Raw genomic sequence first — 72,089 nt, 5'->3', positions numbered from 1 at the left:
GAAACATTTCTCAGGTGGTATGTTATTCTCTTGATCCTTAGATTTGGCAAATTCTGCAAAATCCTTAAGACATGCTAAATAGTGTGTCATTGCTCTGTCATAGCGAGTACTCCAGAACAAGTTGACTGGACCAAACCTGTGATACCTTAGCCATTATTAATGGCACAGTAGACAAATTTAAGAACAAATTGAAAGGCAACAAATTTGTTATATTACTTTGTCTGCAACATTTATATTAGTATAATTCAGAACATCAGTTACAGTCTCACCACAGGCATACAGAACCCGGGCCAGGGGTAAAGGAGCAGCCCTAAATATTTTAAATAAACAATGTAGCTTGAAAGTTTATTCTGGTGTTTAGGTTGCAAAACTAAAATGTAGACATATTGAAATTGCTGCCAACGAATCAGCTGGTACATCTGATTTTCTTCCATCAGTTATATTTAAGGTTTTCGCTCAACTTAGGCCATGTACTTATAAAAATTAGAACATCATAAAGACAAACAAAAGTAGAAACAGCGTGCATACTTACAGCTCTAAAGTAGTGTTGTTGGTGTCTGTGATTCGAGGATAGCTGCCCATAGGAATTATTTTTATTCGATAGCTAAAGTAATGAGTTAAGGGCATGTTTCATGTCATTCCCCATAAATTCTGTGTAAAATGTAGATGAAAATGCGGACACAAGCAAATAGGATCTTGTAAGATTCATTTGATGTAAAATGGCTTAATTAGTAGATGATTTCAATCAATAAAAGTTGGTAACTCAAACATTTAGACGCCCACCAGCAGTTGTAAAATTCTGTTTTGAACTGGTTTTGTTAATTCATGATTATTTTATTACATGGAGACGAGAAAATTTACCATATTAACAATACATACTATTAATCTGATATGTTTAAAGAAAAAAGGATACTGAAACTTCGGTCGGAAATACTGGCACATTGTATGAAGAAGAAGGCAAGCTTGGCCCCAGGCGGCATTTATCTCATCCCATTCTACCTATATGTTTCGAAAAAAAGCAAACTTCATATAAAAAAATCTTAAACTTGAAAGAAAGGGATTCAAGAGTAAGTAATACATGAGAGAAAATTATTCAAGATGAAAAATTATAAGTTATTATAACCATACATATTCAAATCATTAAATGAGAGGAGGACATATGGATATGAGTACAGACTTCATTAAGTTGACACGTTATCAATTAGTTATCCATATACATTTATATAAATAGGTTTAACTAACACATGTGCAAGTGCACCTAGATATGAAAACTAGGCAATATACAAAAGAAACCAAGTTATTAATGAAATAATAACAAAAAAAGTAACTCATGTTAGCAACCTTATAAACAATATTTGGACATATATGTGTATCTCATCAATTATTATAAACGAATAAGCTTCCAAGGAAGAAATCCAGCCATACATACTAGGCTTAACAACATATTGTCACAACATTAAAAAACATAATACAAAATGTTAGGCATCTTACTGGAATTTTGGGGAGTCTTCCAAGCCGAAAATTGTTAATTGTTCCAAACTCTCCATCATGAGATATGGGAAAGGCGTCATTGAGCACATTTGTTTTCTTCAACAACTCTAAATGTGCTTGTGAAACTTCAATCTTAGCTAAAATTGCATCTCTCTCCTCCTGTCGATTAAAATATTTTTGCACAATGCTCAAACTTGGAAGTTAATTTTTTTCCTCAGAAATAGACAGGATAGGACAGAGAAGTTCTTATGCAAGTTACTTCAAGTTTTTAAAGCACTTCTCAATAATAATAAGCTATTAATAAATAAATAAACTGACAAACCTGATGAGAAATTAACTGAAACTGAAAATTATTGAACTCATGCCAATACCTGTTCAGACATGTAAAATCAATTATTAACATCAAGCATTCATACACACTAAAGAAGAAAAGAAAAAAGATTCATAGAAAATTTATTTTGGGGGTTGAGGGGTGAGGTTAGGGATTTTTAAGTATATTCAACTATGTCATTGTTTTATTTGAAAAAAATATAATACTGCTAAGGACAAAGGTACAGTGAAAATATACCGCTCCTCCAATTCTTTGAAACGGCTAGATTTTAACTCAAGTTCATTCCGTTCAGCATTCACTTCAGCATTTTGTCTCTCTGTTTCTTCAATTGCTGATTCTAGTCTTCTTTCTTCTTCTTCAATCTTGATTATCAATTTATGTAGTAAATATTTAAAACTTAGACTTTGGAAGAAAACAAGTGGCACGCGGAACAAAATGATGTCAATCAAACCAGTATTTCTTAAAATAAAGACATTTCTGATTATTTATAAAAAAAACTCCAACCCCCACAACACAAATGACAGCCATAACTTTAAAATTTAAAGCTGTTGTGCACAAAGTTGATAGAACTGGACCAGTAATTAAGGAATAACAGAAAGAGAACATGGGAATGCTATTGAATATATGATATATTCCTCTATAACTCTTAACCAACAGTTATGTCTCCCTCCAAAGGAAACTAATAACCAACTAACTGAATTCATTTACATTATCTACCACTATTTGTATCCAATGTCTGCTACCACAGTTAGAGGGCTAAGGCTAACTAACTCAACTTTAACAAACAATACCTAGCTAACAGAGGGTGGCCCAGACAGCTCTTTGGGCACATCATTATTTCTTCAAACATACCCCTCCCTAATTGAGGGCCTGTTGCTAACATATGAATTTAAACTTCAAGATTGAAAAGGGTAGCATATAGTTTTCATAGGTAAGGAAAAGAGTTATTTTATTTTCAAGTTTTCCGGCATAGATATATTATTCCTACAAAGGAGCCATCTTCGGGAATTATATGAGAGGAAAGATTAAAAATGTTACAGGAGCATTGATATCACACAGAACTGATCTTGAAACAACTCCATGAGAGAGTGCAGTTGCCAAATCAAGTACGTATGGCTCTTGAAAGATTTGGAAGCTTTGACAAAATGCAAATTAACAGAAATGTATTCAAGTGAACTTTTTGTCTGATATGTATTTCATATTGTTGCAATAGCTTACGTAATTATTTTTATTTTTATTATTGTATCTAACAGTTTGCAGTAGATTAATTAGGTATGGTGTGATGTCAACCCTTCTCCATACAACCAATGAAAATAAATTTGAATTGAAAGGCTTCCAACTTTGAATGTGTTATCAAATACTATAGCATTTCAGAATAAACCAAATATAGCAAGAAAACATATACCAGCATCCAGCCATAAATTCAAAGTAAACATAGGTAATGAATATACCACTTACGGTTTGAATTTGAATCTTAAAGAAAACATATAAACAGTATACACATTGGAAATAGTAAACCTGACAAGCACCTTCAATTTCTCCTTAAGAAAATCAGCCTCGCTGAGGACATCTTTGGCCTCCCCCTCCAAGCGTTTAAGACATGCTTCATATGCTTCAATGTCCCTATTTACATCTTCGACCTCTTTATCAAGCTTATCAGACAAAACCCTCATGCAGTCAAGGCATAAAGGTTGTTCAACCTGGAACCTCAGACAGAAAACATGCAGACTGTGATTTCCTAGACTCTAAATCAATCAAAACACTTCCATTTTAAGAAATAACCAGTTTTTTTTCAAATAAAAAAATTCAAGACGCTGCCACTTATGAACAAGTATATATATCCTATTCAAGTTGAAACAAACATGCAGGTTTCCGTACACGAACCTGTGTGTGCGTCGTGGCAATCTCAAATGCTCGGGTCAGAACAGTAATAGTTGAATTGAATCCAGAGTTATGAGGTGGCAAATGACCGCCGTGATCAACCCCCGGGGACGATGAGTTTCCCCCACTTCCATCAGATGCAGATTCCGACTTGTACACAACCACAAATGACTCTTCCATTGTCTTCCCAGGCTGGGAAGTATCACCACGAGGCCGAGGAGGAACTCCTTGAGCCTGTGGTCTTTGCTTTGGCAACACAACATATGAGTTGTCCATTTTAGTTGTACTCATCACACTGCTAGCTCCATGCATAGATGACCCTTGCATCCCTACACTCATTCATCAAATCCCCATCAAGTATAAATTATCACCATAACTCTTGTTCTAATAACTAAACGAAAAAAATTGCTCTTTCAATACTATTCAAAAATCAAAATTAGCAAATACGCAAAAAAAAAAAAAAGTTGAAGTAGCAAACAGAAAACCATCGTAATCAACAAGAAATATTCATGCATGAACTAGTGAACTATACAATTGAAGAAACACCCATATGAAATCAACAATAGCAATACACATTATAATTATACTCACTACTCAGCAACACCTCGATGCTTAAACTAGTTAAATGTCTCTTCATCATAAATAAATAAATCATCACAATTATTCTCGCTTGCAATGATCGCGATAAAATGCCCTAAAATTCACTCAAAAAAGCAAACTAAATCAACAAGCAAAAAAGAAAATCCATTCTAACTCTAGTTGTACTTAGGGCCTGTTTGGATAAACAGTTTATTTAGAACTTATAGTGCTTATCAAAATAAGCACTTATGGAAAAAATTGCCTAGGTTATTTTTCTAACAAAATATAAAATAAATTTAAATTATTTTTATATGAGCTATAAATTATTTTCGTAAGTTATCTTTGAGAGCTTATAAAAACAAGCTCAAAAAAGTTTATGAATAATGCTATAAGCTGTTTTAATAAGCTCTTTCAAACCGTGTCACCAAACATATGGCATAAGATAAACTCAAATAAGCCAATCCAAACACGCCCTTAGTCTACACCCAATCCATCGAATTAGTGTATGTTTGGTTTATCTTTTGGAAGAGACAAAAGCAATTTAAAGGTGTATGATTGATTTTGAAATGATTTTGAGATGTTCGGTTCTTCTAAAGAAGAATAGATTCTATCTCCAAAATTGATTTTACTTCAAGCTATAATTTGCAGCTTTTGAGTTTAAACGTCATTTTATAATTTGCAGCTTTTGAGTTTAAGCGTGATTTTATTTTTACTGTTAAACTCAATTTTGCATAAATTATTCAAACATAAATTCCTGTATATTCAACTCAAAATCAATTTTTTTTCACAGCAGAACCAGTAATCAATTAAAACTCACATCACAGAAACGCAATAAAATTCACTTTTCAATCCGAAAATTAAATTATCAAGCAAGAACAATAGCTGCAATAAAACTCTAATAAACAAAATGGAAGCGTGAATCAAGTGAAAGAGGAAGATTGAGAAAACCATAAGATAGTAAGAGACTAACCAGAGCGAGAAGGGTCGTTGAAGAATTTGTCGGCATAAGAATCGACGCCGACGACGCAAAGCGGATTGCGGCAGTTCTGACAAATCCACCGGGGGACATTCGGATCCACCGGGAAGCTCCGATTCCGACCCTTTTTCGTATCTCTCATTCTCCCTTGCTCGATCACAGAATCAACGATTTTTAAATTTTATTTAAATTTTCGAACCCTAAACTTTTTTTTCTATTTTCGTCCCTCTTTTTCTTAATCATTAGGTTTCTCTTAAATAATCAGTTGTTCTTTTTTAAGGTTTAATAGAAATACAAAGTTGATTAATAAAAAAAACAATCAAAATATTATATTATCAAAATCAAAATAATTTTAGTTTAAATACATTGTTTATCCCTCAATTTTAGTTTTCTGAAAATTTGTTTAATCCCCTCCACTATTGTAGATATGGCAATGATCACTAGGATTAAAAAAAAAAATTACAAACTTATTATTCATTTATCATAAAAATAGTTATATATATTTTGTGTTATTCCAAGTCCTATACACAATTCTATTTATAATTTTTTTCTCTATATTTTTTTCATCCACTTTATTCCCAAAATATTATTCCCTGTTTTTGAGTGTCCACAGCTTATAAACGGTCTTTGCAATTGCATTCTTGATTATGGCTGCCTTGTTACTTTTTCCTTTTGTTTCTTGTATTATCCATTGCAACTCATGTCTCCATTCGTTGGGGGTGCTAAACTTGTATCCAACTCAATACCTCCATCCAAACATGCCTCATAGTGGGACGCATAAAGAAAATATGATCTGACGCATAAAGAAAATATGATCTATTGATTCATTATCTGTGCAGAAATAACAAGTCATATTATCAAGCATACCAAATCTCAGTAATCTATCCTTAGTTGGCAACTTCCCATGACAAGCAAGCCATAGAATAAAGCTCACACGAGGACGCACCATATTACAATGCATTAAGTTTCTCCAATCCATCTTCTGGCCACAATTCAACATATTATTATATACCTCCTTCATTTTGAATGTGTCACTCTTACTGATGTCCACCCAAATCGACATGTTTCTGATGTGATCTCTTTCTTTGAGCACAATTTTTACGATCCAAGTGTGAGAAGGTTTGGCTTCCATGTCCAAATGCTCCTATTTTCTAAGTAATACGTCTGGATCCATTTGACCCAAAGAGAATCTGCCTTACCACTTAAATTCCACGATAGTTTAATCATGTTTATCCTGTTCCACACTTCAATATCAATTATGTTCAGACCACCGAAATTCTTAGGTTTACATACGTTTTCCAAGCTACCAGGGCTTTTTGGCTGACCTCAAAACCTCTTGTCCAAAGGAAAATATGGCAAATTGATTCTATCTTATCTATGACTCCTTTGGGGAAAGGAAAGCATTATAGCTAGTAATTTGTAAGTGCGAAAGTAATGTTGTTTATTAATTGTAGCCCATCATATGAAAAAGAACCCTGGATGAGTGTGATTTGAGACAAATTTCTTATTTTCATTGAACCCGAATCCACTCATATCTCCTGTAGCTCTTCCTATTTGTAAGATCTCATCTAACACATCAGTACTATTGTTAAGCATTCTGATAGACTTATGGACCCTGTCAAGTTCAGACTTCAGAGAGACAACTTCTTCTTCCAGACTGGAGATAATGATTATTTGGTCTTCCTTTTCTATCTTTAAACTGTATATGAGAGCCTTTTGTTTTTCACTCATTAGGTATAGTTTTCTAAAAGATGTAGCCAATTCATCATAGGATAGCTCGTCACCACTTGAATCTTCATATGTCACCCATCTCCCAGACAAGGCTTTCACATGTTTGTTGGATTCTCATCACTCCCGTTTTCAGATACTTATTTTATTTGCAAGGATTTGTCTTCGAATTTCCTTCTTTCAGCATCATTCAATCTCAGGATGTCAGATGAGTTGTCCTGGACATGTGATTTGGGACTTCTGTCCATCTTTTTTATTACCTTGTTGAGTTGTCTTTCAAGCAATACTACGACATTGTATATTCCCTTCTCTGAGTCCAAATCATAATTTCTCATGTTGTCTTCAGAGTTAGCAATAAAACCTGTATTTTTGATACCCTCTTTGGTTCTATTGTTGATGATCAACTCGAAGGTTGAGAGGGATCCTACTAGGTCATCCAATCTCATCTAAGGAATGTCTTGAGCTTTTTCGATGGCAGTTACCTTCATGTCGAATCTCTGGGGAAGAGACATGAGCATCTTTCTTATCAGTTTCTCTTCTGGTATCTTTTCTCCTAGAGCACTAGCCACATTAGCTATCTCAAGCAAATTCATGTGGAAGTCATGGATGCTTTCCTCATCTCTCATCCTTAGATTTTCGAACTTAGTGGTTAGCAGTTGTAGTCTTGACATATTTACTTTGGTTGTCCCTTCGTGAGCAGTTTTTAGAATTTCCCATGCATCATTGGCTACTTCACATGTGTTCACCAGCCTAAAGATATTATTGTCAATTTCATTGAATATGGAATTTAAGACCTAAGAATTGGCAAGCACGAGTTTGTCTTCTTCTTGGTTCCAGTCTACCTCCGGCTTTAACACATTTGTGGGTTGTTTGTCAACTCCCACAATAACAGGATGTTTCCAACCTTTCAAAACTGCCTTCCAAACCTTGATATTTATAGATTTCAAGAAGGTCACCTTGCGAGGTTTCCAATAATCATAATTGCTTCCATCCATAACTGGTAGTCTGTTCAGAAATCCAACTTCCTTGTCCATCGTACCATAAAGTAACCTCCCTAGATCTCACTCATATGCAGAGCAGAAGATCAATAGAGCATAATAGGGCTTGGGCCAATTTTTAATAGAAGACTAAGGTTCTAACTTAATCCGGAAGCCTTTATGCAATAAGTTAGCGAATACTCCTACAAAACCGGAAGAACCAAAGACAAATATCTTGAAATTAAGCAATCACCCAAAACCATAGAAATGTCAAGACATCTGTCTTGACATCTTCGCAGAATATCCAACCAGAAGTTTGTTTTACCAAAATTGTTGCTGTAACACCCCATATTTTACATTTATTAATTTAATGGGAGTTTAAATTAATTTCTTGGATTATTGGTATTTTTAATTGGAATTAAGTTAGAAATTGTGTAAAATAAGCTATTGGGCCAAGTTGTGGTTAGTAATGGAGGGGGTGTAATTGATAGGCCTTATTACTAAAGTTATTTTGCTTTATTTTTCATAAAATAAGAAAAAGAAGGAAATTGGAAAATAGAGAAGAAAAACCTAAGAGGAAGAAGGAGAGAGCTCATGGAGAGAAGAGATTTTCGTGTTCATGGTGCAGCCCTCACAAAATGGGTCATAACTCTCTGCTCGTAACTCCAAACCAGGTAATTCTCGAAGATTCGGATTCTACACGAAATTTCCTTTGATTTAATATATTAATTCGTGTCAGGGAGGTTCTCGATGAGGGAGATAAGCGAGTTTGAAGATTGAGAATTCTTGCTGAAAGTGAAGAAAAGGGCTTACGGGTTTGATGGAGAAGAAGGGGGAAAGTCCAGATTCTTGGCTAAGGTAAGGGGGGGCTCTTCCGATTAACATCTATTATCGGGTTATGGATAATAGGACTGATATAGATATATTATTTCATGTCAATTGAGTCGTATGATAGAGTTGGGATTTTGGGGATGTTTGTTGATAATTATCTGTTTTGATGAATTTCCATGAATTTGGTGTTGTATGATGTTTGATGATGCATAATATATGTTATATGTGTGTATGATATATGTTGTGTGGCTGTTTTATGGTGTTTGATCAACTTGAATCGATTTGGTCGAGGTTGAGGAATTTGGGATTCAGGTTCGTATGTTGTCAATTGCGATGGGAATCTCTGATCTGGTCAGTTCGCGCCGCGTCCATTTGTTGGCGCCGCGAACGGCTTGGAAGAAAGCTTGAGGATAATTATTTCACTCAGTTCATGCCGCGTCCCTTGTTGGCGCCGCGAAGGCGTCGTTTTCTGGCAGCGCGTCGCGAACAATGTGTGGTGCCGCGTGCTGCTAGTAAATTTTGAAAAGTTTAAAGATGCGTATCTTTTGAACCGTTGGCCTATTTTAAGTGCCGTTTCGAGCAGGATGAAGCTTATGAAGTATTCTTTAATGTTAGGATGATGAAATGAGCAGTAGCTCGAGATTATTTTTAAATCACAATTTTGCTTGTTTTGATGAATGTTGTGTTGTGGACATATATGATGAGATGTAACGATACAAGCTATGTTTAAAACGTAATTCCTGTGATGATTTGTTTGTTGGTATGATGAATCTTATGAGATAGTTTTGTGATGATGTGAGTATGATGTGAATATCTTGTCTGTTGGATGGATGACGTATTGTTGACATATATGATGAAATGTGACAATATAAGATGTTGTTTTGAAAAACATTATGATGTGATGATTTGTTGAGAATTATATGATGATGATTGCTTTGTTTTAGAATGATGTGGATACATGTATGTTCTTCCTTATTGATGGTGATGATTGATGTGGATACATGTATGTTCTTTAATGATGATGATGATGATTGATTGTGTTTGAATGATGCTAATGTATATAAACATAATTTGATGATGATGATGATGATGTTGATGATGATGATGGTGATGAAATGAGTATTTGATGATGTTACTCATAGACTTGACGATGGTATAAGTATGTTCATGTATGTTTGCATTCATTCATATTCATTGATGATGCTGTATCCATGATGATGTGTTGGATCAGTAAAGGGCATGATTCCCATTGTGTGGAATCTGTGCTGGCAGGGCCGTATCTTGATGATGTTGGATCGGTCATGGGTTATTCCCATTTGATGATGTTGGTACCACATGCATAGTGTCAATTCATACATATGCATATTTTTATAACATGATTGGATGTATTCCAGTGTTATAGATATTGATGATGTGTTGGTTGATTGTTTTGTGATGATGAAACTTGTCTGAATGTCTGTTTATGAAACAATTGGGTGAATGAATGTAACTATGATGTGTTATTATTTATTATTCAATAACATTTTTTAATTTGAATGAGACTCACCCTTATTGTTGACATTTTCAGATTGGCGAGTAGCGGCTTTTGGCTTTGCTGAGGATAGCTCATAGGCCAGTTTGTTTAAGTATAGCGTCGGTGTCATGCTCTGATATTGTAACACTGGGAAACGCTAGCTTAGAGTCTATGATGTTACTCTATTGTGTTGTTATTGTATTAATTTTGTGGGATATTGCATAGATGATGTTATGCTTATCCGTATGATGAATATTCCGTTGTGTAAAAACATGATTTTGTTAAATTGATGATTCGTTCCTCAGTGAAGCATGATAATTGATTTATGATAAATTATTTTAAATTGAATTGTGGCACCCTTGTTTTCATGTTTTACTCTGAATTATTTTATTAATTTCCGCGGGGTTTAGAAGGGTGTTACAGTTGCCAACATAGAACCAAGGAACCAACACAAATGAAAAAATAGCACTATTATAACATTGACAAAAATGTTAACTTTCAATAATATAATTTCTTTTATTAGTTTAAAATAAATATTATATATATTCATATAAATATTTAAATACAATAGAACCTTAGCCTTCTGTTAAAAATTGGCCCAAGTCCAGTTGTGCTCTGATACCAATTGAAATTATGGTATCAGATATGTGATGTCGAATGAGATGTCACGACACGATATCTTATTTATGAACAAGTATGACAAAAGCAATAATAATAGTGCAGAAGGTAAATAACACAACAATATGTTTACCCAGTTCGGAACAATCCGTCCTACTCTGGGGGCTACCAAGCCAGGATGAAGTCAATATATGATAGTATCAATTCGAAGCAAAATAGTCCCAATTTACACTTCTCACTTAATCACTACCCTTCCTATGACTTCTACCTAAGACTCACCTAGGTATGAGGCCCTCCTCAAATCCCTTCCAATCACAATCCCTGTAACAAAAAAAAAGAACAAAGAAAAAGAACCCTGGAAGATATTCTTCCAAAACAAACTACTCCTCGATGCTTAAAAGTTTACGAGGATGCAAATCCTTGCTTAAAAGCTTCGGAGATCAAATCAACATTCAACACCTAAAGGTTTGTGAATGTACACATATAGAACAAATATGGAGCTTACTAAAAGTAGTCACTCCCACCTAAAGACCTAATACAATATCGACCTATATCACGCACAATTAGGATTAACATTTCCTTTTTATAGAGCGGCAAAAGATCAATAGAGCACAACTGGGCTTGGGCCAATTTTTAACTGAAGGCTAAGGTGCTAACTTAATCTAGAAGCCTTTATGCAATCAGTTAGCGAATACTCCTACAAAATCGGAAGAACCAAAGACAAACATCCTGAAATTAAGCAATCACCCAGAACCATAGAAATGTCAAGATATCTGTCTTGACATCTTCGCAGAATATCCTACCAGAAGTTTGTTTTACCAAAATTGTTGCCAACATATAACCAAGGAACCAACACAAATGAAAAAATACGCACTATTATAACATTGACAAAAATGTTAACTTTCGATAATATAATTTCTTTTATTAGTTTAAAATAAATATTATATATATTCATATAAATATTTAAATACAATAGAAATCAATTAATAAATCATAAATTTTTATTTTTCTTTAATTATAAAATTCTTAATAGATATTATTAAGAAACCCATAATATTTTTAGTTAATACTACTAAACACCAACCAATTTCAAGTTTTTTTTAAAGAAATCATATTATTTTAATGATAAAAATATTGTCACATTAGACTTTGTTTGAATTCAAGGAATTAAATGGAGTGAAACAATATGTGACTGAATAAAATAGTTTTGGTTAAATATCTTTTTCGTCCTTTAACTATACCCTTGAGTCCATTTTGGTCCCTTTTCTTTTGAAATGACCAAATTGATCTCTTATTTCTTCAAATAGTGTCACGTTTATCCCTTCTGTTAACTCTGTTAGTCAAAGTCAAATATCTATGCCACATCATGTACACTTGGCATCAAATACCTCTATTTAATCCAATTCTTTTAGTAAATGAATGTCGTGTGATAAGGGATGATTTCAATTATTTAAATTTATTAAAATTAAATAAACTCAATTTTTTAATAAGAAAAAAAGACAGAAAATAAATCAAGAATTAAGTGTATCTACTCTCATGATTGTCTATCAACAGATATGGAAATAATCAATAATGAAGAATAAAAAACTAAATCAACCAAATCTTTTCAAATGATATTTTTGAATTTGTAAACAATCCATAAATGAATCAAATCTGGAATGAACAAAAATTGATAGAGAGAAGAATCAAAAACCAAATCTTTTTTAAAGATTTACACGATGGTAGAGAGAAGAATCAAAAACCAAATCTTGAATGCACAACGTGAACCAAAAATCAAAACCTAAAAAACCTAGAAAATGCGTTGCTTGATGGTGTAAATCTGAGAGGTGTGACTACCACCCTTCACACAGATGTGCATGTCCAAACAATGTTCTTCTTCTCTTGGTGTCTAAAAACCGCGTTCTTCTCTTGATGCATAAGATATATAATATAGTATAGATGAATATTTTCAAAAAATTTATATTCGTGTTTTGGATTTTGAGTTTGTGAATCTGGGAATAAGTTATTAATGACTATTCATATCTTAATTACACAAAATAATGTTATGAAAAAGTTTCTTTTGTTCACTTTATAAAATAGACAAAATGGAGAAAGTTAGGGAAAAGAAAGAAGGTGATGACAAGGTGCCATCTAGGATGCCACGGGTGTAAAAATAATCACCGTTAGTGAGAATGAGATGGAAAGGACTTGTATGATATTGTTTTAATAAATAGGGGATCAAATTGACCCTTTTAAAAGATAAAGGACCAAAATTGACCCAAAGATATAGTTAAAGAACGAAAAAGAGTATTTAGCCAATAATATTCTATTGTTTGAATAATTTAAAACCTGATAGATGGGAGTAAAATAGAATGATACGGATTTCTGTTCCATTCAATCAGTTACCATTGTTATCAATATATTTCTTTTCGTCTGATTTAGGCAGAAAGAAGAACTTGTCTTGTTTGGTCTTAAATTTTTTCAAATAATGAAATGAAATCTTCATTCTATTCTGCTTAATTTCACTTCACTTCACTCTTTTCCTTTCTGCCTCGTTCAATTCTTAATATCTAAACATACTCTAAGGGTGTGTTTGGTTCGAAGTAGATGGAGGGGAGGGAAAAATTTTAATTAAATATGTTTTGTTCAAATTTAAGGAGGGGAATGGAGGGGAGGGGAGGGGAGCAAAATCCCTCCAAACCTCACTTTTTGCGTTCCTCCGAATTGAGGGAATTTGGAGGGGAGGGGAGGGAATCTGAATTTTAAAACGTAAAAAATTATTATATTTACTAAAATATCCTCAGTTTAATTTTAATATTTCAATTTTTTTTTCGTGTTAATGTTTCTCTTCTATGTGAGTTTTCTCGATTATTTCCATCAACTTATTATAACTATTATCCACCTTCAAATTTTTTTCAATTTTTTTTAACTTAATACAAATCATAATCATTACATTATTTTTATAATTTTTTAATATTTATTTATGTTATTTTTTCTTCTAGTTTTGTTATTTATCCTATTACATTTTCTTTATATCAAATTTTAAATCATTTACTTTATTTTATTTTTTTTATTTATTCATTTTATTAGAAATTTAAAGTATTAGTTTTAATAATAACTTATTTTATGTATTTGTTTTGTTAGATGATTCATCACTATTTAAAAATTATTATTAGCATATAGTTTCATTTGTGTCAGAGAGTTATAATATGAATCAAGTGTACTCAGTTTATTAACGTTATGGTAAATTATAACGTTTTAGTCCGTCAATATTAAAAAAATTATTACCAAAATAACATCTATGAAATTTTCATATTTGAATATTATATCACTTATATAAGATCATAAGGGTAAAAATATAATTTATTTATAAAACCCCTCCCCTCCCCTCCTGAACCAAACATGTTTTTAATTAAAACACCTCCCTTCCCCTCCCCTCTCTTATTTTGAACCAAACACTTATTTGATTAAAAAAAATCCCTCACCTCCCCTCCCCTTCCCTCCTTTAAATCCCCTCCTCTCCCCTCCCCTCCCCTCCCCTCCCCTCCCCCTCATTTGAACCAAACACACCCTATGGGTGTGTTTGGTTCGAGGTAAATGGAGGGGAGGGGAGGGAATGTTTATAAAAAAATGTGTTTGGTTCAATTATTAAGAGGGGAGAGGAGGGGAGGGGAGGGGAGCAAAATCCCTCCATATCACACTTTTTGCGTCCCCCGAATTGGAGGGATTCGGAGGGGAGGGGAGGGAATGTGATTATTAATATTTAATAAATTAATATATTTACTAAAATACCCTCAATTTTATTTTATTATTTCAAAATTATTACTTTCTTTCGTCTGCTTCTTTTTTTAATTATTTTTCTCTATTGCTTATATCGATTCATTATAATTATTCTTTACCTTTAAATTATTATTTTTATTTAGTAAAAATTATAATCACTACAGTTTTTTATTTTTTATTATTATTTTTATTTTTATGTCTATTTATATTAATTCTATTATATATAATTTTAACATAAAATTTTAAACCATTCATTTATTATTTATATATATATATATATATATATATATATATATATATATATATATATATATATATATATATATATATATATATATATATATATATATATATATATAACATTAAGTTATTTTATGTATTCAAAAGTTATTATCAACGGATTTATAATTTTGCGTCGAAAGTTATACTATTTATCAAGTGTATTCAATTTTTTTAACGTTACGTGGTAAGTTATAAATTTTTAGTCACTCAATATTACAAATATTATTTCCAAAAAATTATTTATAAAATTTTCACATTTGAATATCATATCGGTTATATAAGATTATAAGGATAAAAATGTCAATTATTAATAAAACTCCTCCCCTCGTGAACCAAACATATTTTTAACTAAAATCCCTTCCTTCCCCTCCCCTCCCATCGTTTGAACCAAACATACATATAATTAATAAAAATCCCTCCCCTTCCCTCCCCTCCCCTTCCCTCCATTAAAATCCCTCCCCTCCCCTCCCCTCCCCTCGTTTGAACCAAACATACATATAATTAATAAAAATCCCTCCCCTTCCCTCCCCTCCCCTTCCCTCCATTAAAATCCCTCCCCTCCCCTCCCCTCCCCCTCGTTTGAACCAAACAGACCCTAATAGAGACATCCAATTGTGAGTGCGCAAGTTCGAATTCGTGATATCATACTTACTCACCATTAAGAGGTGAAATTTTAAGTCATTAAACTACTAGACAAAATGATAATAAAGCTATCACTATAATAAAACTATATTTATTAAAAAAATCTTATTCTTAATCAATCCATTGAAGTTTTTCCTTTTCTATGGTTCTTTCGGTTGGGTTGTCATCAATGATTGGTCCAATCTTTGCGGTGCTGAGACTCGATTTGTATCTAGTGGTTTCGCTTCAAATCTGATTGTTATTATTTTCATGGTACGATTCACCAGTGTTGGTGTTGATTTCTTGCTTTTGATGTATGGTTCTTTCCAGATCTGTTGAAATCTTCAATTTTCAAGGCAATTGAGTTTTCAACATCGCACCAGTGATTCCATGTTGTTTAATACCTCGTTGTCGATGTGTTATTTTATTTCTTACAACTTACTTGTTGTAGTCTAAATTGGTTAAGTTTGAAATGACGATTAAATTTATGTGATTTTTAATTCATATAGAGTATTGATAATGATACTTTTAATTCACATAGAGTATTGATAATGATACATGCATTGTTAAAGTTGATGATAATTCATTTATCATTATTTAAAAGATGAATTTTACTATTGAGACTCGTCTATGTTTCATTTAGAATACGTACTTTTTTTTTATTCATAGCCTTTTATAATTTGATTTCGAACTCTTGATTGAGTTTACTATGTTAGACTTTTGTATAAATCTATTTGCATTGCACTTTTGACGACTTTTTTGGTTTGTTATATCTATAATATAAGAAAATACATAGTTGTTTAAAACCCCATTTTGCCCTCTTATTCATTTTGGGTTGACAAGTGGCACACTTCACCATCCTTTCTTCTACTTTTCCACCTTCTCACATCCTCTTGCCTATAGTTTCTACTTCCTCTTGCATATGTCCCATCAGTCTCTCACTTTTCTTCTTTCTATCTGCTTCCTTACTTCAGTCATCTTCTTGGGAGAAGTTCTTGAATAGTTCTCTCCCCTATAATTTCTAATTAATTAAATGGACATGTTTAAAATCATAATTAGTTATATTCCTGAGAAGAATAAAGAAATTAATCATTTATGTTAAAAAATAATCATTTTAAATGTATATTTATAAATGAATGATATTCAAAGTATTTTTCGATTTTGAAATGACAGAAATGAATAAAGAAATTGTATTTTGTATTAAAATGAATAAAGAAATTGTATTTTGTAGATAAATGAATAAAGAAATTGTATTTGTATTAAAAAAAATTATTGATCTAAGTGTTTTTTACGGGTACCAGACATTTTTTATACATTCAATTATTATTATTTCACGGGTACCGGACATTTTTCTATGCATTCAATTATTATTTTTTCACGGGTACCAGATATTTTTTTAATCATTTAATTATTAATTTTTCACTGGTACCGGACATTTTTCTATACATTCAATCATTATTTTTTCACGGGTACCAGACATTTTTCTATACATTCGATTATTATTTTTTCACGGGTACCAGACATTTTTCTTATACATTCAATTATTTTTTTTACGGGTACCAGAATTTTTCTAAACATTTAATTATTTTTTTTACGTGTACCAGACTTTTTTTATACATTCAATCATTATTTTTTTACGGATACCAGACATTTTTCTATACATTCAATTATTATTTGTTCACAGGTACTAGACATTTTTCTATTAAAAAATAAACATATAAAACAAATGCGCGTCCCGTACCAGAACCCGTGCGAACGCACGGGTTTGTTACTAGTTTTCCATTTAAGACATCAAAACGGACCCTTACAACTCATTTAATAACATAATGAACATTTAATTTAATAATATAATGTAGATTGGAACACACTAGTTATAATTCTCCCTTGTATTAGTCTTCGAACAATCACAGCCTCAACTTAAAAGGCAACACAATCACGAAAGCGACTTCCAAAACAACCACATCCATAAAAAAGGTCCTCCATGGACCCCACACAGCTCACCAAAAACCCAACCAAAAAGAAGAAAATCCGCAATCAAAAATAAATTATAAAATCCCAAAAAGTAAAAAATCAAACCAATCAAATCTCAGCATTTGATAGAGCCATTTCAAGCCACTACTTTAGATACGCTTCCTTACAACACGTGGGCCCCACGCTCCGTTTCTACACCATTCATCTAATCTTACGTCACTCACTTTCATCCTATTCATACTCTCTCTTCGTTTTTCTTCTTCTCTTTACAATTTCCGGTGCCGTTTTTTTTCTCCGTCGATTCCGCAATTTCTTCTTCTCTGTATTTTCTTTCGATTCGAATATTATTCATATTTGTTACTGTATATGTGAACCGTGAACTGTGAAACGACGCTGTTTTGTTTTGTTTTGTTTCACCGATTGATTTGACGGTGTGCGATTCTCGATGAGATTGTGGTGATTCCGGCGATGATTGAGCTAATTCGACGTTTAGTGTTTGATTCAGGTTTCAGTTTTGTGGATTGCTTTGTTCAGTTTATAAGAAATGTTTGATTGGAACGACGAAGAGGTGAGTCAATTTTTTTCAACTCGTTTTCTTCTTTTTCGGCTGTTGTTGATTTTGGAATTTTATTTGAAAATTTGTTCTGATTCAGTAGTTGAGATTTGTTTATTTATTTATTTTGGAATAAACTTTCGATTTAGTTCTTAAAGTGACGTTTTCAAACTAATATCTGAATTAGAGAGTTTTTCTTATACTTTAAGGACGAAAATGATAGGTTTTAGTTACTTTAGGAATTAATACTACTTATTAGTTTTATATAGTTTAGGATTAAGTTGTTGCTTTATTCTTTATTCGGTGATTTTTAGGTGTTAGTATTAGATTTGATGAGATTCTTCTTACGAACACGGGAAACACAACACCGATACTGACACGTCGACACGAGTCATAATTTGAAAAAATGAATAAGTTAAATATAATCACAAGTGTTGGTTTCGGAGACTGACACGTCGACACCCGTCATAATTTGAAAAAAAATGAATAAACGTAATCATGAGTGTTAGTTTCAGAGACCGCCACTGACACGTCGACACCAGTCATAATTTGAAAAACTAAATAAATTAAACGTAGTCACAAGTGTCGGTTTTGGAGACAGACACTGACGCAGACACACCCTTTTTAGGTGTCGGTGCTATATAGCTTATTATTGTTATGGATCTGATGATTTGCTATGTGTTTGGCTGTGGTGGTTAAACATGGAACTATTAGTTGATTGAGGTGAAGATGTTGTTTGTGTAGTTGGAAACTTTGTCTCCTATTAGTATAACTGTCTTTTGGATTTTACTTTATTGTTTCACGATATGCTATTTAGTAAATGTTGTCCAATAGACGCTAATATCACTATTGTGTAGTAGGATTGTAACAATCTGTTATTTTCTGCTAACCGTAGTTGACAATATTGGTCTTATGAGGTCTACGGTGGACCGGTGATTGAAAATCTTTCAAAACTTTGGTGTCGGCTGACATCGTCACGTTTAAATAGAAGTTTAGGGTATTTCATGCGCTTACGAATGAAGAGAGACTGGTCTTATCCAAGGTTGTTAAGATCGGGAGGGATAGTAAGATCGTAAAACATAAGACTGTAACTAAGATCACAAGATTCTACCCAATTATTTTTGTAAGATCGGGAGGGGGTAGCAAGATCGTAAAACATATGATCGTAACTAATATCGTAAGTTATTACTAAAACAAAAAAATAATACTATAAGTTTGAATTATTTTTCATGATATTTTGGTTGGCAAGTGTATTCGTGGGAAAATGACCTCCGCCGAACCGTAATTGTTGTGCCTCGGCATCTTGTTATCCTTTTCGAATTTTAATGATAATGATTGGAACATGGTCGATCGTGGCCGGAACTAACCAAGATCTCACATAATCAATGCTTTTATGATTTTTTCCCCCACAATTTGGCCACAACACACAATTCTACATAAGATCGGAATCTTTGGGGGCGAGTGAGATCGTAAAGTCGTAAGATTTTAAGATCTAGATCATGATCTTGACAACCTTGGTCTTATCGGTGTTGATTCTTTGTTTTTTTTGCTGAACCGACACCCAACTAGGTCACTTGCATAGTTGTTAGGGTGAAGAGTACCACACGCTTCTTCTTACGGAGAGTTGTACTGTTTGTTGTTAGTTTCAGACAATTTTTACTCATTGCTCCACCATAGACCATATGCGACACTTCTCTACCCTAGAAGCCGCTTTTGATTTGATGGTTTTAGAATTATTTAAGCTAATATCTGTCAATGACAAAGTACAGAAAGTTAAAGGGGAAATAATTGAAGGATATATTGAATCTGAATCTGGTTCCTCTCAGTCAGGAAATTATTTGAAAGTGTTTTTCAGGTAGGGAAAATCATTTTATTTTGTTTCTGCATTTTCCATTCTGTTTGTGAGAGTTCAGAATTTTCCGTTGTTGAATATAGATGATATAGGTTTATATGGTGAAAAGATACAGGGAAATATACAATGGGCTATACTTATCCAACAAGCAGGCAATATTGTGGAAACTGATTTTCCCATCTCTAACTATTGAGTCAATGGAATTGTGAAAGGAGGTAAGGAACCGTGTTTCAATAGAATTCTGAGTTAAGGACTGAAGCCTGAAGGTTTATAGTAAATTTTCAGGCTTTGATCAGATGTTGAAATGGTAATTAAAGAGTAAAATTTATGGTTAATATCCCTTGACTATTGTCACTAGTACCAGATACCTTAAATCAAGTTTTGGACTCATGGGTGTAGTGGGAGATTAACACGATTGTCCGGAAACCTAGAGAAAGGTAAGAAAAGTCAAGAGTATGAGGTGGTGATATATTAATATCTTTTGCAAAAACTTTTATCAGGTTTTCAGGTGATTTTTGATCTGTCACCTCTGTTGGTTGCATAGCAAGGTCAGAAAGTAGAGGATTAGGACTCAAAACTGTTAGTAGCCAATTGAAGGAATTTATAGCAAATAAACAGGTAATTGAGGGAACAAATAGAAATTGCTCAACATATAATTAATTGTAATAATGAGAGAATAAATAAGGACCATCTCACAGATGATAAATTTTATTTGACATGAGAAAATCTAGGGGCCATCCTCATGCATTTGATCATAATTGATAGGAAAGAATAAATAGGGAGCAAAAAAGTTAGTAAGCAAGTGTTTTATGAAAGGGTTTACTCAGGGAGAATCCAGGTCATATTACCTGATATGTAATACTTTTTCGGTACAAGTAATGCTTTTCCTACTCTTCATGATTCATACAGCCCTAAGGGAAATTGCAGTGGGCTCAGCATATTTACATGAATGTTTAGAGTCGTAGAAAGTTGGATCATATTAAAGGGAAATGCTCCAAAGAAGTATGACCCAGAGTTTGCGCGTTTGGATGATGAAGACTCATTTTTGTGTCTGGTTGTGGAACTCATGATTGTGATAATCTTTACCAACTTTTTCCTTGAAGTAGGATTTCTCTACCAGCTATGACTTAAAAACAAAATTTTTCAACACCAAACAAGGAAACATGTCTGTTACAGAGTGTTACTGGATCCGTAATTTCCACCTTGGCTATGTTTGTTGGGAGAGTTTGGATTTTTGGATGAAAGAAAAGGCTTCTCTCACTTTCCTAGGTTTTCTATACAATATTGGGGGATTGATACTTGTAGGACAGTTATTCTTGATTGATCATTTTTTGTGAATGTTTGAGAAAGAGTGTAACTTTACCTGTATCCTAGGAGACCGACATTTTTGTGAAGCTCCTTAATCTGCACACCTTGCTTATTCAGTCAACTTTTCCTCAAGACCAATTGGCAACCAACAATAGTTTTGGTAGAAGGTAAAGGGACTGGATCCTAAGGTTAAGAGCATCAATATTTTATGCTAGCAATCGAGTCTAGCTTCCACTATATTCGATTAGTCATAGCAAGTTGACAAATCTTAATGAGGTATGGAAACAGCTTAGTATTTCACTGAAGTAAACAATAAAATTGATGAATCCTTTGTTAGCTAAAACATATTGTCGTCTTTTGAGTTATAGAAATAGTGCTGTTAGAAATAATGTGAATAGGGTAAATTTTGCTGGTTCTATGTAATTGCAGCTAGAACATCGCACCTGTCATGTATGATTTTTGTCTTCATACAATAGACTTTTTCCCAGAGCTCCCTTAATATATCTTAGAATGTGAGTTGTTGCATTTCTATTCGTGATAATTCGATCTTTTGGTAAAGGAAGAAGCATAATGCTATCGAGCGATAGCCTCAAACCACCTATGAACTTATTTGGCTCAAACAGTTTCTTAAAGAATCGAGGTTCCCTCGTAAATTTAAATGATCAACTGGGAGGTGTTTTTATTCAGTCATCGAGGTCCTCGAACTAGTTACGCATGTAACAAGCTTGGCACACAACTTGAGGGATAGTGTTTGAAATAATGTAAATAGAATAATTCTAAAATATAAGGTTCCTTCGTAAATTTCAATGATCAGTTGGGAGGTGCCATTGAGGTCCTCGTTACGTGTGTAATAAGCTTGGCGCACAACTTGAGGGATAGTGTTAGAAATAATGTAAAAAAAATAATTCCAAAATGATTCTTCGTAATTATTACAATTGAGGGTAATTATGAATACCTATACTTATTATGGCTCTGATTTGTAATATATAGGCGCACAAATCCCTTCATGTATTTCATCTCTTTTCTTTCTCAATTTATGTCTACCTGGTTATAAAGTTCATGTAGAATTTTATATTGTCTAATCCTCGTTCTTCATGCATTTCCCTTCTTCCTTTTGCCTACTTATTTTGCGCCTATCAGCATCTAAAGAGTACTCTTATTTTCTTACTTCCGCACTCAATAATAGTAGTGTTTTATAATGGGAAATTTTCAGCTTGCTAATATAATATGGGATGAGGGAGGGGAGAGCGATGACCATATTGTTCCTTTTCCGGAGAGAAGTGAAGATCTTAGAAACAAGAAAGAAGTGAATCAGGAACCAGCTGCGTGTAAGCTTACCAAGCGGAAGCAACCTGAAACGAAAACTGATTTTCACAGTAAACCAGGAAGCAGTTCAAACCTTGATAATAGTGGAAGACTACTTGCCACAGGATATGGAGAAAGCTCATGGTCGGACTTGTCTTTATCCAGTGCAGCTAAAATTGACCAGGGTTCTCTGGGAAATGACCCATCTAAAACTCAAGGTGAACTTAGCAAACTCAGTACATGAAGAGGTGATAAAATTGCTAATTGCTGGAATTATTAGCAGATAGCTTGTCTCATATTTGTCTATGCGTTTTTGTTTGTGCAGGCATCTGTCTGCTGATGTTTTTTTGTGCTTGCATCCCACCGTCATAATATGAAAAATAATGAACATGCATACTATTAGCTATATTTTTCCATTCCTAATTGTATAAATGTTTGACAGAAGAGACCACACATCATGAAAATGATGCTGAATTTTTTCAAAATGCTGACGAAGGGAAAGAACAAGGTGATTTTGTTGATTACGACTGGGCTAACATAGGAAGTTTTGATGACCTTGATCGAATTTTCAGGTAAAGTAGATTATCTATATTATTCTGTATCTGATCTGATACAAGCATATGTCTGCCAGCATTGTAGCATTATGATCAGAATTGTCATGGATTTTGTATTGTTTTTTGCCAGAATTTCCGAAATCTAAAATGGATTAAACTCTCCCGTTAACCTAGCTTCTGTATTCACCACTTTTCAGAGTTGTTTACAAACGGATCCATCTTAGTTTAAGTCCCTTCAAATCTATTCCTTGAAACTTATCTGCAGCTATGCAGTTGTAGCTGAGATAATGGAGTAAAATTATTCAAAGTAAAAAAGGGATGATTCTGATTTTAAATTTTGGAACACCTTTACTCTTTAAAATAGGAAACAGGGCTTCATGTTTCTAATTTTTGAACTTTGATGATTGTCAGTGGGTAGTTTTACTTCCCATTGGCTTTCATCATATGTGCACGCAATGGGCAACATTGGGAAGAAGTACTGAAGTTCCTGAGTAAAAGTAAACAATAGCAGACATGCATCTATCCTTATAGACTATAGTTGTTAGTCTTTCTATTTTACAATGGCATCTATCTGACTGAATATTCTCACAAGTGATGATTTTGCAGCAATGATGACCCTATATTTGGCCATGCAAGTCTTGATAATTCTGATGAGCTTTGGTCTGCTAAAGATGTGAGTAACGATCAAGCACCAGCATCATTGGACGCACCAAATCCCACCGATGCTTTAAGGAATAGATCAGAGCATTTTGAAATCAAAGAAGAATACATTCATTCTAGTGACCAATCATTTTCTCTTAGTTACGATAAGATTTCTGGTCCTGCTGCATATCAAAGCATACAAAATTCGCACACAACTGATAATGTGGAATGTGCTGGAGATAGAAGTAAGCTTACTGGAAAGGGGCAGCAGGTATGTCAAGTAATTTTCAACGACAGTCCATTATTGAGTTCTCTATTTGTATAGTGGAACAAATAAAATTTTCATTTTGTCCTATAGACTACATGATCCCGATATGTTAGGAAATATTATTTCTTCTCTCTCTGACTCTCATATATTTAAAAGTTTCTAGTTGCATTTTAGTTTCTTAAGGAAGCACTAGTTTTGTTGCATCCTTCTTTGTGCAATCTGTTTGATTTAATTTGCATGATTTTCTCTAAATGGTTCCACACCTTTACATAATCATGTGCCAAGGATTTCACCTGTATTCTTCTCAAATCCATCAAAAGATTTATTCTGTTATTTTATATATATGCAGAGTTTTAGGCAAACGAATCAGTTGGAAATCCAGAAAAAAGCACAGATAAAACAAGAAGGGAAAGATTTACAGGATTATTATGGTAATTGGTCTTCTTCAGCAACATCGGCAAGACAATATGAGAATCAATTGACACCTTCTGTTTTACAATCCTTCCCCTCTTCAATTCTTGGGCAACGGAAGCAACTCCAAGGACCTGAAACACTATATCAGAACATCATAAATCCATATGCAGCTCCTTCTGTGTATGGTAACCTTACTAATGCATATCCTGCTATGCCAATGATGTCACAGATTCAGTCGGGAAATCTTAGGCATCAGTCTATGCTCTCTGGGTATGAAACATCTCCTGGTTCGGTGAAACCTTTGAAAAGTTATGCCGGCTCAGTCAATCCTCAAACTATGACTCCTCAGGAGAAAATTGAAAAATTGAGGCGGCGGCAGCAAATGCAAGCAATGCTTGCTATTCAGAAACAGCAGCAAGTACTGGGCCACCAAGTTCCTAGCACTAGTAAATCTGTCGCTCAAAAAGGCCCCCCAGAAATTCAAAGTCATCTAAGCGATGGGACTGATCCTAAAGTTGAAGATTTAAGAACTCTTCCTCCAATTGAACAAGGTGATTCTAATACAATATCTCTGGCAATTGATGATGATTTTGTTGAAGAAACCATACTGTACAGGATTCAGGACGTTATATCAAAGGTATTGTTGAGTTGCAACTTGCTTATGTATGCTTGCAGTAAAATTATTTTGTTGTACACTAATTTGGACATGGCTTCAATCCCGAGGCAAACTTTTCTACAGTTAGATGTCAAAACAAGAGTCTGCATCAGAGATAGTTTGTTTCGGCTGTCACAAAGTGCAAAGAAAAGGCATTATGCTAGTGACACAAGCAGTACAAACAACAATAACAAAGAGGAGTGTGATTTTTTTGCAAAAGAAGAAAGCAGTAGCCAGAACAGGTTAGAAAAGTTAGAGTAATATGCCACTACTTTAATTGCCATGATTGCTTAATTTTTGTTTATAAGTAACACACTTATTATTATGAATTCAGTATTATTATTTTATCTATGATGGACAGCTCCGAAAGCTAAATAATGAGTACTATAAGGTATTGGAGAACCAAGTGAAACTATTATGAAGTGTGAGAAAATGTTGGGAAACAGAGGAAAGAGCTAAAATAATAAATTGGCTTAAACAACTTTTTATCCTTTGTAATACATCAATTTCGGCTATTGTTCCTTTAAAAATTTCCATTGGTTTGAGTTCATGAAATTTAGGAATAGTTGTTTTTGGTCATCTTAATTTTGATCTGAGTCCCGTAATATTTGTCCATATTGAATCGCTCCCCGGGTAATACATGAACCATATTCGTTTAGTATGCGGAGTAAGGACTAAAAAAGTAAAAGTAAAAACAAGAATTAAAAGTAAGTCTGGAACTAAACCCAAACAATATATATCATGGGAATAAAACCGACAAGGATTTTTATGGGGTCTAAACTGGAAACGTTGTTTACTACAGGGACTAAAAAGTCATTTGGATATACATACCTATAATGTTGATTCGATAATCTCACAACACGGTTACATTCAATCACAACCATTTAGATTAGAGTAGGTTTAACTTAGATGACTTCTTGTTAGCCAGGCCATGTAAATTATTGGTTGGTGCTGTGCAGAATAGACATGGCCTTTGTTAAGAAATGTGGTAGGGCCTAACTCATCCCTACAAAACCGGTTGGTAGGGTGAGGATTGCCTCCACTTATAATGACATGTTCAGGCCATATATTGTCCGATGTGGGACTCTTAGCACACCCCCTCACGTCCAGGACTAGACAACTGGAGCGTGGAAATAAATGGCGGGTGGCCCGATAGCGGAAACCATAAAAGGTGGCCCACCGGATCTTAAACGAAGCTTTGATACCATGTTAAGAAATGTGGTAGGGCCTAACTCATCCCTACAAAACCGGTTGGTAGGGTGAGGATTGCCTCCACTTATAAAGACATGTTCAGGCCATATATTGTCCGATGTGGGACTCTTAACAACCTTGGTTATTTAAATGATCACTTATCATGACTTAAGTAGGACTTTGGTTTCCTAGTTATTTTATTTGAGAGGACAACATTTTATCCCGTAATAAGGAGTGAGGTAGGCTCTTAGTTGGCAAGTTTGTTATGCCTTAGTAGTATAAATAATGAGGTGGGTGAATTGTTCTGATTATACAAGGATTATTCAATGAACCATTATGGTTAGGCAGATAGAGTTTTCTCCATCTCTGAGGAACTTGGCTCGGGGGTAGATTGGGTTTCATTCCTTTCTACACTTCTATCTTTCATTTTACTGTTGCAAGAGCTTTAGCTCATTTTTCATCTAATAATGATGTTATTCTATATTCCTTAATTTGTGGTTTCCATCATTTAACAGCTATTTTTACTTGACAAACCATGTTGGTATCACAGATATGCCAGGATGCCTGATGTTGAAACAGAGACAAATTCCATTGATCGAACTGTGGCTCGTTTACTCTTTCATAGGCCTGTGGAGTTAACAGGAAATTATTCTGACAAACTGGAGTCGCCCATTTCAACTAAGGTGCAATGTGAAAGCAAAGCAGCTGACCAAGTAGACTTCTCCATGAGATGCTTACAAGAGGAGAACTTGAGATGTAATCAACATTTTTCTCCCCTTGGGTTAGAGAATCCCCGTCCATCTTTTGTGGTCCAGCCTTTGAATCAAGTTAAAAATAGTCTCAGCATAACTTCAGAGGATCCATCTAACCCTCAGGAGTTTGAAGCCTCTCAATGAAGAAAGAGGTTATGCAGAACGAGAAGGTAATTATTTATTCCTACAGTTCTTATTGCAATGCTTTCCTAGTTTAATTTTTATATGAGAATTTACTGGTAATTCAAATGTTTTATTTTATTGTCAGCCTTCTGGATCATATAACCAAGCTCAAGTATCAATGTAGATTCCCGAGAACCAGTTTCATATTTGCATGTTATCAGTAATATTTATGTTTCACCTGTTTTAAAACATGAGATGTGTATCCTTTTATCTGACCATACTTAAGGTCGCCAGTGCTAAGTTGTTTTAGTCATAGCTACATTAAATATTTGCAGCAAAGCCACTCGTATCAAATTAATAATGGCTGCGCTGCCTGACTTAAACCATGCTTTAAAGTTTGTGTCATATTTTTGCATGTACCACTGGCCAAACTTGTCCTTTATCTGGAATGATGATTTGTGTGTTACCATTTGAGATAAAGCCATAAACTTATGATTAATTTACTCATATTGCTCTCACATAAAAATGACTCTCTTGCTTCTTAGGTCTTACTTAATAAGAATACTCTTTGGTTTCATCCAAAAACTGTGTTCCACAGAGGTATAACAGGTGTCATAATATATGTCTTCATCTCAATTACTTTAATTTTCAGGGTGACTGTCATATATGGGGAGTTTACTCAGTTTATCACCTCATTTCACATTGATTACTTGCCATGCTTTTTGAAGGTAAAAAAGATTATTGCTGGCTTTCTAATAATGTAGTGCAAAAATATGCCTACATTAAGTTGTTTTCCTCCTTGCTCAGAGTCTATGAGCTTAATAGGCCCATGGCTAATCCATATATAGTTTGGATGAAGTTGGTGCTGCATTTTCTGTTTGACTTCGAAGATTCTATCAATAGTTGATGGATGATGACAATGAAAGCCATGAGGAGAATGGTCAAGGGATTGAACTTAACTTATATTAGGAAATCGAAAAATGTAACTAATTGTAAACAAATATGATGGACGGGCGTGTATCTAGAGAGTCGAGGATCCGTATACATCAGATTTTAAAGTTGGTATACTTACACTAAGTTATAGGATCCGTTTACATTAGGTTTTAAAGTTGGTATACTTATGCTTTTAAGTTATAGTTGGTATACTTATGCTATTAAGTTATAGGATCCGTTTACATCAGGTTTTAAAGTTGATATACTTACAATTTTAAGGTTGGTCATATTTGCAAGAAAAAATTTATTTTTTAGATTTATCGGATAATTAATGTATTTGATCTATATATTGTCTAAATATATTAGTTATTTAAAAAATTTTAAAAAACTTTTTATTATAAATAGAATCGAAGGAAGTATATCTTAAAATGTTGGACATTAATAACTCATATTTTTAAATAAATTCTAACTATGATGAAGTGCGAAATAATTTTAAAACCGTACACTTTTTTAAATAAAACAAATCTACTTAATAGAGCTTTCGTACACTTTTTTAAATAAAAAATATCTACCTAATAGAGCTTTTGTTTCAATGCTTATATATCGGCTAATTTTTTATTTGATGTCAAATTCTAATTCATATGATTCAATGTTATTTTTCTCTCTGTTTTAAAATAAATGTTGTTTAAGGTTTTTGCACACAAATGAAAGAATATAATTATAGTGTCGTAAGACATACCACTTTTACTATATTGATCTTACAAAATAATAATTAAATGACACAATTAAAAAAATTACAATCATTATTATATTAAAAAGTGAAATTGATATTTATTTTAAAACAAATTTTATTTGAGTGAAGATCCATTTTGGTCCTTCACAAAGATTACACAATCTGAAAATTCTTATAACACACGATGGATGTCGTATCAGATGTTATGACATCCACTTAAGAACTAATTATAGAATTTTGCAGAGAGTAAACAAAAACAGTAAAGAACACAGATGATTGTTTACCCAGTTCGATGTACAACAACACCTACTCTAGGGGCTATCAAGCCAGGGAGCAAATCCATTATAAGCAGTATTAATTCAGAGCTAAACTACCCGTTTACAACTAGACCTACCCAATGCAATTTCAATCTAGTGCTAGGCCTGAGTCCCTACTCACTCCCCCTCAATCACAGCAGTGATAACAAACAGAAAACTATGAAAAGCTAATTGAAGACACACTTCAAACAAATTTTGATCTTGCTTAAAAGCTTCAATCAAGAGACACAACACTCATGCTTTAAAGCTTAGAGTGACACAACAAATTACAACTCAAACACCCTACTCCAATACAATCATCAAGGTGATAATTGCTTGGATTACAAGAAAACACTAACACAAACACACGTGAAAATAAAACACACCAATGCACAAAAATTTTCACGCCAAAAACTCTACCTCTGAAAGTAGGATTAACAATCTTCTTATAGGCAGCACTTGAGCCTTAGGCCTTCCAAACATAAATTAGAGTTAATCAAGTTAACCTAATTTCCACATCATCAGGGTGTTCACACATATGCTGTAGACGAAACATTTTAGCGTAAACCATACAACACAAAATATATAGTTTCATAAATTGTAGGCTGAGATAAATAAGGAAACATAACAGCCAAACATAACAGCCACTAATGTTAATTACTAATGTCATGACATCGAGCATGGCATCCAACAAAAACACGTATTAGCTCAACCATACAATCCTGCAGAACACTACACATACCGTGTCATGACATTAGTCAAGACATCAAAAACACACAGGAATGTTTTACCACAAAATGCAGCCAATATGAAAACATCTACAAACTCCCCCTTTGGCAAATTTTTGGCTAAAACAATCAGTCATCAAATCAGAGATTCCTTGCAGCAGAAAAGCAAACAACATAAACACAACACACAATCAAACAACCACACCTGCAGGAATAGCTAATACAACTACACATTACCACCAAGCACTCATCAAGTATAGCTACCATACCACATCAATGAGCATGCATGACTACACTACATAGCTATACTACTGCTACAACTACCAGACAACAAACACAACTACAAAATTATCATACCATCACATATACCATCATGCATCAACACTACTAACTACAAAAATAAACTGCAGTAGTAAAATTTCAGAATTAGACTACATCTAACAGCACCATCAAAAAAATGTTGGGCACACAACTTACTTGTTCTGGGGTGACATCATACACTACTCCCCCTTTTTTCCCAAAATTTTGCCAAAGCAACCTTGATATTCAATAAGTACATGCCAGAAAAAAAATACAAATCACCACTAAAGACCAGAAAGACTCTAGTCATCAGACTCAGAGCTACTGGAGCCAACATCATCTTCTTCACCTGTGTCATCGCCTGGACTGGCATCTTCTTCCTCATCTGCCTCAGAACCTGCTTCATTCTCAGTAAACTCAACACCTTCTTCCATTTCAAGAGAGCTGATCAATTTTTCAAGAGTCTGCTTTTTGGACTCCAGCTCCTTACATGTTTCCCCGAGCATTGCTATCACAGCAGCTTTACCTATAGTGGAGCTTCCTTTGGATGTCCCAGCCGATGTCATGACAACGTCAGGAGCATGGGTTCCTTGAAACAACTTATAATGAAATGAAAGAGCACTTTCCCTTTTGAAGATAGAGTCAGTTTCAACCAAAATGCTTGGGTATTGATTCAAGATAATGCCACATATGAGGGATGGAAAAGCTATAAGACCTTTTATACTGAAGCTTTCAGCATGCTTCATAGTCTGCTCAAATATGTAAGTACCATAATCAGACTTGGCTTTTGTACCTACGACATAGATAAATCTTCCTAGGACAGTAGCAATGGTAGATTTATGATTGGTAGGCACCCAATTTGCAGCACCAATCTTATGCAACATGACATACTTCATGCTAAGCTTACTAGCAGACAACTTTCCTTTTAAAGTCCAACCTTTCACCTGCTTAGCAGTGATAACCTCACATATTTTGTTGTCAGACACTTCCAGCTCAGGTTGTGCTTCATCAGATCTTCCAAGAAAATTGTTGATAACAGTTGAGGAGAAGATAACACATTTTCCTCTCACATACACTTTCATAAAATCCTTTAATTTCTATCAGTACAGTCTTCTGATAGATTCACAAGGAAATCTTTTACCAACATTTCATAGCACTTAGGTAAATGAACAACAGTTTTCATTAGTCCAGCTTCATGAATCAGGTCCATGGTTTCTTTATTCTCAAGGACATTCTGAGCTAATTCTCTCTCAAGGGCCAGTCTCTTTTGGTAGACATATTTCCACCTGTTGACACCTGAAGGATAATGAAAAGAGATATTATCAATGGATACCTCAGGAACACTAGCAGCAAGCTTGCTAGTTGTTGGCTTCTTCCTTAGTGGAATGTCTTGAACATCAACATCAACATCAACATCAGAGTCAGAGTCAACAATAGCTTGAGCCTTCCTTTTCTTGGGAATCACCTTGCTCCAAGATTTGGTAGGTGTCAGAATCCTATTTGTACATATTTTGTTCATAGATTTTGTGGTATTTCTTAACTCTTTCACCAAGTTTTGATTCCTTTTAGTGTAACATTCTGTAAATAAATAACTTTTTGTTTAGATTGTACATAAGTTAAGTTTTATGACTCTTCTTTACCCTTTATATAGGTATTGATTATTTTGGCAAGCTTGGAATGAAAGGCTTTGATGGAATGAGCTTGGAAGGAGGTTTGGAGACTAAAAGAAGAAGATTTGTATCAGAAGGTTCGCTAAGAGGACCACAAGCACGCTTATGCTCCAAAGTTTCATCAACTCGCTTTAAGCGGGGCATGGCAGAGGTGAATCTTCATTTTGGATCCGCTTAGCGAAGCCATCCCACTAAGCGGACCTACTTTTAAGCCACATGTTTTTAGGCACTTAAGATGATATTTTTGAGGGTTTTTCACCAACTTTTCATAACACACTTTTCTACCACAAGTTAGGGAAAAGGAGAAGAGAGGAGAAAAACCATTTCAAGTGTATTTTCAAGATTTCAAAGCATCTTTCTCCATCTTTCTTTGAGTTTGATGCTACCAAATCTTGTTTTGTTGCTAGTTGTTGAAGCTTCCATGACTATGAAGAGCTAAACATCTTCTTGTGTCAAGATTAGAGGTAGTTAGTTTGTAAATATGTATTTCTTTTAATCTTTTGTGTATGAACTTGGTTAATGATTAATATATGGTGAATATCTTTGTTATTCATGTTCTATATGTTGTTTTGGATCACTATTGAGAGATATGTTTCAAATCTTGACCTAAAAGATATTCATCTATCAATAAACAAACTCTAGAGATAGATTTCTGAGTTGATAATCACTTGTATCGAGTTTCAAAGATTATCATGTTGATTGTCGGCATGAGAGATCATCTGACGATTAATATGATAATATTCACCATATTGCTTTCGAGATAAACGATATCGAGAGGATACGTGGTTGTATTAATCATTAATAGGTTCATATACATGATTATTAGAGTACATGTGAAGCAAACTAATGAACGATAATCTTGGCACAGTTTTCTCAAATCGTTTTCAAACCCTATTTTATTGTCTTTATTTACTTTTCATGCTCTTTACATCTAATGTTACCAAACTGTTACTCAACCTTAACTCAAAATACACTAAACTGTAGAACGACGGTAGTATCGCTTCAATCCCTGAGGAAACGATAAAGGAAATACTTACCCTTTTAACAAAATGGCGCCGTTGTCGAGGATTAGCGTTTAGATATTACACGCATTGCAATAGTTTTTGTGTTTTGTGTATAATTATTATTATTATTATTATTATTATTATTATTATTAAATTTAACAATTATTACCTAGTCTTGGCTCACTTGTTTGGTTAGTGTTTCAACTTTTGTTTATGCGAGAAAGTATATCTGCAGACCAACTTCTTTTTGATCCAGAGATTGAAAGGACTGCGCGTAGAATGAACAGCAAAACAAGGAGAAGAAGGAAATTAGCCAAAGAACGAAGGTTAGGACAAGAAGCAACTACTTCATCAACTTCGCAAATTATTGAAGAAGAGATGGCGAGATTAGGTGATCCACCCCCACCACCACCACCACAACCAAATCCGAGACCACCGTATGTAAATAGTCCGAGGAGAGCAACTCAATTTGCAATAAATGACAACAATGCGAGAAACTCGGAGATGAAGACTGACATTCTTCAGTTGTTATATGCTAGTCCTTTTTCAGGCCTTGATCATGAGGATACATACACTCACTTATCGAAGTTCTATGAGATTGCTGGTGCGGTCGGAGCTCCTGAAAGAGAGGAAGAGCAGGTGTTTAAGAGATTGTTCCCTCATTCGTTGATTGGCAAAACTAAGGATTGATATCTTGACCAACCCACTCAAACTATGACAAATTGGAATGAGTTGGAAGAAAAGTTTCTTGACAGGTTTTTTCCTCAATCAAGGTTGCTCTAGGCAAAGACAACTATTTCAGTGTTCTCCCAGGGTGTCAATGAATCTCTCAATGAAGCATGGGAAAGGTATAAGTCAATGTTGAGAAAGTGTCCTAATCATGGTTTTGATGAACTCACTCAGATTCATATTTTTCGTAATGGCTTACAACCACAACCCAAGCTTTTGTTAGATGCTACAGCTGGAGGTTCCTTGATGGCGAAGACAACAGAGGAAGAAATTGAAATAATTGAGAAAATGACCAGAAATGATCATCAGGTTCAACATAACCGGGGGGTTCCACAAAGAAAGCCGGACATTATTGAGCTTGGTACCAACGATGCGATTCTTGCTCAAAATAAGCTTCTTTCTCAACAAGTGGAAGAGCTTACTAAGCAAATGGCAATGCTTCCTCAACAACTCAAAGAGTTACAAGAACTTCCCAACAAGAACAAACAAGTTACTCAATGTGAGTTGTGTAGTGGAGAACACCCACTGGTTATTGTCCACCAATCAATGCGGAGGCAAATTACATGGGTAACCAGAATCAAGGAGGCTACCAACAGTGGCAAGCTCTTTATCAAAACCAAGGGGGTATCAACAAAGGAAAAATGCACAACCATATGACCAAGGGTGGAGACCGAAGAATTTCAATAGGCAAAATCCTTATCAACAACCACCTCCTCAAGATAAGCCTTCAAAGTTGGAAGAAACATTGAATCAATTTATGCAAGCCAATGGCAAACCAAAAGAGCAATGAAGCGGCGATTAAGAATCTTGAGACACAAGTGGGGAAATTAGCTAAGCAATTGGAGGAAAAGCAAACCGGACCATCATTTTCAGCGAATACTCAATCGACTTCTATGGAGCATTGTAAAGTTGTTGTAACAAGGAGTGGGAGAGTAGTTAAGAGTGAGGTTGAAAAGGGGTTGATGATGAGGAGGAGAGGATTAAAAAAGAGAGTGAGGTAGAAAAAAAATTAAAATGACGAAGTTTTAGTTGAAAAGGATAAAATTGAAAAAGAAGAGTTAGAAAAAGAAAAAAATAAAGAGAAGAAGAAAAAAAAATCCAAGAAGAGAAGAAGAAAGGTGTAAGTCCACCGGTGCGTAATTTTCCATATCCTCATACTCCTACAAGAAAGGATAATGAAAGACTCTACGCTCGATTCATGGATATATTTCGACAATTGCAAATCAGCATTCCTTTTTCGGAAGCTTTAGAGCAAATGCCGGAGTATGCAAAGTTCATGAAAGATATTCTTACAAAGAAGAAGAAGTACACCGAGCCCGAAACTGTCATCCTTGATGCGAAGTGTAGTGCAATTATCCAAAGTACCTTGCCAAGAAAAGAGAGCGATCCCGGAAGAGTCACTTTGCCGGTTACCATTGGTGATATTCATATGGGAAGAGGTTTAGTTGATTTGGGTTCGAGTACCAATCTTATTCCATTGTCCATGGTGAAAAGGTTAGGCATTCTTGACTTAAAGGCAACGAGAATGACATTACAACTAGCTGATAAGTCCACAACTCGTCCTTATGGGGTTGCGGAAGATCTACTTGTGAAGGTTGATAAATTATTATTTCCCATTGATTTTGTTGTGATTGATATGGAGGAAGACATTGATACACCATTGATTCTTGCACGGCCTTTTATGAAGACGACAAGGATGATGATTGATATTGACGATGGTTTAATGAAGGTGAGATTCCAAGATGAAAAAGTGTGCTTTGATCTCTTTGAAGCTATGAAACATCCAAGTGATAACGGTGATTGTTTTAGAATTGATGCAACAGAGGAAGTTATTATGCAAGTGGAAAGTCAAATTCATTTGTTCAACCCTCTTGAGAAAACATTGACGAAAGCTCTTGATGTTCTTAATGAAGATGAAGAAAAAGAGATTGAAGAATGTTTGCGGGATCTTGATGTATCCGAAGAGATAAGTCCTTTTGAGGCAAAGATGGAAGAGTTGAAAAATGAGCCAAAGGTGGATGAAGCAAAGTTAGAATTTAAGATGTTACCATCCCACTTGAAATATGCTTTTCTTGAAGAAGGTGGAAAGAAGCCGGTAATAATTAGTGGTTCATCGTCAAACAAGGAGGAAGAGAAGTCAATTCATGTGTTGAAATCTAACAAGGAAGCAATAGGATGGGTTCTTTCCGATCTAAATATAAAGGTACACTAATGATGGCAGTGGCACAAGATGGCAACAACAACATTTTCCCAATTGCGTTCGCTCTAGTGGAATGAGAGACTGGTGGAGGTTGGAGTTTCTTTCTCAAGAATCTCAGAACACATGTCGCTCTGCAATCTGGTCTCTGTGTAATTTCCGACAAACATGCTTCTATTGAGAGTGCATATAACAATCCTGCTAATGGCTGGCACGACCCTCTTCTACTCATGTCTACTGACATCTCATTGGTGAGATTGTGGAAAGTTTCAAGCCTTTCACATGCCATGATCTTATGTCATTGCGACATGTGCGTATGCTCATCAAGATGCATTATCACTTCTATCTCCCGCTTACAAGGCCAAAACTTTGCTCAGTTTATACAACAACGGTTTTTTAGTGGTAGCGAAAGCGGATTATTGACTTGTGTATGAAGGGGAATTTGTTTGGCACAACGACTAAATGCGAAGGAATCAAAAGGGTTGTCCCAAAAGCAAGCGTATTACAACTGAAATGGATGTGACTGACAAGCTAGAGAGAAAGTGTAGTGTTTGTCGTCAAGTCAGACACAACTGAAAAAATTGTCCCACGAACTCAACAACATAAAAATGACGCACACCATGTGATGTATTTTTAGATCTGGACAAATTTGTTTTCATTAATCATCTTGGTTACAACAAATCAAAATCTTCTTAACATGAAATTAAAATGCCTAACTCAACATCATCACATCTAAGAAATTACAATTGTCAAAAAAATTTCATCATCTCCATGCATCACTGCGGGTGTCATTTTTGACCTTCTTCTAATGACTTCGCCACCTTGGATATCCTCGTCTAACCAACCCATCAAGTACCTCTTAAGATGGTCCATCAAATGGATGTTCCAAAAGTTCATTTTAATTGGGGGTTTCACAGCTGAAAAAATAACGTGGCCATCCCTTTTGAAAATCATTTCAGATGTCAAGAAGAAAAAATTTGAAAGAAGATAGTAAGAAGAGAGTAGGTGTGTGAAGAATGGTGGAGGATATGGGACTTATTTATAGAAAACCCAGATAAACTCATGTGCTAGTTCATTTGGCGCATGGTCCTAATTTTTACATGCATGCGCCAAATTGAATGACGCCACGTCATGTATACGCCAACTGAACTGGTGCCTACTCCTAATTTTTACATGCATGCGCCAAATGGAATGACGCCACGTCATGTATACGCCAACTGAACTGGTGCCTACTCCTAATTTTTACATGCATGCGCTATCTGAGATGACGTGCACGTTTGGGTCGTTTTTAAAATCTAGTTATTTGTATAATTTTTTCTGAAACATGGTTATTGACGTATTTTTTTTCAATACCTTATTATTGCAGAAAAAAATCGTTTTTTAAAGTAAGAAGTACTAAATTTTTTTCACAAAATTAAGTAAGGACAAAATTAAGACAGAAGTATGAAGTATTTAAAATAGCTTGACAAAAAATATTATGAACCATTAAAAGAAAATATAACCAAGACAATTATCACTTGGTATTTAATATTTATGTCCAAATAAACACTAGTATTAATTAATTTTTATTTTATTCAAAATATTCATGAAAACGACAAAAAGATCGTAACGGAAAGGGTAGTACTACTATTACTATATATGCTCGTAGCACGCTTCTCACACACGTCTTCTACCGTCGTTCCACCTTCTCCATTTCTCTGTTCCATTCACTACCAAAAAAAACTCTGCAACATTTCCCCCAAAAATGGCGAGCGAGTGTATGGTTCGTCTCCGCCACGAAGGAACCATCGAAAGCATCCGCTACTTCGAATGCAGAAGAACCTTAATGGAAATGCTCCGTGACAGAGGCTACAACGTTTCCGAATCTGACCTCACTCTCACTCTTCCGGAGTTCCGTTCTCGCTTCGGACAGTATCCGAAACCAGAAAGCCTCGGTTTGATCACTTCCCATCGCAATAACCCCTCCAACAAGGTATGTATTTTTGTATAACTGTATTAACTCTGTTTTCGTAATGATTGAAATTCGTAAGGTTTGTTTGTGGTTTTATAGTTCTTTACGATTTACGATTTGCGATTCTAGCTGGTTTCGCTGTTACGGTTGCGTAGTGGTTTCCATTGTGACTTGGTGTTGAGTTTGTGATTGATTTTGTGTGTGTTGTAGTTCTGTTTTGGAGGAATTGAAATTAGGGCATGATTGTTGTTACTGATTTAGATGATGAAATACTTAAAATGGATACATTTATCTTTACAAGTTGTTTATCTATTTGTTACTAGTTTTGGAAAAAAATGTGAATAAAAAATTAATTTAAAACTAGTTAAAATAAGTTTTTCTTGATTTTTTTTTATTATTGTAAACTTTTGGTGAAAGAAAAATTTGTGTTGTGGAGTTGGAATAGTTTTGGCTTTGAAAGTTATTATGATTTGAACTTTGAAGTTGAAATTTGGAGATTTTGTAATTTTTTATATTTTTTGTTTCACTCGCATTTAAATTAATATGTACAAACAAAAATTGCTTTATGTATTCACTTTTAACCAAAATTAATTTATTCAGAATTAGTTTTTATCACTATATAAGTGAATACACACTAAGGATTGTATTGGAATTGGTTTGTCATTTAGTGGAAATAAGGTGTTTGATTTCTATGTTTGAGGCTGTAATTGCTGGTATAAGCTATGTAGTATTGAAACCTCCGGAAAAAAAGTGTGTTTATGTCCGTGTCGGTTTCAGACACTATCACTGACATTTGTGATTATGTTTAATTTATTTATTTTTCAAATTTTTACTTGTGTCGCTATATTAGTGTCGGTGTCATGTTCAAGATGTCCGTGCTTTATTAGCACGGTGTGTTGAGTTGGTAATTGCAACTTTTTTTTGAAATTTGTAAAGAAGAAAACGAGGTGAATTTTATACATTTTGGTGGAAACTTTTACTTTTAAAGTTAAGTTTGGATGGGTCAGTTTGTTGCAAATGAGAAGGTGAAAGTTATTTATACATGTGGATTGCTTGAGTATGTTTGGATGCATGAGTTTGTTTCTGTAGGCCCTGCCCTATATTGGTGATTTGGTGGGAATTAGGCACTATGTACCACCGACACTTCTGGAAAAAAAAAGTGTCGGTGTGTGTTAGACACCTATACCGAAACTTGTGATTACGTTTAATTTATTCATTCTTACAAATTTGTGATTACATTCAGTTTATTCATTTTTATAAATTATTGCCAGTATAGCCGTGTCAGTGTCCTGTTCGGGGTGTTGTTCCATACATTGGGAGGTTTTTGGAGTACTTTTTCAAACATATGAAGGTTTCGTTGCAGAGCTTGCCTCTAAATTGTAGATGTATTTGGATAGTCACACAATGTTTATGTGCTTCTGAATATGATTAGTTTCTTTACTTTTCAACTAGTTTAGTTTGACATGTGTTGCGACACCAACACGACACTGCATATCATATAATCACTTCTATTATCTTCGTGTGGGTTTCATTTCAGACTTCAGTCCTTCATAAACGTTTTTATACATTATTGTTCTTCTATTTGATTATTGATATAGATAAAGTAACAGCATCTTCTGTTAGTATTATTTTTTCAGTAAAAAAAGTTTACAGTTTAATGGTATCTTGAGAAGTCTCTGACATTATGTAGAATAATATTCTGGGTTTTCTCCATTTTGCTATAAAGTTCGTTCTCTGTTTTGGCTTATAAATCAATTATTGATGAAAAATATAAGACAGCCAGAATATTTTTACCAATATGTTTTGACATTGTTCTAGAATATTGAATGAGAGTGCATAGTATATATCTAACCACTCCATCCAAGACCCAATAACTAACCTTGACTGTTGAATTATCTTTTAACTGTTGTTTTCATCTCTTTCCAATTTATATATTGGGCATGCACAAATTTCTTAAATACTAAGCCTAGTTTTGATTCCTTTCATCAAGTTTTGGGAGACATAAAACTCTCCCGCCCCCCCTTTTTTCATGAATTTCATTTGTGTAGGTAATAAAGCTGATTCTTCAAGATTAAAAAACTTACACTTACATTCAAGATCAGCTGCATCTTATGTTTTTCCCATGGAATGACTTTAACCGTTTGTGTGTTATAATCCTTTGTTACCTAATTGCATAGCATGAGCGAAGCTTTTTATATCCACAAAGTTGTTTTTGATATTCTGCTGCACAGGTGCAGGTTATGTTCAGAGGAAATGAAGATATAAAGAAAAAAACATTGATGGAAATATATAGCCAGATTGTTGACAGAGAAAATCTGAGTAGGCTGATACTTATTGTGCAAAGCAAAATGACTCCGTATGCACGTAAAGATTTGGAAACCTGTCAATGTAAAGTTGAGATTATAAAAGTAAGTTAGCCCCTCCATAAATGTTCAACTTTTAATCTATATATTGCTGTACAGAGTAAATAAACCAAATTTAGTGGTTTAGCTCTTCTTGTAATCTTATTTATAGTATATTGAACTAGGAACATATCTAATACTAGTACCTCTTTCTGAAAATGTAAGACATATAAATTGACTTGAGCTTTTGCTTTGATCACATCACCTATGAGGGCAGTAACTTGGCTTATTCAAGTATATCTTGGGATAGGTCCAAAGCTATAAATATTTTATTTTTGCATTGTTCAACCAAGGACTGAAACAAAAGGACGTTATCTTGTTTCCTGCTTTACATTTGGGATTAAACTTGCTAACTTCAGCTCATGTATGACCAAATTAGCATGGTGTCTAGATGCATACTCACTACAGAGCTCATCCAATGATATTTTCATTTCTAAGTTATAGATTAGCTGTAAGATTCCTAGTTTGTTAAGTTCATATTGCATGATTTAAGATTTTTATTAAAAAAATTGCAACTGATATTACCCCCATGGTACTTTGTTTGTAGTTGGCTGACTTGGTGGTCAATGTAACAAAGCATGTGCTGCAGCCAAAGTATGAGATACTGACTGCTGATGAGAAGCAAGAACTGCTCAGGAAGCATAAGGTGGAAGCGAACCAGGTAAAGTTTGTAAACATGCTTATTGGCTGTCTATAACTTGCTAGCACTATGCAGTAATTATTCATTTTGATTGTAGTTTTCATTGAAAGTGAGAAAAAAAATGAAATTCTGGTTAAGGAAAAATGAGAAAAGTTATGGTTAAACTTTAGGGGTGAGGGTTTGTGTCGAATTGTATAGAATTCTGATTATTTTAACGCTGAAAGCGTAATACTGTAGTAAAAACAAAGCTTTTAATTGATTATACCAGTAATTTTTGCTCATTTTTGTTGCTCTTTTTAGTTACCTCTCATGCTAAGAACTGATGCCATAGCTAGCTACTATGGGCTGGAAAAAGGACAAGTTGTCAAGATCACTCACAGTGGCGAGATGTTCAATTCTCTGGTAACCTACCGCTGTGTCGTGTAATAGTTCTATTACATTATGCTGCCGTAGATGAAACTGTCACAAGTCCAATTTTATTGTTTTAGAACCTAACATACTGTGGATTGGTTATTGTTTAGCAAGTTCTATTGCAAGTTCATTATGTGGTGGCTATATATGTTAAATACTTTTGATGTTGGAAACTTATGATAGTGACGACATCACTTCTTATTAAGAGGCTTCATTATTCAATACTCCTGCATTGACCATTAAACACAGTACAATATAAAAAGTTGTCTTGTACTGTACTTCATATTTTAGAAATCAATCAAACGCACCCTAACTTCAACATGGACGTGGCCAAAATAGAGAAGATATCATGTCGATCCTTGTATGTTTTATTGTCATGTTATGATGTAAATCATGTATTATATCTCCAAAAACCATTACACACAGCATGATGCATTCAGTATATCTGATATCTGACTGTAAGCAAATTTCCACTACCTGCATCATTACTATGGTAGCAGCGCTTGTTAGACAGTAGAAGCTAACTCACTAAGCTCACAGACTTATGGTTTCACAATATTAACAGTGAAGACAATATATTATCATCATACTAGCCAGGGCATGCAAAGCAACAATTGAATTTAGACGTGTCCATTTTACAACAAAATCACTTTATCAGTGAAGTGAGGCCCATTTGTACCAAAAACAACCTGGATTTCAATCTCCTGATAAACCCTTTTAAGATTTAGATTTTGAAATGTGGATATACTCTTCCTCCTTTGTAACTCCAGCCAAGAGACAAGCAATTTCTCTTGAAATCAACTTCCATTCAAAACAAAAGAAAAGAATGACAAGTATTAAGGGTGCTTCAGGGTAGATGGAGGGGAGGGAAAATTTCTAATTAATTATGTTTGACTATTTTCTCCTTCACCAAATATATGTCCGATAGTAAATATGATTTAACTCATCTTCGATACCGATAGAAGGGGCTTCAGCACCAAATATATGTTCGATAGTAAATATGAACTTGTCGTATCTTCAATGTCGCCACGGTGAACACCACGTTAGTGGCAGGAAGTATATGTGACGTTTGACAGGAAGGCGGATCGCAAACCTTCAGCATGATCTTCGAGAAAATTGCTTTCAGTTTTTAGCATAGATCCGAATTTGGACCAATGATCCTTTCTTCTGTTGCTTTACGAAATTCTCGATGGAATCACAAACTTGAGAATCTGATTAATCGTTGTTGAAATAGTGACTGATTGGATCGACTATGACAAAACTTTGTGTTCGCTTTTGAACTTTTTTGATTTGGCGATCTAAGGAGGTCGTGAACTGGTAAATCAGAGATTGAGTTTGAAATCGTGAAAATAATAGGAATCATAAGTCAATTATCAGAGACATCGGTCAGTGTTCTGTTCAGGAATCAGAAATGGACGCAGTTGGAGAATTGATAACCTTGAAACGATTGTGCTGATCTCCTTTACGACAATGCGGAACGGACCTGCATGGTTAACACTCCAATACTAAGTAAATTTATGATTTAAGATCAGTTTAATTAAAAGTATATATTACTCCCTCCGTTTTTTATTATAAGTCGTTTTGGAAAAAAAATTGTATTTAAATATAAGTCGTTTTACAATTCCAATGAATAATTAATGCTACTTTTCCTATTATATCCTTAAATATTTATTATTCTCTCTCCTTTCAATTATATAAATTTATCTTCCATATGTCATTAATGAGGGATAATTTTGTAAAAACCTTTATAATTTCTTATTTTCATACAACAATTATTATTTTTCTTAAACTGTGTGAAAAGTCTAAAACGACTTATAATAAAAAACGGAGGGAGTATTATATACTTTGTCTCTTGTGAATAGTGACTTTACATCTTCAGCTGAATGAAATGGATTTAAGATAAATCTGACCTTAACTATTTGAGCTTTTGACCAGCACAGAACAATATTATTCATTAAACATGTTTATTGAAATCGAGTGAAAAATTAAAATTAAAATTAATTTAAATAACATTAATGACTACTTTAAAATTTTCTTTATAAAAAGATTCAATTTTTTAATCTTAAAATTGAGATGTAAACTCTTACCTATGAACTAAAACTTCAAATCAATCAAAACATAAGACTTTACATTTGAAATAGTGATATAATTATAAAACTCTTACAATTGTATTTGTATGTGAAACTAGTAACAAACCCGTGCGTTCGCACGGGTTCTGGTGAGGGGTGCGCATTTGTTTCAGATATTTTTTTAATAGAAAAATATCTGGTTATCCGTGAAAAAATAATAATTGAATGTAATTAATAAAAAATATTTTGATCAGTTACTTCAGGTCCCGTTAATAATAAATATTTTGATCAATAACTTTATGTTTCCGTGTCCAAATATTATTTTGTTTTGGTATAGTTAATATTAAATATTTTATTCATTAACTTCATGTTCACGTTAATATTTAATATTTTGATCAATAACTTCATGTTCCCGCATTTTGTTCAATATTGTAATTTTTTATATAAAAAAAGTTATTTCAATCAATTTATCAATAACTTCATGTTCCCGTTAATGTTTAATATTTTGATCTATAATTTTAGGTTACCGTTAATATTCAATATTTTGATCAATAATTCATGTTTTCGTTAATATTCAATATTTTATTCAGTAACTTCATGTTCCCGTTAATATTTTAATCAACCACTTCATGTTCTCGTTAATATTCATTATTTTAATCAGTAACTCCGTATTCACATTAATATTTATTATTTTGATCAATAACTTCATGTTCCCGTTAATATTCCAAATTTGTTTTCGTTAATATTCAAAAAAAAATTACGTGGACTTAATGTTTCTGTTAATTTTCAAAAAACTTATATTAAATTTCGTGTTCCCATTAATATCCAATATTTTGTCAATAACTCGGTGTTTCCGCTAATATTTATTATTTTGATCAATAACTTCGTGTTCTCGTTAATATTCAAATTTTATTTAATATCATTTAAAATTGTAGTTTAATCTAACACAATCCAGAAAAATGTCTTATTAGGTAAAATTTAATTTAATTTATTAAATGCTTCATATCATATATTGATTGAAGCGAAATTAATCTTACAATCCCATGATAAAGTTTAGTTAAAATATAATTAAAACCCACTAATAGTTATTTTTGTTGTTTTGGCCAGACATACAAATGTGAATGAATACTCATGATCAGTTCAAAATTCATTAATCACATGATTTAAAAAAAAATGGTTTCAAAATAACTATTAATGAAATAGAATTATACAAACGTTGGTTTCCAAATTCTCTGTCCTTAAGCTTGTCTAATTTTCTCTCTCCAAAGCTTAGAAAACAGGTGGTAATTAACTAACCATGGCCTTCACCAAAAAGATCCTAATCTTGGCACTTCTATGCTTTATCCTTATTCAAGAGGGAAAAAAAATTATTACAAAATTTAGTGACAGGATTTGAAATAAATTTCTTGCTAAATTTTTCTGGCTATTTTTATTGAATTTTTCAGTTGGAGATGTATAGTGGAAATCAATACATGGTTGTTGCTGCTGGATAGATAGCTGTGTGTGTGAAATCAATGGTTTCTTACATAAATATATCCCCACTCTTATTGTTAAAACTTTATTGGTAACTAAATTTGTATGTATGTATGTATGTATGTTGCAGATTGTAATGATAAGTGCAATTATAGATGCAGCAAAGCTTCAAGGCAAAAAATATGTTTGACAGCATGCAGTGATTGTTGTAGAATATGCAACTGTGTTCCACCAGGCACAGCTGGGAATAGAGATTTGTGTCCTTGATATGCATCCATCACCACATATGATGGAAAGCTCAAGTGTCCATAGATATATAACTCATCACTAATTTTACAAATTATATTTGAAATTACTTTATTATATGCATGCTGTAACAATGTTGTAATGAGCTAAGAAAAATAAATAAGATGTTTTAAGGAGCCAGTAGTGCTGTATCAATTGACAATTAACTCCATTTCTCCAAAATCTTCAACAACAAAAATTATAGTGAATTTGGCACAACCATGATGACAGCAATTTGTAGAAACTCATAAGTACAATTATAGACCATTGAACAAAATTTTACTCTCAATCTCCCTAAGATTAAAAATGGCAGCATCAAGCTCTTCCCTTTTTGCATCTTTACAAAGCTCCGAGGCATCTTTAGTAGGCTTCTTTGAAGGGCAGCAACAACATGATGATGAGGATTTTGGTAAATTTGGCATAGAAGGTGGACTGTATCCGTAAAGCGCTTGTCGGTTGAAAACACATCCAGTCCCCATATATACAGGTCCTTGAATTCCATCAAGTCCTTTCATGTTAACCTAAAAAAGGTCAAGGTTAGATATTGCATAATTAATTGTGTCTATGATTTTCACCTCATAATTGTAAAACTCTTCATTTTCGTTTAAACTTACATCAAAGAAAACTGTGTTGAGATTGGCATATCGATCACTGCACATAACAAAGATCTCTATCGACTACTGGATCCATCAGAAAACATATCGCTTCTCGAACAGCCTTGCTATTATTAACATAATGATCAGAATCAAGCTCGACTGTTGGTCTCATTTCTATGCAGTATACTCGTAACCAGAAATAAATACTCAATACTGATAATAGTTCATACCTTTAGTGACATACTACGTACTCCACGTGGAGCATTGATAACTTCCTCATATTCAGAAGCATGTAGTTCCTGAAGATCGTAAGGATTGAATATGTTTGGTAGAACATGTTCTCTTAGAACTATGAGAAGGAAGAACGATAGCGGAAACAAAATTCCATGTGACCCCGAAACAGAACAGAAAATATGCGAACTGTAAGGCTGTAAATCCAGCTATGGTTTTAAATGGTGCTGTCTCCATGAATGAGGCGTGTGATTCTGCAAAATTCTGTCCAACACAAAACAGTCAATAACAACAATTAGTACTACATTAGCTTCTACATTGAAATAAAAAAGTTTAAGCACAAGGTTTAGTTACTTGTAACATCGGCTTGGGGCGATGAAGAGGAGCAATAACCTTTCCCAAAACTGATTCCCTGGAAGACTATCAATTGCCATGTAAGCAAAATAACCCCTTAAGACTGAATTTGGTATCTTCTTGATAACAAAGATGCTTATTATCGATAGGCCAACCAGGAGGGACTGCAATAAGTTGGTCATTATTTGTTCATTAACCCGGACCGATAAGTTAGCATCTTTGTATTTCTCAGGATCAAAATATTCCATTGCACCAGCCTTGGTATCATATTTCATTACAACTTTTTTTAAAGTCTCCAATTCTTTAACCTGTTACGATTTGAAAACCAACACTAATTTATTCATTCAAAACAAATGCACTCATTAATTAATACCGTAGAATATATTAAACTAAGAAATTACATTAAATAATTTAAATAATTAAGGTTTAAATTGAAGTGTATAAAGTATACCTCTTTTTCTCAATTACACCGCACTATTATTATTATGAGTATCAGTGTTTGAATTGTTGTACCACCGAATATCATCCCACCCCATATGCCCTAATGTCACCATATATATGTTAACAACAACTACCCTGCAATTCAGTTTCTCAATAGGATGTATAAATATGAAAACTCCCTTCTGTGTTCATTATAGAAATAGAATTACAGAGAACTAAAAAAAATCCCTCTTTACTTGCTCTAAATATCTTTTACTAAAAAAGAAAACTAATATCATTATTAGTTATGAGCTCACCTCATGAAGTAGTTTAGCCACAATGAGAGCTGTTAGCGGTGTTTGCTCAGACGTCTTCAGGACAATGGTATTACCACATGCTAGTGCTGGTCCAACTTTCCAAGCAAACATAAGTAGAGGAAAATTCCAAGGAATAATTTGTCCTACTACACCAATTGGTTCATGCAATGTCTGTACAAGATAATCTCATGCGTCAAAATATTAACAAAAGTGAAATAGTTGGGTACAAGCCTGTAAATACCCCGAAGAGATGGTGGTGCACCAGCGCATAACTGATAAAATATATGATATGACCTTTCCCCTTAATTGCATTGAACAACTCTAGACAGTCCAGATACCAAACAACATTAGTCTCTCTCTGTTGATGTAATCTAGACAAAACTTGGAATATTAGCTCAGAAGAATGAATAAATAACTTTTCAAGCAAAATTATTGATGCCAGGCCAGTAGCATCAAATGAATTCAGCACATATATATGCAAGCATTTGACATCTTAAATAGTTGGAAACTTTTAGAGGGAGAAAAGGTACATTAGTTTCAAGTTTCAATTAAATATGAACTCATGAGCCAAACACACTTTCAAAGATAGCACATTTAAGCCTAAATGTCTATACATAGTATAGAGTATAAGTAACTTGCCTTTCAGGAGAGTTCATTATCTCAGAGTAGAAGACATAGAAGTTGAGTTCACATGAGGATAAGAGAGAAGGGCTCAAAGAATGGCCACGAATGACAGAGTTCCAAACGAAGTGGTTGTGTTTGTGCTGTTGAAAATTTCCCTTCACAGTCTCTTTTGATGACATAAACCCATTCTTCTTCCACTCTGATACTTTTCCTGAGTGAATAAAAGAAATTTGCAGACAGAAGGCGATACCATCTCTTGCAAACCAAGCGCAAACACGCGGTAGCAGGATCATCGAGAAGACCAGGTAGCAGAGGAGGTTGAACTCTAGTCTTCTCTTTGTGCAAGTTTTAGTTCCTATGTGCATTCGGGTTTATGTCAGGTTGGATAGATATCTTCGATCCTGAAACTAATTTCCTTGGCCCGACCACTGTTTTCAGGCCTGAATCTACTTTACAGTAGCATGCAATAGAGTCTACCTGTGAAACTTTACATGTTAGTATATGTTGAAAGTATCAAATCATCGAGTAGGTATCTAAAGAATTTAAAAGTTCAGGTATTGGTTTTTTCTGCAAGAGAAAAAAAGAAGTACCATACAAATAACTTCCCAAAAGGAACCCCTGATGCATACATACACCGAAATTTTCCATCACAGACTAATAAAATATAGAAATACATTTACATGCAATGAACTAAATTTATGAGAGATTAGATAAGGCCATGGCATTGTTGTGAACTACTGTAACTCAACATCCTTTGCTTTCTCTCTTTGGTTTTAGTCATTTAGACATGATTGACTCACTCTTCAATTTTTACATTCTCTAATAGTAGGTAAATTTAAAGGTTGGAATTTTATTAAACATTGTCCAACAAGTCTTCTTATCTTCCACACAACTTCAGTTGGGGCTTCCCACATTCATCCTTTACAGTTGAGGTTGATGTAAGGATCACCTCTGATGTCTGGAAACAGCAGCATAAACAGATATGTAGTGCAACAAACGACATCAGCTTTAAAGAAGCAACTCAAGTACAACAACCGGAGGGTATGAATTTTGAGCGTCTAAATACTAAAATTAAAGTTGCAGTAGAAGGGGAAGTATGTATATATTTACATAACACGGTACCTGTCCACGACTAAGCATCTCTGACTTCTTCAATTTCTTCATGGCAAAAATTTCTCCAGTACGTTTACCACGGCATAACCTCACCTACATTTTTCACAAAAGCTAACAACTTATTGTGATGCATGAACATACTTTAAGTTCATACCACGACATAACCTCACCTACATTTTTCACAAAAGCTAACAACTTTGCATACCTCACCGAAAGCACCTTTACCAATTAGTTTGCTAGAGAGAACTGTGAAAATTCATGAGATATAACCTCCGACGTCAATAGCCTAGTTTGCTAGAGAATCTTTAAAATTTTCTTTATAAAAAGATTCAATTTTTTAATCTTAAAATTGAGATGTAAACTCTTACCTATGAACTAAAACTTCAAATCAATCAAAACATAAGACTTTACATTTGAAATAGTGATATAATTATAAAACTCTTACAATTGTATTTGTATGTGAAATAAATATAACATGCAAATCTTTTACTGTGTCACTTGTCAAGCGCTAACACTTATTTGAACTTTAAATAATATACTTAAATAACAAATATTTTTGTATTAAATAGTTTTTCGTGTGTCTAAATTATTTTTATTTAGAATTGTACTAAAATTCTCGTCTCAATAGCTGAAAATTGTGAAAAAAATAGGTTTGAGTAAATAAAAAGATGATTGCGGAAATATAAAAAAATATAAAATAAAAGTAATAGCCCCCTCGTTTATATCTCAGTGTGAAAAACATGTAGTAAAAAGATGATTGACACTTACGACAAAATTTAATCATGACTTTTTTACGATAATATGGAGGAGACCTTGTATAGTAGCTTATGATTCTTTTGTTTGATAAAAAAGTTTAAAATTTAAATATTGAAAGTGTTATTTCGTTTGTGACAAATTTGAATAAACAATAGTATGTAAAGTTAATTATAGCTTTTTCCGTTATTACTTTGTATTATTCAAATTAATTAAATAAAATAAAAATTAGGCAAAATCATTTTCCTCAGCCGGGAATCGAACCCAGAAATTCAACTGCAGAATTTAACCAAGTGTGCTACTGCGGATTGTATGCAAACGTTTCACAAACTACAATATTTATAATGTTTTGTTAATATAATTAAATAGAATGACATCATAGAGCTAGAAAATATTAATCTTAAAATTACCAATCAAATTAATTGTTTTTCTATGATTAGCACAACAATTTAAAATGTTCTATGAGTGTTTTCAGTACGTTGCATAATACTCTCATCACTAAATTGAATAATGTTTTTAATTATTTAATATCTCTTACGAAGTGATTGTTGTAACATTTTCTATCTCACTCAATTGTTTAGACACTGCATAGACACTTCTTCAAAGCAAATAAAATATAAAAAAAAATTGATTTAATTAGTTATTTTTTAATATGGAAATCTGAAAATAGCATTTCTCATCATCGGAGATTGAAATCTCTTCATCACAAACACACTCTATGTAAAAAAAAATTAGATTTTTAAGTTCAGATACACCTTTCAAATTTTAGAATATATGGTAAAATCAGGCACAAAAATTAATTTTGCACTACCTTGCATGGCAGTACTCTTTATGATCATAACACAAAAAATCTTAAACCCTTTCAAAATTTCCTTGTGTTCTTAATTAAGACTTTTATTTGCAAACAACAATTCTAATGTATTTCCACATCAAAAATCACAAAATCATTTAGAATTCTAGTGTATTTCCGTCCCGCCTATTTGTTTAATCCGTATCGTCCTAAGCCCACCCTTTTTAGTTAATTCTAATAATTTCAATTCTTGATAGTTTTATTTTATATATTTATTTGTGAGTATATGCAACAGTTTTTTAAGTAAAATTTGTTTAAAATATGCATTAAAAAATTTTGTTCTAAAAAATAAGTGAAAAATTAATTGAAAGGTAAAAATACCTATTAATCTATTATAAATAAATAAATATAAAGGCGGGCAAGCCCGCCAACTCGCTACTTGGTGGGGAAGGCTAGATTTTTATGCCCATTTTCACTTGGCGGGTTTGCCCGTCCTGCTCTTTTTTTGGCGAACTTAAGATGGGACAGGCGGCCTGTTTTGCCACTTCTACATGAGAGGGTCTGTTTCAATCCAAAGTTTAGATAAATTCTTCTTAGATGTAATTGTGAATGCTCTTGTCACTACTTTGAACTCAAATTGAATAGAAGAAGTATTTTTGGGATTTTCAAATAAGGCAAAGATAAACTCTCCTTTATTGTTCCTAAAGATGCCATGACAACCTATTTTATGCTAACCATATCAATCCCGACCGACTACTAGGAAGCAACCTCACTCATTCCATAATTTTCTCAGCATACGAGGGTTATCATACCAATAATCATATCGAATTTTGCATTACCTTGCATGGTCACATATTGTATTCATGTCACCACCCTCACTTTCCTACCAGGGCGAGCTATTTAGTGAGTGAAAATCATGCTTAGGCTCTCTGAGATGGGCGCCTGATAGAGGCGGTCACCGCATTACCCTGATGCAAGTCTTTAATAAATATATAAGTACATATTCTCTCAAGCATGAGGACTTGTAAAGGACAGGGTGATTTAACTCATCTTCGATACCGATAGAAGGGGCTTCAGCACCAAATATATGTCTGATAGTCACTATGAACTTGTCGTATCTTCAATGTTGCCACGGTGAACACCACGTTAATGGCAGGAAGTATATGTGACGTTTGACAGGAAGGTGGATCGCAAACCTTCAGCATGACCTTCGAGAAAATTGCTTTCAATTTTTAGCATAGATCCAAATTTGGACCAAGGATCCTTTCTTCTGTTGCTTTGCGAAATTCTCGATGGAATCACAAACTTGAGAATATGATTAATCGTTGTTGAAATAGTGACTGATTAGATCGACTATGACAGAACTTTGTGTTCGCTTTTGAACTTTTTTGATTTGGTGATCTAAGGAGGTCGTGAACTGGTAAATCAGAGATTGGATTTGAAATCTTGAAAATAATAGGAATCTTAAGTCAATTACCAGAGACGACATCACTGTTCTGTTCAGGAATCAGAAATAGACGCAGTTGGAAAATTGATAACCTTGAAACGGTTGTGCTGATCTCCTTTACGACAATGCGGGGCGGACCTACATGGTTAACACTCCAATACCAAGTCAATTTATGATTTAAGATCAGATTAATTAAAAGTAAATATCAGAGAATATACTTTATTTCTTATGAATAGTGACTTTACATCTTCAGCTGAATGGAATGAAATGGATTTGAGATGAATCAGACCTTAACTATTTAAGCTTTTGACCCGTACAAAATGTTGATATCACAAGAAGAGAGAAAGAGTAAAGTAAAATTTCTCATTATTGCAGTAAAAAGTAATTACTGTTACATTGGATCCTTATATTTATATTAAGAGGCTAAGTTATAACTATGCAGCTAAAGTGTATACTTAAGTTAGTTAGCTAACTATACATATCATGCTGTTACCTCCTCACAAGTTGGGATGTATATATTACATAATCCTAACTTGGACAAAAGAGAAGAGAATAAGGGAGAGTGTAGAGGCTTAGTTAAGACATCAGCCAGCTGGGAGTTTGAGGGGATAGGTAGGAGATGAATGAGTTTGGATAGCAACTTCTCGCGAATAACGTGGCAATCCAACTCTATGTGCTTGCTGCATTCGTGGAAGGTTGCATTGTGAGCAAGATAGATAGCAGACTTGCTATCGTAGTAGACAGATGCAGGTTCAGAAAATGATATGCGAAAGTCATCGAACAAGTAACGAAGCCACTAAATTTCGTATGTGAGGGAAGCCAAAGCCCGGTATTCTGCCTCAGTGGAAGAACGAGACACATTATTTTGTTTCTTAGACCGCCATGAGAGAAGAGAATCACCTAAGAGCACACAGAAACCGGTGACTGATTTTCTAGAATCTGGGCAACGTGCCCAATCGGAGTCTGAAAAACCGTGAAGCTTTAAGGAACTAGTACTGGAGAAGAACACACCATGCGCAGGAAAAGCTTTTAGATACCGTAGAACACGAGTTGCAGCCTGGTAATGAGCCAGAAAAGGATTAGAAACAAATTGGCTAAGGTGTTGCACAGCATAAGAAATGTCTGGGCAAGTGTTAGTGAGATACAAAAGGCGACCAATTAACTTCCTGTATGATGAAGGATCATCTAAGGGAATACCAGAAGTGGAAGTAAGCTTAGTACTGGGATCAAGAGGAGTAGAAACAGGTTTAGCTGCAAGAAAACCTGTGTCCTCAAGCAACTCCAAAACATATTTCCTTTGATTAAGAAATATCCCTGCAGTGGATTGAGCAATTTCGAGGCCAAGAAAATATTTGAGCTGGCCAAGATCTTTGATGCGAAATTTGTGATCCAAAAATTTCTTGACAGAAGCAATCTCAGGGAGGGAATTTCCTGTAAGAACTATGTCATCTACATAGACCAAAAGAGCAGTGAAGTGTTGTGCAATGTGTTTTGTGTAAAGTGAGTGATCAGTTTCAGATTGAGTGTATCCTAAATTAAGTAATGCAGAAGAAAGTTTGGCTTGCCACTGTCTACTGGCTTGTTTCAAGCCATAGAGAGATTTTGTCAACTTGCATACCTTAGAAGGATTAGAATTACCATAGCCAGGAGGGAGGTCCATATATACTTCCTCATTGAGATCTCCATGGAGAAAAGCGTTGTTTACATCAAGCTGCTCCAAATGCCAATGTTTGATGGCAGCTATGGCTAGGAGAACTCTAACTGTAGTGATCTTTGCAACAGGGGAGAAGGTATCAAAATAGTCCACACCTTCAAGTTGAGTGTAACCTTTAGCCACCAGCCGAGCTTTATATCTCTCTATGGAACCATCCACAAGATATTTTACCTTGTACACCCATTTGCATCCAACTGGAACTTTACCTGCAGGAAGATCAACAAGAATCCAAGTTTGGTTGTTTTCAAGAGCAGTTATCTCAGCCTGCATAGCCTTTTTTCCAGCAATCATGTTTGGAGGCTTGAAGGTATGTCTTTGGTTCAGGTATAGAAGAAATGGTGCAACAGAAATTTTTGTAAGTAGGGGAACAATTTTGGTATGAAAGAGAATTGGAGAGAGGATAAGGGATATTTGGAAGAGGTTGAGAGGCTGTAGTTAAAAGGTTGCAATGAAAGTCTTGAAGGTAAGAAGGAGGGTGTTTTGGCCTAGTAGATTTTTGGGTAGGTTGCACAGGGACAGTGGGACTATCAGACACAGCTGGACTGGGTGGGCCAGGGGATGTGTCATTGATAGGAGTGTCAGGGAGAGTGTTAGGGTCAAAGTCTATGAAAGTGGGGCTGCAAGTGGAAGGAAGGCTAGTGTCAGTAGGAGAGGGGCCAGCTGCAGAAGAGAGAGGAGTGACAATAGGGACAGGGAGATTAAGAGAAACAGGAGACAAATCTGCCTCAAGATTGGGTGTATTATCCAACAGACTAGGCATGGTTTCATGGACAGGAGGATTAACAGGCTTAAAGGGAAAAATACTTTCATAAAAAACAACATTTCTAGAAACAAACAATTCATGAGATAACATGTCATAAAGCAAATAACCTTTTGTACCATATTTAAAGCCAAGAAATGTAGCCTTTCTAGCCCTAGGTTGGAACTTAGTTCTATGAGCTTGGAGTGTGGTTGCAAAATATAAGCAACCAAAAAATTTCAGATGTATTAAGACAGGAAAAGATTTGAAAATAATTTCATAAGGAGATTTATTTTGAAGAAGTGGGCTAGGTATCCTGTTTATTAAGTGCACAACATGTTTAATACAAAAGTTCCATAAGGTTGTAGGGACATTGGAATGAAAGGTGAGAGCCCTAGCCACATTTAGAATATGTTGGTGTTTGCGCTCAACCACCCCATTCTGTTGGGGTGTTTCTACACAGGATTTCTAATGTGCAATACCCTTGGATAGGAAAAACTGGCTTAAGGTAAGAAACTCAGAGCTATTATCTGATCGAAAACATTTTAAAGTAGTATTGAATTGGTTTTCTAAGGAAGCTACAAAATGAATAATGCTCTGTTTTGTTTCAGATTTAGTTTTTAGAAAAATGATCCATGTAAAACGAGAATAATCATCTACTAATGTAAGAAAATACTTGTGACCATGAATAGATTCAGTGGCAAAAGGGCCCCATAAATCAGCATGGAGAATATCAAAAGGAGCATGAGTAAGGGTAACACTAGTAGGGAAGGGAAGCTTTTTCTGTTTAGCTAAATGACAAGAATCACAAGCTGTCATGGAATTTTTATTACAAGAAATGATGGGAAAGCTTTTAGCTAAAGTATGCATACATGAATCAGAGGCATGTCCTAGCCTAAAATGCCATATTTCAAAAGAATTTGAAGTAAGGGAATTACATTGAGGAAATTGAGTATGAGTATCTATGATATAAAGGCCTCTTTGCAGCTTAGTTGTACCAATCGTTTGCCTCGAAAGGTTCTGCAAAATATGACATGTGGTGGAAGTAAAATTTAGAGTACAATTCATGTTATCAGTGAGTTTAGTTACAGATATCAAATTGACATGAAAAGAGGGAATGAATAGAACATTGTGAAGGGTAAGGCTAGGAGTAACTACAACATTTCCAGAGATGGAAGCATCTATGTGAGAACCATTTGGCAGGGATATAGATATAGGCACGATAGTATGGTAAGAAGAAAAATTTGAAAGATCAGAGGTGATTTGATCTGTGGCTCCTGTGTCTAAAATCCAGAGGGAAGAATTCTTACCAATTGTCGTGGGAGTGTGAGAGTTCATGGCTAGAGGGGAAGTGGTGATGGAATTTGCAGCTGTTGCGGTTTTTGATTGCTGGAGTAAGGCTTTGAGACTCTGAAACTCCTCCTGAGTAAAACCAAACGAAGATCCTGAAGAAGAATCTGTAGATACCGAACCATTGGAAGTATTGTTGGCCTGAGATTGAGGAGCAGTGTTATGAACATTGGAAGTATTTTTTGGAAGCATGTATCTACAGTATGGTTTGTTCGGCCGCAATGTGTGCAAATCCTATGAGCACCCTTTGCTGAAGAATAACCTCTACCCTTTGAAGGTTGTGATAGTTTGCCTTGTGGAGTGCCAACATGAAGAGCTGTAACTTCAGTGTTTGTGGAATCAGTGGGTGAAGCATAGTCCAATTCTCGTTCTTGTTGAATGACGAGGGAGAAAGCTTTGTCAATGTGTGGCAAGGGTGTCATCATCATGATCTGAGACTTGGAGTGTGCAAAGCGTTCATTCAAGCCTTTCAAGAATCTGATAACATAGTCTTGTTCGCGATACGCTTTGGCAGAATCAACGGCACCACAAGAACAAGAAAAGGAGCAGGTACAACACGGAAGGGGACGATAATTCTCAAGTTCGTCCCAAAGCATCTTTAACTGCGTAAAGTATTCGGAAACATCGAGTGTACCTTGGCGGAAGCAATAGAGTTCTTCTTGGATATCTGAAATGCGAAAAACATCACCTTGCGAAAACCTAATTCGTAAATTCTTCCATACACCAGAAGCATAATCAATCCACAACACGGACTTCGCAATGGAATCGGAGATAGATCGTTGAATCCATGAGAGCACCATGGTGTTGCAACGAATCCATTGAGCGTATAGAGGATCGGTGATGAAAGGTTTGGGAAACGATCCATCGATGAACTTCTCCTTGTTCTTCGAGATCAACGCGATGTGCATCGAGCGAGACCAGGTGTGATAGTTCTTGTTGTCCAGTGGTGGAGCAACGAGAATCAAGGCTAGGCTTTCATTCAGATGAAGGTAAAAGGGATTTGTAGAGTTCGTCGCAAAATCAACATAGCTCTGGTGATCCATGGTAAATCAGAAAGAGAAAGATTGCAGAGAAAATCGATTGGAGAAGATGAGGGAAACAATCGATGGAAGAAACTGCAAAATCTTGAACGAGCAAGAAAAGGAAAAGGAACGGTCACCAGAGCTCAGTTGAGCTCTGATACCATGTTGATATCACAAGAAGAGAGAAAGAGTAAAGTAAAATTTCTCATTATTGCAGTAAAAAGTAATTATTGTTACATTGGATCCTTATATTTATATTAAGAGGCTAAGCTATAACTATGCAGCTAAAGTGTATACTTAAGTTAGCTAGCTAACTATACATATCATGTTGTTACAAAACAATATTATTCATTAAACATGTCTATTGAAATCAGGTGAAAAGTTAAAATTAAAATTAATTTAAATGACATTAATGACTATTTTAAATTTTTCTTTCTAAAAAGATTCAATTTTTTAATCTTAAAATTGAGGTGTAAACTCTTACCTAAGAACTAAAACTTCAAATTAATCAAAACATAAGACTTTACATTTGAAATAGCGATATAGTTATAAAACTCTTACAATTGTATTTGTATGTGAAATAAATATAACATGCAAATCTTTTACTGTGTTACTTGTCAAGCGCTAACACTTATTTGAACTTTAAATAATATACTTAAATAACAAATATTTTTGTATTAAATAGTTTTTCGTGTGTCTAAATTATTTTTATTTAGAATTGTACTAAAGTTCTCGTGTCAATGGCTGAAAATTGTGAAAAAAATAGGTTTGAGTAAATAAAAAGATGATTGTGGAAATATAAAAAATATAAAATAAAAGTAATAGCCCCCTGGTTTATATCTCAGTGTGAAAAACATGTATGTAAAAAGATGATTGACACTTACGACAAAATTTAATCATGACTTTTTTATGATGATATGGAGGAACCTTGTATAGTAGCTTATGATTCTTTTGATTGATAAAAAAGTTTAAAATTTAAATATTGAAAGTGTTATTTCGTTTGTGACAAATTTGAATAAACAATAGTATATAAAGTTAATTATAGCTTTTTCTGTTATTACTTTGTATGAATACAAATTAATTAAATAAAATAAAAATTAGGCAAAATCGTTTTCCGCAGCCGGGAATCGAACCCGGAAATTCAACTGCAGAATTCAACCAAGTGTGCTACTGCGGATTGTATGCAAACGTTTCACAAACTACATTATTTATATAATGTTTTGTTAATATAATTAAATAGAATGACATCATAGAGTTAGAAATTATTAAATCTTAAAATTACCAATCAAATTAATTGTTTTTCTATGATTAGCACAACAATTTCAAATGTTCTAGGAATGTTTTCACGTTGCATATTACTACTCATTACTTAGTTGATTAATATTTTTAAGGGATAAATATACGTTACTTCTGTTTTATAGGCGAAATTCGGGTTATTCTTCATTAGTGTTTTTTTTTTTTGAATTACCTCCTGTAATTTTAGGGTACTCCTAAGCATGTAAAAACCAAAGAAAAACCAGGAGAGTAAATAAAAAAAACATTTTACAAAGGATAATATGAGACAAAAACATAAAAAATTTATATTTTAAAAGGGTAATTTAAACAAAACAAAAAATTAAATGGGAGTAAACCGAATTTTACCTATATGGCAGGAGGTAAAGTATATTTATCTCTATTTTTAATTATTTAGTATCTTAAATTTAAGAGACCAAGTGAATGTTGTTGTAACATTTTCTATATCCATCAATTGCTTAGACATTGCACAAAATAAAATGGATTTAATTTGTTATATTTTATACCATATAAACACACTTTATCCATAAAAAAGTTTAGATTTTAAAATCTGCATACACCTTTTAAATTGGTTTTTTCTTTACCCACCTCTCTATGGGGTCACCCCCAGCGAAAATCCCATTTTACCCCTGCTTCGGAAATACATTTCCGAAATACTTTTTTTCTAAATTTTTTCAGACTTCGGGAGTGCATTTCCGAAAAAATCCCAAAAATTTGGATTTTGATTAATTCGGAGATGCATCTCCGAAAAAACAAAAAAAATCTAAAAATTCCAAAAATTAATTTTAGGATATGAATTAATTTATATATTATAAATTTGATATAATTTATGAGTAATAAATAATAATAATTATATATTTTGATATAATTTATTAGTTATGAATAATAATTATTATATATTTCTATTCTGATTCATATTTTAAAATTTAAAATAATTTTAACTAAAACAATTAAAATAATTTCACTTACAAAATGAGCTATAATTTTTTATTTATATATTTATATATTTATAATAATCATTATGTATTTACAAAAAAATTAAAAAAATGAGTGTTTTCATTTATATATTTATATAATAATTATAATAATTATTATATATTTATCAAAATTATTATATATATATATATATAATAATTATTATATATTAATTATAAATATATTTATATATTTATATAATAATTATAAAAATTAAAAAAATGAGTGTTTTAATTTATATTAATTATTATATATTTATATATTTATATATTAATTATTATATATTTATATATTATATATTTATATATTTCACTTACAAAATTAATAATTATTATTATATATTTATATATTTCTATTCTGATTCATAATTAAAAATGAGATAATTTTTTATTTAGTTTAAAAAAATTAAAAAAAGATTTTGTCTTAATTTTATTTAATGAATAAATTTTATATTTAATTCTATATAATTCAAAATTTACTTATGGAATTAAAATATTTTTGATTTATATAAGTTAGTAAAATAATTTTTAACTCAAATAGTTTAGGATGTTTTGATTCACCTTGATTTTATTGATTCACCTTCATTTTATTGATTCACCTTGATTTTATACCTATTAATTGTATTGATTCACCTTGATTTTAATTTTTTTAATAATTATTAATTATTTCGGAAGTGTATATCTGAAACATTCCAAGACCAATTTGGTCTTGGAATATTTCGGAAATTCATTTCCGAATTCCTCCAAGGGGGTGCGTTCGGAGATGAACTTCCGAAAACACCACATTTTCTGAAAAGTAACTTTATTTCGGAGATGCATCTCCGAAATCAATATTTTATATTAAAAAAAACATGTTTTCGGAGATACATTTCCGAAAACACCTTTTTTAACAAAAAAAGTACCTTTTCAGAAATAAACTTCTAGTGTGGTAAATTCACCAGGGGTGGGCAAGAAGGTTAGGAGGTGGGTGAAGAAATTTTCTTTAAATTTTGGAATATGAAAAAATCATGCACAAATATGAATTTTGTACTACTTTGTATGGTAATACTCTTTATGATCATAACACAAAAAATCTTAAACCCTTCCAAAATTTCCATGCGTTTTTAATTAATACTTTTATTTGCAAACAACAATTCTATTGTATTTTGACATCAAAAGACGCAAAATCATCTAGAATTATAGGTAATGTACATTTTTATCATTGATCATCATATAAAAAATTTGGTTTATTTTTTAATATATAGTTCGGAATTCGAAATCAAGATTCTATAGGATTTGGTCTGGATATTAAAATTCGAATTCCTTAGATGATAATTAAAATTATTTATATTTTTTTATTAGTTGTAAGTATTTTCAAGTGGGGGTTTAGAGTAAAACCCATTAAAAAATGTGTGAACTAGAAAAAGAAATCTCATATCTATTTTTTATAAAGTCATTTCTAATTTTCAAGAGGGTGAAATCAAAATACTACTGAGAATTAGTTGTGAGACCTATATTAACAAAAATATCCGCATATTCTCAATGAGTTTCAAACAGTTATCCCAATGCTTTCTTATTTTCCAAGGAACTAATGAGATGTTAGATAAAGCTGGGATAATCGTGAGAGGGTCTGCTTCAATCCAAAGTTTAGATAAATGCTTCTTAAATACAATTATGACAGCTCCTATCACTACTTTTTTATGATAATATGAAGAAAACCTTGTATAGTAGCTTATGATTCTTTTGTTTGATAAAAAAGTTTAAAATTTAAATATTGAAAGTGTTATTTCGTTTGTGACAAATTTGAATAAACAATAGTATGTAAAGTTAATTATAGCTTTTTCTGTTATTACTTTGTATGAATACAAATTAATTAAATAAAAAAAAAAACTAGGCAAAATCATTTTCCGCAGCCGGGAATCGAACCCGGAAATTCAACTGCAGAATTTAACCAAGTGTGCTACTGCGGATTATATGCAAACGTTTCACAAACTACATTATTTATATAATGTTTTGCTAATATAGTTAAATATAATGACATCATAGAGTTAGAAATTATTAAATCTTAAAATTACCAATCAAATTAATTGTTTTTCTATGATTAGCACAACAATTTCAAATGTTCTAGGAGTGTTTTCACGTTGCATATTACTACTCATCACTTAGTTGATTAATATTTTTAAGGGATAAATATACGTTACTTCTGTTTTATAGGCGAAATTCGGGTTATTCCTCATTAATGTTTTTTTTTTGAATTACCTCCTGTAATTTTAGGGTACTCCTAAGCATGTAAAAACCAGAGAAAAACCAGGAGAGTAAATAAAAAAAAACATTTTACAAAGGATAATATGAGACAAAAACATAAAAAATTTATATTTTAAAAGGGTAATTTAAACAAAACAAAAAATTAAATGGGAGTAAACCGAATTTTACCTATATGGCAGGAGGTAAAGTATATTTATCTCTATTTTTAATTATTTAGTATCTTAAATTTAAGAGACCAAGTGAATGTTGTTGTAACATTTTCTATATCCATCAATTGCTTAGACATTGCACAAAATAAAATGGATTTAATTTGTTATATTTTATACCATATAAACACACTTTATCCATAAAAAAGTTTAGATTTTAAAATCTGCATACACCTTTTAAATTGGTTTTTTCTTTACCCACCTCTCTATGGGGTCACCCCCAGCGAAAATCCCATTTTACCCCTGCTTCGGAAATACATTTCCGAAATACTTTTTTTCTAAATTTTTTCAGACTTCGGGAGTGCATTTCCGAAAAAATCCCAAAAATTTGGATTTTGATTAATTCGGAGATGCATCTCCGAAAAAACAAAAAAAATCTAAAAATTCCAAAAATTAATTTTAGGATATGAATTAATTTATATATTATAAATTTGATATAATTTATGAGTAATAAATAATAATAATTATATATTTTGATATAATTTATTAGTTATGAATAATAATTATTATATATTTCTATTCTGATTCATATTTTAAAATTTAAAATAATTTTAACTAAAAAAATTAAAATAATTTCACTTACAAAATGAGCTATAATTTTTTATTTATATATTTATATATTTATAATAATCATTATGTATTTACAAAAAAATTACAAAAATGAGTGTTTTCATTTATATATTTATATAATAATTATAATAATTATTATATATTTATCAAAATTATTATATATATATATATATAATAATTATTATATATTAATTATAAATATATTTATATATTTATATAATAATTATAAAAATTAAAAAAATGAGTGTTTTAATTTATATTAATTATTATATATTTATATATTTATATATTAATTATTATATATTTATATATTATATATTTATATATTTCACTTACAAAATTAATAATTATTATTATATATTTATATATTTCTATTCTGATTCATAATTAAAAATGAGATAATTTTTTATTTAGTTTAAAAAAATTAAAAAAAGATTTTGTCTTAATTTTATTTAATGAATAAATTTTATATTTAATTCTATATAATTCAAAATTTACTTATGGAATTAAAATATTTTTGATTTATATAAGTTAGTAAAATAATTTTTAACTCAAATAGTTTAGGATGTTTTGATTCACCTTGATTTTATTGATTCACCTTCATTTTATTGATTCACCTTGATTTTATACCTATTAATTGTATTGATTCACCTTGATTTTAATTTTTTTAATAATTATTAATTATTTCGGAAGTGTATATCTGAAACATTCCAAGACCAATTTGGTCTTCGAATATTTCGGAAGTTCATTTCCGAATTCCTCCAAGGGGGAACTCCAAGGGGGTGCGTTCGGAGATGAACTTCCGAAAACACCACATTTTCTGAAAAGTAACTTTATTTCGGAGATGCATCTCCGAAATCAATATTTTATATTAAAAAAAACATGTTTTCGGAGATACATTTCCGAAAACACCTTTTTTAACAAAAAAAGTACCTTTTCAGAAATAAACTTCTAGTGTGGTAAATTCACCAGGGGTGGGCAAGAAGGTTAGGAGGTGGGTGAAGAAATTTTCTTTAAATTTTGGAATATGAAAAAATCATGCACAAATATGAATTTTGTACTACTTTGTATGGTAATACTCTTTATGATCATAACACAAAAAATCTTAAACCCTTCCAAAATTTCCATGCGTTTTTAATTAATACTTTTATTTGCAAACAACAATTCTATTGTATTTTGACATCAAAAGACGCAAAATCATCTAGAATTATAGGTAATGTACATTTTTATCATTGATCATCATATAAAAAATTTGGTTTATTTTTTAATATATAGTTCGGAATTCGAAATCAAGATTCTATAGGATTTGGTCTGGATATTAAAATTCGAATTCCTTAGATGATAATTAAAATTATTTATATTTTTTTATTAGTTGTAAGTATTTTCAAGTGGGGGTTTAGAGTAAAACCCATTAAAAAATGTGTGAACTAGAAAAAGAAATCTCATATCTATTTTTTATAAAGTCATTTCTAATTTTCAAGAGGGTGAAATCAAAATACTACTGAGAATTAGTTGTGAGACCTATATTAACAAAAATATCCGCATATTCTCAATGAGTTTCAAACAGTTATCCCAATGCTTTCTTATTTTCCAAGGAACTAATGAGATGTTAGATAAAGCTGGGATAATCGTGAGAGGGTCTGCTTCAATCCAAAGTTTAGATAAATGCTTCTTAAATACAATTATGACAGCTCCTATCACTACTTTTTTATGATAATATGAAGAAAACCTTGTATAGTAGCTTATGATTCTTTTGTTTGATAAAAAAGTTTAAAATTTAAATATTGAAAGTGTTATTTCGTTTGTGACAAATTTGAATAAACAATAGTATGTAAAGTTAATTATAGCTTTTTCTGTTATTACTTTGTATGAATACAAATTAATTAAATAAAAAAAAAAACTAGGCAAAATCATTTTCCGCAGCCGGGAATCGAACCCGGAAATTCAACTGCAGAATTTAACCAAGTGTGCTACTGCGGATTATATGCAAACGTTTCACAAACTACATTATTTATATAATGTTTTGCTAATATAGTTAAATATAATGACATCATAGAGTTAGAAATTATTAAATCTTAAAATTACCAATCAAATTAATTGTTTTTCTATGATTAGCACAACAATTTCAAATGTTCTAGGAGTGTTTTCACGTTGCATATTACTACTCATCACTTAGTTGATTAATATTTTTAAGGGATAAATATACGTTACTTCTGTTTTATAGGCGAAATTCGGGTTATTCCTCATTAATGTTTTTTTTTTGAATTACCTCCTGTAATTTTAGGGTACTCCTAAGCATGTAAAAACCAGAGAAAAACCAGGAGAGTAAATAAAAAAAAAACATTTTACAAAGGATAATATGAGACAAAAACATAAAAAATTTATATTTTAAAAGGGTAATTTAAACAAAACAAAAAATTAAATGGGAGTAAACCGAATTTTACCTATATGGCAGGAGGTAAAGTATATTTATCTCTATTTTTAATTATTTAGTATCTTAAATTTAAGAGACCAAGTGAATGTTGTTGTAACATTTTCTATATCCATCAATTGCTTAGACATTGCACAAAATAAAATGGATTTAATTTGTTATATTTTATACCATATAAACACACTTTATCCATAAAAAAGTTTAGATTTTAAAATCTGCATACACCTTTTAAATTGGTTTTTTCTTTACCCACCTCTCTATGGGGTCACCCCCAGCGAAAATCCCATTTTACCCCTGCTTCAGAAATGCATTTCCGAAATACTTTTTTTCTAAATTTTTTCAGACTTCGGAAGTGCATTTCCGAAAAAATCCCCAAAATTGGGATTTTGATTAATTCGGAGATGCATCTCCGAAAAAACAAAAAAAATCTAAAAATTCCAAAAATTAATTTTAGGATATGAATTAATTTATATATTATAAATTTGATATAATTTATGAGTAATAAATAATAATAATTATATATTTTGATATAATTTATTAGTTATGAATAATAATTATTATATATTTCTATTCTGATTCATATTTTAAAATTTAAAATAATTTTAACTAAAAAAATTAAAATAATTTCACTTACAAAATGAGCTATAATTTTTTATTTATATATTTATATATTTATAATAATCATTATGTATTTACAAAAAAATTAAAAAAATGAGTGTTTTCATTTATATATTTATATAATAATTATAATAATTATTATATATTTATCAAAATTATTATATATATATATATATATATATATATATATATATATAAAATAATTATTATATATTAAATATAAATATATTTATATATTTATATAATAATTATAAAAATTAAAAAAATGAGTGTTTTAATTTATATTAATTATTATATATTTATATATTTATATATTTATATATTTATATATTAATTATTATATATTTATATATTATATATTTATATATTTCACTTACAAAATTAATAATTATTATTATATATTTATATATTTCTATTCTGATTCATAATTAAAAATGAGATAATTTTTTATTTAGTTTAAAAAAATTAAAAAAAGATTTTGTCTTAATTTTATTTAATGAATAAATTTTATATTTAATTCTATATAATTCAAAATTTACTTATGGAATTAAAATGTTTTTGATTTATATAAGTTAGTAAAATAATTTTTAACTTTCAAATAGTTTAGGATGTTTTGATTCACCTTGATTTTATTGATTCACCTTCATTTTATTGATTCACCTTGATTTTATACCTATTAATTGTATTGATTCACCTTGATTTTAATTTTTTTAATAATTATTAATTATTTCGGAAGTGTATAACCGAAACATTCCAAGACCAATTTGGTCTTGGAATATTTCGGAAGTTCATTTCCGAATTCCTCCAAGGGGGTGCGTTCGGAGATGAACTTCCGAAAACACCACATTTTCTGAAAAGTAACTTTATTTCAGAGATGCATCTCCGAAATCAATATTTTATATTAAAAAAAACACGTTTTCGGAGATACATTTCCGAAAACACCTTTTTTAACAAAAAAAGTACCTTTTCGGAAATAAACTTCCGAAACAAGGGGTAGTGTGGTAAATTCACCAGGGCTGGGCAAGAAGGTTAGGAGGTGGGTGAAAAAATTTTCTTTAAATTTTGGAATATTAAAAAATCATGCACAAATATGAATTTTGTACTACTTTGTATGGTAATACTCTTTATGATCATAACACAAAAAATCTTAAACCCTTCCAAAATTTCCATGCGTTTTTAATTAATACTTTTATTTGCAAACAACAATTCTATTGTATTTTGACATCAAAAGACGCAAAATCATCTAGAATTATAGGTAATGTACATTTTTATCATTGATCATCATATAAAAAATTTGGTTTATTTTTTAATATATAGTTCGGAATTCGAAATCAAGATTCTATAGGATTTGGTCTGGATATTAAAATTCGAATTCCTTAAATGATAATTAAAATTATTTATATTTTTTTATTAGTTGTAAGTATTTTCAAGTGGGAGTTTAGAGTAAAACCCATTAAAAAATGTGTGAACTAGAAAAAGAAATCTCATATCTATTTTTTATAAAGTCATTTCTAATTTTCAAGAGGGTGAAATCAAAATACTACTGAGAATTAGTTGTGAGACCTATATTAACAAAAATATCCGCATATTCTCAATGAGTTTCAAACAGTTATCCCAATGCTTTCTTATTTTCCAAGGAACTAATGAGATGTTAGATAAAGCTGGGATAATCGTGAGAGGGTCTGCTTCAATCCAAAGTTTAGATAAATGCTTCTTAAATACAATTATGACAGCTCCTATCACTACTTTTTTATGATAATATGAAGAAAACCTTGTATAGTAGCTTATGATTCTTTTGTTTGATAAAAAAGTTTAAAATTTAAATATTGAAAGTGTTATTTCGTTTGTGACAAATTTGAATAAACAATAGTATGTAAAGTTAATTATAGCTTTTTCTGTTATTACTTTGTATGAATACAAATTAATTAAATAAAAAAAAAAACTAGGCAAAATCATTTTCTGCAGCCGGGAATCGAACCCGGAAATTCAACTGCAGAATTTAACCAAGTGTGCTACTGCGGATTATATGCAAACGTTTCACAAACTACATTATTTATATAATGTTTTGCTAATATAGTTAAATATAATGACATCATAGAGTTAGAAATTATTAAATCTTAAAATTACCAATCAAATTAATTGTTTTTCTATGATTAGCACGACAATTTCAAATGTTCTAGGAGTGTTTTCACGTTGCATATTACTACTCATCACTTAGTTGATTAATATTTTTAAGGAATAAATATACGTTACTTCTGTTTTATAGGCGAAATTCGGGTTATTCCTCATTAATGTTTTTTTTTTTGAATTACCTCCTGTAATTTTAGGGTACTCCTAAGCATGTAAAAACCAGAGAAAAATTAGGAGAGCAAATAAAAAAAAACATTTTACAAGGGGTAATATGAGACAAAAACATAAAAAATTTATATTTTAAAAGGGTAATTTAAACAAAACAAAAAATTAAAGGGAAGTAAACCGAATTTTGCCTATATAACAGGAGATAAAGTATATTTATCTCTATTTTTAATTATTTAGTATCTTAAATTTAAGAGACCAAGTGAATGTTGTTGTAACATTTTCTATCTCCCTCAATTGCTTTTGCACAAAATAAAATGGATTTAATTTGTTATATTTTATACCATATAAACACACTTTATCCATGTAAAAAAAGTTTAGATTTTAAAATCTGGATACACCTTTTAAATTTTGGAATATGAAAAAATCATGCACAAATATGAATTTTGTACTACTTTGTATGGTAATACTCTTTATGATCATAACACAAAAAATCATAAACCCTTCCAAAATTTCCATGCGTTTTTAATTAATACTTTTATTTGCAAACAACAATTCTATTGTATTTTGACATCAAAAGACGCAAAATCATCTAGAATTATAGGTAATGATACATTTATATCATTGATCATCATATAAAAAATTAGGTTTATTTTCGTCAGCATGAATATATAGTTCGGAATTCGAAATCAAGATTCTATAGGGTTTGGTCTGGATATTAAAATTCGAATTCCTTAAATGATAATTAAAATTATTTATATTTTTTTATTAGTTGTAAGTATTTTCAAGTGGGGGTTTAGAGTAAAACCCATTAAAAAATATGTGAACTAGAAAAAGAAATCTCAAATCTATTTTTTATAAAGTCATTTCTAATTTTCAAGAGGGTGAAATCAAAATACTACTGAGAATTAGTTGTGAGACCTATATTAACAAAAATATCCGCATATTTTCAATGAGTTTCAAACAGTTATCCCAATGCTTTCTTATTTTCCAAGGAACTAATGAGATGTTAGATAAAGCTTGGATAATTGTGAGAGGGTCTGCTTCAATCCAAAGTTTAGATAAATGCTTCTTAAATACAATTATGACAGCTCCTATCACTACTTTGAACTTAACTTGAACGGAATAAGTACTTTTGAGATTTTCAAAAAAGGCGGAGATAAACTCTTCGTGATTGTTCCTAAACATACCACGACAACCTATTCTAGGTAGACCACATCAACCCCGACCGACTACTAGGATATCATCCTAATGATCATAATGAGTTTCAGAATTTTTTTTTCAATAACCATTTTTTAAAAAAATAAATAAAAAATAACTAAGTTTTCAAATTAATTACGCAGATGACCAATTTTTACCGATTTTAACATGTTGTCGTCAAGGGGGTGTTTACGGTGATTTCCGGTAAACAACCGCTAGTCCTCCAAACTATAAAATATACTTTGGTTACTCGCAGGATCGACTAGATTGATCCTAGGACATAGTCAAACAATTGTCTTTCGATATGATTTGATTCATGCTTGTTTGTTCTGGCTTCAAGAAAACTTGTTTGTGATATGATCGTGTGAATGTTTACTTAAAAACAACACTTGTTATACACGTAAGTATGACTTTCGACAAAGAAATATAAATAAAAGCGTGTAAATTGCAGAAATGTAAAGTGAAAGAATGTAACGTGCAAGAATGTTAAATGCAGGAAGATAAAATGCTTCGAGATAAAAGTTAGAGGAGATAAAAGAATTGCAGGAATGTGAATAACAGAAAGTAAACGAAAGCAGTAATAATGAAAAGATACTTGAATAAAGAAAGATACAAATGTATTTGAAATGGTGTTGGTGTCATACGTACATTTCTCAGCGAACTCGTTCTCTAAACACTTGATACTTGAGTGGTTTGTGAGTGATTTGTACAAAATGAACACCCGGAATCCTAACATTAAGACCCTTATTTATACTAATTTCGACCCTAACGGTCCTACACTAATTTGATGCCACGTTGCCCACAAGAATCCCTGGGATGCCATCTGTCTTTGTGCAGTTACACAAACTACTTCAAAATTCAAATCCTCCCGCCTGAATCCTCTTTCGACGCGTGGAAACGTGATCAGAGCCGAGAATGCCACGAAAACACGTTCAGCCTCAGTACCTTACGTATTTCGCAAAAACGTTTAAGTCTCAAAGATAACCCTCTTCGAATTAGCTCCAATTCTGACTACGTTCCAACTCAAACAATCATTCTTGAAACATGGCCATCAGTAGCCATTTTTAAACTCAGAAATGGTCATCAGTAACCATCTTCCTTCGAATTCTAACTCTTCAAAGGATATTCTTTCTAAACGAAATCTTCAGCTAACAAATTGCCCCCAATAAATGCCTGTTTCGAAAACAAGAGAAATAGGCGTTTCTTGTCATGATGAGATATTGTTTTACTCACTTCTTAGAGTTCCAAGACAACTGACTAACGTCATAATCATTTGTGACTCCACTTTCAAAACGTCTTGTCATTTTCAAAGATGTCTTCTCAGAACTTACATTCCCACGTTCTGGCATTACTTCATGATCATTACTCCTATATACTAGGAGTAAGGCTAATAATTATTCGACCGCCATTAGATTAAATCAACGCCTGCCGCATGTCTTTTGACTTTTACCCAAAAGATTTGAAAGGGTTTCCGTTAAACCTTTAAATACTTGAACTTCTACCCTCGCATAACTTCCACTCCTAACTTCCTTGCCTTCAACATAGACAAGAAAAATCCTCTTTGGCTTAGTTTAACCTATTTCCTAAATCAAATTTACTCATGGCGTCTTCTTCAAATGCTCTTCAACCCATTCAAAAGCTTCAAAATCCTACACAGATAAAGAATCAAGAACATATTCCAGACCCAAATGATGCAGAGGCGCGCGCCATCTATGCTTCCCAGGTAATCATCCCTTTTGAACTTTCTGGAAAAACTCATGCTTTCATGGGTCCTTTACCAGGAGGAAACAACCCCTCTTTGAGTAAATTTTTCCCTGCTTATTATAAAACTAGACCTTTAGTTAGCAAGAATAAGATAGATGAAGAAGGTCATCCATTCTCAGCTGATCCTGATAACACAAAAGAAACCTCAACTGAAACTTCTTTGGTCTTAGAGAAAATTAGGTTAAACTATGTAGCCAATTTTGTGAAAGTCTTTAGGTCAATCCCTTTAGCAAAAGATCCTGAATTGTATTACGCTTGACTAGCGAAGGTGGAAAAACAAAAGGCTTCTTTCTGGAAACAATTAGGGATTTATGACCTAATCCAGTTATCCAAAATAGGCCTAAAATATAACCAAACCATGTTAGTAGCGTCAGTTTATTTCTGGGATGCTTCTCATAATACTTTCCACCTTCCATGTGGAATGGTCACCCCTACCCTCTTCGACGTAGCTGCTATAACAGGGCTTCGACCAACTGGGGAAACCTTCGACCCCAATTTCATGGATACTGACACCATCAATTTTAATGAAGCAACAGTCACTTATACTGCTTTCATTCAACAATACCACAACGAAACGACCACAGAAGTCTCAGACGAAGAACACATTGCGTTTTTAGCACTCTGGATTTCGAGATGCGTCTTTTGTTCTAGGTCCATACAAGTAGCAAAGAGATACCTTTGCATGGCTAACCAGCTAAATGCTGGGAAAAAGTTAAACCTAAGCCAGTTAATTCTAGGATTTCTCTACGAGAATCTCGGTGAAGCAACAGACCTTGTTAAGAACTACAAAAAAGGATCTCTTCTTTTTGCTGGTCCTTTCTGGTTGTTGCAACTATGGCTTAATGCCACTTTTGAGGCTCACCTCCCATACAAAAGTGTTGTGGATGAAGAAAGTGCAGCTATAAAGAATCGAACAGTGGAAGGAACCAGACTAGCTTACCTAACCCCAAAAGAAGAAACTGGCAAACTTCGTGAAACCTTCTTGGCGTACATAATGATGTTCGCTAAACGTTATCAATTCAGTCCCTCGATGGCTCCATTCGTACAACGGAAGGTGTGTCCCGAATGGTTTACTCGAGAATTTCCAGCAACTTCTTCCGACCAACAAGCTGAATCCATGGCTATCTGGGAAGCTTTCCTCACCCCAAAGTTGTTATATCACCGACTTCGATCTCCAAAGAGTCACTGCTGTCTTCTTTGTTATCAACCGAATCTGGTTTCGAGACAATTTGGGTTGGTTCAACTCAAACCAAAATGCTTATATGACAAAAGGAATCATATGTGTCTACACACTTCGTATCTGGCAGAAGATGAATATGAGTCAAAAATCTCCAAATATGTTGGCATCACCACTTTGTCTCCCGTCTCCTTCGAACCTGCTTTTTACTCTACCATAGATTTTCATCAATGGTGGACAGCTTATTATTCCATGCAAATCTTCGATGCTGAAAGCCTTACTCGGGAACTAACTGAAGCTTTTGCTGATGTGCAGGAGAATTTCCATAAAGGTACTTCGACTCATATTAAAGAAATCCAAGCATTTCAAAAATTCTTTGAAACTATCTACAGGCCTGATGATCTTAGTCGGACCGTTCGTGAGGCTGCGGTCACTTTACGTGAAAAGTTTTCTGCTAAACTGGATAAGTTGAAATTGCCCACGTCTGTTCGACCTGAACTACGTTATAAAGTGGCTTTCGAACTTCATCCTCCAAAATTTCCTCCACTACCTAGTGCTGATTTTGGTGTAGCTTCAAGCCCTCCTTTTCCAGACTGGTTCGTGTGTGGGAATCTCATAAAAATTCCTCAGGAAGAATCTAAAAAACGCGCTGAACGAGTGGTCCTGACTAAGCATACCTTGGATACTTTCAAAGGACATCTTCATATAGGTCTTGAGCACGTTCGCGTCTTGACTCCAATACCCGAAGGTTGGGGTTTAGACAATCTTTCGACTAACTTTTCTTTCTTTGCTAAAGTACTGATTTACATTTTGTTCACAGCCGTAACTCGAAAGAGACAAATCAAGGAAGC

At 32.8% G+C, this 72,089-nt stretch overlaps 5 protein-coding genes and 1 long non-coding RNA gene across 13 annotated transcripts in view; 3 read left to right on the top strand and 3 right to left on the bottom strand.

Annotated features, from left to right (window-relative positions):
* LOC131593315 (beclin-1-like protein) overlaps window positions 1-5,496 on the bottom strand; it is a 6,098-nt gene extending 602 nt beyond the window's left edge. The window contains exons 1-9 of one of the 2 annotated variants that reach the window (XM_058865777.1): window positions 5,253-5,496; window positions 3,707-4,032; window positions 3,352-3,522; window positions 2,060-2,184; window positions 1,814-1,862; window positions 1,492-1,650; window positions 914-999; window positions 533-604; window positions 1-145 (exon numbers count right to left, since the gene is read on the bottom strand). The exon at window positions 1-145 is cut by the window's left edge and continues 14 nt beyond it. In XM_058865777.1, the coding sequence (XP_058721760.1) occupies window positions 1-145; window positions 533-604; window positions 914-999; window positions 1,492-1,650; window positions 1,814-1,862; window positions 2,060-2,184; window positions 3,352-3,522; window positions 3,707-4,032; window positions 5,253-5,400 (1,281 nt within the window). In that variant the 5' untranslated portion in view covers window positions 5,401-5,496. The remainder of the gene's footprint in view (window positions 146-532; window positions 605-913; window positions 1,000-1,491; window positions 1,651-1,813; window positions 1,863-2,059; window positions 2,185-3,351; window positions 3,523-3,706; window positions 4,033-5,252) is intronic. The other variant, XM_058865778.1, reaches the window with a different exon arrangement.
* Window positions 5,497-17,791: 12,295 nt separating this feature from the next.
* Window positions 17,792-28,364, top strand: LOC131593314 (protein LNK2-like). 3 transcript variants are annotated; one of them, XM_058865775.1, is made up of 8 exons: window positions 17,792-18,126; window positions 22,485-22,794; window positions 23,019-23,148; window positions 23,737-24,043; window positions 24,390-25,091; window positions 25,194-25,351; window positions 26,851-27,222; window positions 27,828-28,364. In XM_058865775.1, exons 1-7 carry the CDS (start codon window positions 18,103-18,105, stop codon window positions 27,194-27,196), a joined length of 1,977 nt encoding a protein of 658 aa, XP_058721758.1. In that variant the 5' UTR covers window positions 17,792-18,102; the 3' UTR covers window positions 27,197-27,222; window positions 27,828-28,364. The 3 variants fall into 3 exon arrangements, with proteins under 3 accessions (XP_058721758.1, XP_058721759.1, XP_058721757.1); XM_058865776.1 differs by lacking the exon at window positions 27,828-28,364 and adding an exon at window positions 27,321-27,682 and having other exon boundaries at window positions 23,022-23,148; XM_058865774.1 differs by lacking the exon at window positions 27,828-28,364 and adding an exon at window positions 27,321-27,682 and having other exon boundaries at window positions 17,793-18,126.
* A 2,103-nt stretch (window positions 28,365-30,467) lies between these two features.
* Window positions 30,468-31,247, bottom strand: LOC131659744 (uncharacterized). The gene has a single exon (XM_058928895.1). The coding sequence runs from the start codon at window positions 31,245-31,247 to the stop codon at window positions 30,468-30,470; it is 780 nt and encodes a 259-aa protein (XP_058784878.1).
* Window positions 31,248-34,766: 3,519 nt separating this feature from the next.
* Window positions 34,767-35,780, top strand: LOC131659743 (uncharacterized). The gene has a single exon (XM_058928894.1). The coding sequence runs from the start codon at window positions 34,767-34,769 to the stop codon at window positions 35,778-35,780; it is 1,014 nt and encodes a 337-aa protein (XP_058784877.1).
* Window positions 35,781-37,419: 1,639 nt separating this feature from the next.
* On the top strand, window positions 37,420-41,391 carry LOC131657142 (DNA-directed RNA polymerase V subunit 5C-like). Its single transcript, XM_058926623.1, has 4 exons — window positions 37,420-37,737; window positions 39,948-40,124; window positions 40,666-40,779; window positions 41,059-41,391. The coding sequence occupies exons 1-4, from the start codon at window positions 37,510-37,512 to the stop codon at window positions 41,182-41,184; spliced, it is 645 nt and encodes a 214-aa protein (XP_058782606.1). The 5' UTR covers window positions 37,420-37,509; the 3' UTR covers window positions 41,185-41,391.
* Window positions 41,392-45,099: 3,708 nt separating this feature from the next.
* LOC131657141 (uncharacterized) lies at window positions 45,100-48,902 on the bottom strand. 5 transcript variants are annotated; one of them, XR_009300509.1, is made up of 7 exons: window positions 48,661-48,902; window positions 46,915-48,015; window positions 46,629-46,753; window positions 46,178-46,485; window positions 45,823-46,087; window positions 45,611-45,717; window positions 45,100-45,517 (listed from the first exon to the last, which is right to left on the bottom strand). It is a non-coding gene; the product is annotated as an uncharacterized LOC131657141 (long non-coding RNA). The 5 variants fall into 5 exon arrangements; XR_009300510.1 differs by having other exon boundaries at window positions 46,629-46,718; XR_009300511.1 differs by lacking the exon at window positions 46,629-46,753 and having other exon boundaries at window positions 45,611-45,713; window positions 48,661-48,898.
* Between the last annotated feature and the right edge of the window lie 23,187 nt (window positions 48,903-72,089).

This window comes from Vicia villosa, linkage group LG3 (assembly GCF_029867415.1).
Source record: "Vicia villosa cultivar HV-30 ecotype Madison, WI linkage group LG3, Vvil1.0, whole genome shotgun sequence".
Taxonomy (NCBI): Eukaryota; Viridiplantae; Streptophyta; class Magnoliopsida; order Fabales; family Fabaceae; genus Vicia; species Vicia villosa.
The sequence above is the reverse complement of the archived record's forward strand: the minus strand, read 5'-3'. Positions and strand labels throughout refer to the sequence as shown.

Excerpts from the sequence above, each read along its gene's own strand:
- LOC131659743 (XM_058928894.1), top strand. The coding sequence starts at position 34,767 with ATGGATATATTTCGACAATTGCAAATCAGCATTCCTTTTTCGGAAGCT.
- LOC131657142 (XM_058926623.1), top strand. The coding sequence starts at position 37,510 with ATGGCGAGCGAGTGTATGGTTCGTCTCCGCCACGAAGGAACCATCGAA. Across the intron at positions 37,738-39,947 it reads GCAATAACCCCTCCAACAAG|GTGCAGGTTATGTTCAGAGG; the intron begins GTATGTATTTTT and ends TCTGCTGCACAG. Across the intron at positions 40,125-40,665 it reads GTAAAGTTGAGATTATAAAA|TTGGCTGACTTGGTGGTCAA; the intron begins GTAAGTTAGCCC and ends CTTTGTTTGTAG.
- LOC131659744 (XM_058928895.1), bottom strand. The coding sequence starts at position 31,247 with ATGAAAGTGTATGTGAGAGGAAAATGTGTTATCTTCTCCTCAACTGTT.
- LOC131593314 (XM_058865775.1), top strand. The coding sequence starts at position 18,103 with ATGTTTGATTGGAACGACGAAGAG. Across the intron at positions 24,044-24,389 it reads TTACTGGAAAGGGGCAGCAG|AGTTTTAGGCAAACGAATCA; the intron begins GTATGTCAAGTA and ends ATATATATGCAG. Across the intron at positions 25,092-25,193 it reads TTCAGGACGTTATATCAAAG|TTAGATGTCAAAACAAGAGT; the intron begins GTATTGTTGAGT and ends ACTTTTCTACAG.